The sequence below is a fragment of the Phaenicophaeus curvirostris genome, chromosome 13 (genome assembly GCF_032191515.1).
Source record: "Phaenicophaeus curvirostris isolate KB17595 chromosome 13, BPBGC_Pcur_1.0, whole genome shotgun sequence".
Lineage (NCBI taxonomy): Eukaryota > Metazoa > Chordata > Aves > Cuculiformes > Cuculidae > Phaenicophaeus > Phaenicophaeus curvirostris.
Genome location: NC_091404.1, coordinates 639,423 through 699,927, shown reverse-complemented (window position 1 = coordinate 699,927; position 60,505 = coordinate 639,423). Strand labels below are relative to the sequence as shown.

The window sequence follows — 60,505 nt, the reverse complement described above, 5'->3', positions numbered from 1 at the left end:
AGGGGTACGCACCACTAGCATGCACCACAGGCAAACCTCCACGGACACACACCACAGGCCCACATCCACGGGCATGCACCACAGGCCCAGGAAAGCACATACAGCTCATCTGTACCCATATCAGCACAGGCATGATCACTGCGCACACGCATGTGCACCACCCACATGGGCACATCCATAGCCACTGTGCCTGCCTGCGTGGGCACGGGCACGCATCCACACCCCAGGCACAGGAGAGCACACACACCACATCTGTGCGTGTATGTGTGCGAGGACGCAGCGGAGCACAGGCACTGTGCACATGCGCGTGCACCGCCCATGTGGGAACGAGCAGGCATGTGGATGGCATGGGTGAACATGCACACCACAGCCATGCACATTCGTGTGCATACGTCCATGTGTGCGTGCATCAGCACGCCCAGCTCAGGCAGGGCAAGCATGTGCACCGCCTCCCTGCAGCTGTATGTTCCCATGGCCATACAAGCATGGGCACGCACGGGCATGGGCGAGCACAGGCACTGACACCTTTGCACATGTATTTGTACACACATTCACACACGCACGCAAACTTTATGAGCCAGCAACGTGCGGTGATAGCCCAGAAATCAACCGTGTCCTGGGTGCCTCACCCACAGCATGGCCAGCAGGGCGAGGGAGGGGATTCTGCCAATCTGCTCTGCTCTCGTGAGAGTTCACCTGCAGCCCTGCATCCAGTTCTGGAGTCCTCAGCACAGGAAGGACATGGAACTGTTGGAGTGAGTCCAGAGGAGGACATCGAGATGACCAGAGGGCTGGAGCACCTCCCATATGAGCACAGGCTGAGAGAGAAGAGGAGCCTGGAGAAGAGAAGGCTGTGGGGAGACCTTAGAGCAGCTTCCAGTCCTGAAAGGGGCTCCAGGAAAGCTGGGGAGGAGCTCTTGATCAATGAGTGCAGGGATAGGATGAGGGGAATGGTTTTAAAGTGAACGAGGTTAGGTTTAGGTTGGACTTAAGGAAGAAATGATTTCTGATGAAGGTGCGGAGGCCCTGGCCCAGGTTGCCCAGAGAGGTGGTCAGTGCCCCATTCCTGGAGGTATTCGAGGTCAGGTTGGATGGGGCTTGGAGCAACCTGATAGAATGAAAACTGTCCCTGGACTACATGGTCTTCTGAGGTTCCTCTGAACGCAACCCCGTCTGCGATGCTATGGTGCGCAGGCATGCAACCCCCCCCAGAGGTGTATTGTGTAGGAACACCCTCCATGTGTGCATGCAGAGCTCACACGCATGCGTGAACACTTGCGGCTGGGCCTCCAGACCCACTAATAGGAGGGAGAGCCGGTCTGGCTCTGCTTTACACCCCGTGGTGTGCACAGAGCCCCAGCCCTGCAGCCTGGAGTGCCGTGGTCCCCGGTGCCCAACCCTCCTCTGGAGGCTTGGACCTCCAGGGTTTAGGATTTCCCATTTTCCAAGTGCAGCAGAGAGCACAGGAGGGGCCTTGGCTCTCATTGAAGCATCTCTACTCACCATGTCCCCATCCTCCCCCAGGTCCTGGCTCCTCAGGAGCAGGGATGCAGAATATAGGGAGATAAGCTGTGGAGCCATAAAATGGAGAGATTATAGTGATGGGGGGATAGACAGCAGGGTCAGGGGCTACTGCAGCGTGTCTAGGTTCTGTCTGCACCTCTGGGAGACCCAGTAGCCCTGCATGGTACAAGAGCCTCCTGGCCTGCAGCTTCCCTGGGGTCCCACACAGGGGTCCCCAGGACCCCGCTCCCCATGGCTGTATCCAGTGTGGGCACTAGGAGTCCCAGTACCCAACAATTCAGCTGCGCTCTTGGCTCATGGTCCTGCCTGACAGCAGCACGAGCTGCACGGAGGGGCAACTGGCACCTGAACGGGCCATGGGGCACAGACGAATTCCCCTCCCCATGTGCCTCTGGATGTCCATGTGCGTGGGCTTGCACAAGTGGCCCTGCCCAAGCATGCGCTCACCCACACATGCATGCATCCACCCAGGTGCTTTCAGCGGCCTGTGCATTTGCTCACCTGCATGTGTACACACACACATGTGCACATCCCACATTCATGGACACATTCATCCATGTGTGTTTGACTGCATGTGTATGTGTGTGTGCACTAACATGTGTGTGCATGCAGTCACACATGCGCGGACACATTCACCACTGCTACTTGTGTTCCATGCTGTGGGGCTGTGCTCCTCCCTACACGTGTGCTCACACACATAGCATGTGCTCACCTGTGTGTGCATGTGTATGCATGTATTCATCTGTGTGTATGCAAGTTCAGCCGTGTGTGCTCACACACATATGCCTGCTTCCACCTGCACATGCATACGTCCAGCTGTGCGCACTGATCATAGAATCATGGAATTGTTAAGGTTGGAAAAGATCTCTCAGCTCATCTGGTCCAACCTCACCGTGCCTGCTAAACCATGTCCCCAAGTGCCATGGCCACATGTTTTTCAACCCCTCCAGGGATGGAGACCCCACCAGCACCCTGGACAGCCATTCCAGGGCCTGAGAAAACTTTCAGTGAAGAATTTTTTTTCTGATATCCAATCTAAACCTCCCCTGACACAACCTGAAGCCATTTCGTCTCATCCTGTCCCTTGGTATTTGGGAGAAGAGCCCAGTACCCACCTCGCTCCAACCTCCTTTCTGGGAGCTGCAGAGATTGATGAGGTCTCCCCTCAGCCTCCTCCAGACTAAACAGCCCCAGGGCCCTCAGCCACTCCGCATAAGGCTTGTTCTCCAGACCCTTCTCAAATGTCTTTCCTGCACTGAGGGACTCAAAACTGAATCCAGGATTCGAGGCGTAGCCTCACCAGTGCCAAGTCCAGGGGACGATCCCTCCCCTCCCCCTGCTGGCCACGCTATTTCTTATACAAGCCAGTGCAAGTACCTGCAGACCCACACCCATGTATGCATGTGCCCACCTGCGTGCACAGACGTGCATGCGCCTGTAGCCCCCATGCAGCCCTGTGCTCACACTCAGTGTGCCTGCAGGACCCCACCCGTGTGTGCGTATGTCCCCCTGCGTGCACTGATGTGCGTGTGTGCACCTGCATCCCCTGCACAGCCTGGCACTGACACTGAGCACGACTGCATCCACCTGTGTGTGCCTGTGCATGCCTCCACTTGCGAGCACTGCTGTCCACGCGCCTGCATCCCCCACGCAGCCCTGCGCTCACACTCAGTGTCTGTGTGCACTGCTGTGCACGTGCCTGCATCCCCTGCACAGCACTGTGCTCACACTCAGTACAACTGCATCCACCTGTGCCTGCATCCTCAATGCAGCCCCACCTGTGCACGTGCACGTGCCCACCTGCGTGCACTGATTGTGCATATGTGCCTGCAGCCCCTGTTCAGCTCTGCACTCACAAACACTGCTCCTCTGCCCAGAGCTGTGCTGCCCCCACACCGGGAGGGATGGTTGGTGGCCTGTCCTGCCTTGTGGTGCTCGGCGGGCACACAGGGCCACGGGGAAGGCATCTGGGCAGCAAGGGGACAGTGACCTAAGGAGAGGTCAAAGCACTATCAGGGTCTGCTGCAGGACAGCAGGACACAGGGCTGCAGCTCTGGAGTCCTCAGCACAGGGAGGAACATGCAGCTGTTGGAGTGAGTCCACAGGAGGACACGGAGATGACCAGAGAGCTGGAGCACCTCCTGTACGAGGACAGGCTGGGAGAGCTGGGGTTGTTCAACCTGGAGAAGGCTGCAGGGAGACCTTAGAGCAGCTTCCGATCCTGAAAGGGGCTCCAGGAAAACTGGGGAGGGGCTCTGGATCAGGGAGTGCAGGGACAAGATGAGGGGAACAGTTTTCAGCTGCAAGAGAGATTGAGATGAGATCTTAAGTAGAAACGTTTTGCTGTGAGGGTGGGGAGGCCCTGGCCCAGGTTGCCCAGAGAATCATAGAGTGGTTTGGGTTGGAAGGGACCTTAAAGCCCATCCTGTTCCACATCTCCCACTAGATCACGGAGCTCAAAGCCCCAGACAACCTGGCCTTGAGTGCTTCCAGGGATGGGGCAACCTCCCCCACCCCAGTGCTGGGGCAGAGGCTGGAAGCAAGGGCTGGATGAGGCCAGGTGGTCCCCATACACACAGCTCCTGTTCAACTGCTCCCAGCACCCCAGCCCCTGGCTACCATGCTGTACTGGGCTGAGCCAGGGCATCCCACAGCCAACTCAGCAGCATCAGTGCCATCCCACCCACCTCTGCCACATGTGCCCCCAGATCTTCCAGCAGTGCTGCTGTGCTGTGAGTTCCAGGTCCAACCGGCACCCAAGCACCATGACCCCTCCACGTGTGCCTGGGGAGGGATCCAGCCTGGTAGCAATGGGTGCAGAGAACTCCCCTGCCCGTGGCTGCACCCCAGCTCCTCACAGTGCCACAGGGACAGTTGCGTCCCAAGACCTTGGCAAGGGCTTGGCTCCCCCCAGCTGGAGCATCCCCAGTGCCTCTGGCTGGGGACGCAGGGACAAACCACACAACACGACTCAGGCAGTTGTGCAGCTGCTGCTGCTCCTTTAGTGTGAGAGGCACAATGGCATGCAGCAAGGCACCAGCAGCCCCCACAAGCGTGGTGACCTGCTGAGGGCTGGCCAGTGTCACCCGAGAGCAGGGTGTGCCCAGCTCCAGTGGGTGCAGTCTTTGGTCCTAGTAGTGTTCCCAGGGGTGGCTGAGATGAGGGGATACGGGGGACCTCGCTCCTGCCAGGCACCAACGCAGGGTTTGGCCAGATAGGCATGGGACATAGTGTTCAATGGGCTGGGGGGCTGCTGCAGTGTCAAGCAAGCAGGCATGGGCACTGCCTGCCCCAAAGGGCCCACCCTGCCTCCCCAAAACACTTCCTCCTGCCACTCCCTGAGCTGCTGCTGATTGCATGAAACCCCTGTGCAAAATCAGCATTGAGGTGCCTGCCCCTCCCATGGCAACAGACGGCAGGGTGCCAGGAGAAGGTCGAAGTGCTATCCGGGGCTGCTGCAGCACAGAGGAGAGATGATAGGTGCCCCGATTCATCCTCAGCATCGTGTTTCCTCTATTAATCCCCACCAGTGTTGGGGGCAGAGGCTGGAAGCGAGGGTTGGATGAGGCCAGATGGTGCCCATGCCCACAGCCCCCAGTCTACTCCTCCCAGTACCCCATGAGCTGCAAGCGGGGGGAATCTCTCATCCAGTATGCCTGGCAAAAGGGGTGCACAGCACCCGCCCGCACTTGCCTTTGGTCGCCCAGGGTACCTTAGGGTGGCAGGGAAGGGGTTAAGGACCCGCTGGCCAGGACCATTGTTTCTGACACAATGGAGAGGAAGAGGATGCTGGGGGCTGAAAAATTCCTCCAGCTCCCACAGGACAGATGGACAGAGCTGGACAAACAGACACGATGGAGGATGAGAACGGTTTAACCCTTCCAGCAACTGCATAGGGTTGCCCTGAGGCAGCCTAGGGGTGTTTAGGCATATGGTGTAGCACCAGCTGCAGGACAGACACCGGTGTCCACGACAAGGCAGCGGAATCCCCTACAGCCACAGAAGACCTCGGGGCGGGGGGGACAGCAGGATCGGTGCTGTGTGGCTGCAGAGCTCAAGGCAGTTCTGTGGCATAACCCCCTCCCCCCACACCAGTGCCTGGACTGGCACCCCCTACCCTGCTCAGTAAACTGGAAAAATAAATAAAAGGCACAATCTGGACAGAGGGAGGGATGCAGGGAAAGCCCTCAAGGGGCTGATGCCACCTTGACAGCAAGCTGGGGCGACAGCTAGTGGGAGGCTGGGCAGGGGGCTAGCAGCCCTTAGGGGCCTCGCCGAGGCTCTCCCGGAGGCACCTGAGCTGCTCTTGGCCCAGTTTGATCTTCTCATCCAGCTCCCGCTGCTCGGTGATGAGGGCTGACTTCATCTTGATGAAGTGCTGGTAGTCCTGGAGATGCTCAGTGGGCAAGTACCGCGCCACCATGGCACCCACCACCTCCTCCCGCCGCCCCACGTGCTCCTTCAGCTCCTTGGCATCCTCCAGTTGCGCTGCCAGCAGCCGCTGCTTCTCCCGCAGGGCCATCTACAGGAGAGAGGGGCAGCGTTGGCAGAGGGTCCTGCCCTCCAGAGCCCAGCAGGTCCCCCCTGCCCCATGCTCACCTTGTCCTCAGCAGCAGCGTGTGGCCCCAGGCTGCCCAGGGCACTCTCCACTCGGGCCAGGCGCCCCGAGAGGGAGAGCAGGAGGTTGACCACCTTGTCCAGGTCACCCACGAAGAGGCGGTATTTGTCAAACTCCCCCGGGGTGCAGAGGTCTTGCAGGCGGGCAGCCACATCCTCACCAAGTGCCACGTTAGCACTGATGTCCTCCTGCAGCCCCCGCTGCGCCTCCCGCAGCACCGCCAGCTTGCGGCTCAGGCTCTCGATCAGCTGCAGCTGCCAGAGGGAAGGGGTCAGAGAGGAATGAGACCAATCCACGTTGGGACCAGCCCATTGCACTGGGCCTGAGACTGCAAGCATCTGGCGATGCCCCTGGTCCCTGCGAGAACCTGGCAACAGCTCAGATCCCAGCAATGCCCCCACTTCCTACAAGCACCCAGTGATGTCCCCAGTCCCTGTGAGCAGCTGAGAATATCCCAGTTCCTGTGAGCGCTGAACAATGCCCTGGTCTCCATGAGAATCCAATGATGCTCCCAGGCCCTGCAAGCACCCAACAACGCCCCTAGTCCTTGCAGGCATCTGGCAATGTCCTAGACCTTGTGAGCATCCAGCAATGCTCCTGGTCCCTTGCAATGTCTCTAGACCCCACAAGCATTCAGTGATGCTCCCAGTTCTTGTGCCTCACCCGTGATGCCCAGGTCCCTGTGAGCACCTGGCAACAGAAGTGGGGAACCCTGAGGGCATCATCTCCAGCAGCGCTTGCTTTACCTTCTTCTCCACCAGCTCATGGTCCACCTCCTCCTCCTCTTCGTCATGCTCCAAGCTCCCCTCCACCACCTCTGGCAGCTCCTTCACCTTGCTGAGCAGCTCGGCTTTGCCTGCACCCGCACTGTAATACACCGGGTATGAGGTGGAGCTGGCCGTGCTTGTCGGGGGTGGCGAGATGGGCTCGAAGCCCTGCCTGTGGAAACAGGGGCTCAGTGCCGGGGACAGCGGGGTGCAGCCTATCCTCAACGCAGCACCTGCTGCCACGCCAGCCTTACCTGTCCTGTGCCAGGGCCTCCAGGTGCCAGTCCTGCTGGAAACGTTCCCGCCAGGCCTGCCGTTCCCCTGTCACCAGCAGCTCACCCACTGCATCACTGGTAGCACCAAGGGGCGCCGAGGGGGCCAAGATGCTGGCCAGGGAGTGGTCCCTGCCCACCACGCCCCACAGCAGCTCCTCAGAGTCCACACGGTGAGGCTGAGGATGCCCCCCAGGGCAGCTCACATCCTCTGCTGCTCCAGGGCTAGGCTTGGGTGCCTCTGGGATGTTGGGGCCAGAGCCACCATGCAGGAGCAGGGGGCACTTGCCCACACTGCGCGGGCTGGCCCAGCCCCGCTCCTGGTTCCGGATGAGCTTTTGGGGCTGCTCTTCCATCTCCCAGGGGTGCTTTGCCTTTGGCCGCTGCTCCCCGGCCCCCGCCGTCCTGCCAACATGCACCCAAAGCCACCCGTGTCAGCTCCCGGGGACACCCGCGGGGGATGAGGGCACATGGGGCCATGCCCACAGGATGAGGTTGGGGACACCCCCCACCCCGAGAGAACCTCACAACCCATCCCAGGAAGTGGATTAGGATGCTCTGATGCAGGGTTCAACAGGCCATGCGGCCCCAAAAGCCACCCCGCACTCTGGCTGTGCCCACAGCCCTGTTCCCACCCCCACGCCACGGCAGCACTTGCCTGCACATCTCAGCACTGCCCATATCGGGCTCAGGTGTCCTGCGGAGTGATCCAGTGGGCTCGGGTCGGGGCCATGCGCCTGGTGGGGCAGGGGGGCGAGCGGTGAGCCCCCGGGACTGGGTCCCCTGTCCCACAGTGAGGCTCTGCGACCGTTCACGCACAGCCTCAGCAATGCTGTGGGGCAGCACTAGGACACTGGTGAAGGCAGAGCCATGCCCAGAGTCATCCAGCAGGCGCTGGGACATCCGGCGCTGTCTGTACTTCTCCCAGTTCGGGGGAGGCGGGCGGGGAGGTGGGGGACCCTTCTTTTTGTGGCCACTGGCAGGGTCTGGTTTGGCATGGAGAAGGTCCTTCGGGTTGCGGCTCCGGGGGCTGGCAGGCTCCAGGTTGAGGTGGCTCTCGGAGAAGGCTCTTCCCCGCAGCGGGCGGTGCAGAGGCCCTGGGGGGCTCTCAGGGGAGCGAGCCAGGCGGTCACCATCCCAAGAGAGGTCATGCGTGGATGTGGTCCGGTAGCAGGATGGCCACTCCTGCTCAGCGCTCTCAAAGCAGGGGCAGAAGGGGCCGAGCCTCGGGAAGCCCAGCTGGTGGCGGGAGAGCTCACTGGGGAGAGAAGGGGGCACCCATACCCCCAGATGGTCACCCCCCACCGCAGCTCATAGCCACCCTGCCTCAGTTTCCCCAGATGGAGTCACCCAGTTTCACTGGCAGGGGAATCCTGGGTTCTCCTGGTGCCCCCGTGGCATGTCCCCAGCCCCCCAGGGATAGGTAAGGAGGGCCCTACCCCACCATGGGCACCTCCTCGCACCCCTGGGCACTGCTTGCTCAAGGTGTCAGGCATTCCTGCATTACAGGGCATAACGCAGCCATAGCAAGGGACTTGCAGGACTTGCCCACCACCAGCCAAAATCACAGTAGTCCCCGTGCCTCCCTGCCAGAGTCCCCCACCAAGCAGCAGGCACAACCCGGCAGTGTGGCACCTGGTGTGAGCTCACCTGATGGACTGGCTGGTTTTCCTCGTTATTGCTGGTGGTTCCCACTCATCTAAAGGAAATTCCTGCTTGGAGGAAGAAGAGGGAGTGTGAAAGCAGGGTCAGCACAATCCAACCCAGCACCCCTGACCCATCCCCATCCAGGCACGGTAGGTATGCAGAGGGTCTGCAGGGGCCCCCATGGGCACCGCATCCCCTGCCCTAACCCAGAGCTGTGCTTCAGGGGTGCAGGGCGGTGCCAGTGCTGCTTCCCAGAACATTCCTGGGGCACACACTCACTCACCAGGGCGAAAGCTCTCCGAGGGGGCCAGGAGTCGCTCTCCTCCCGCCCGGGACGGGGGGCTGGGCAGCAGCAGTCCGGACAGTGCTTCCAGGGCTGGGGGTGGCAGCGGCAGACGTGGCCTCGGGGCGGCGGTGGGAGGCAGCGGTCCCCCACTCCGCAGTAGTGGCAGGGCTCAGGGTGAGGGGGAACCCCGTAGGGGTAGGAGAAGCCCCTGCGGTATTCCAGCTCCCTCAGCCTCCCCAGTGGCTTGTAGCAGGGGGGCTGCTCCTGGCAGCACTCGGCATAGGAGCCAGCAGAGCCGGGGCGGCTGGGTGATGGGGGGCCGTAGGTCTGGTCCACGGAGAGGCGGCGGACATCACGGTGTTCAGGGCCAGGGGGCTGGAAGGCACTGGGATCACCTGCTGAGGGCTTGCCATGCCGGGGTGGTGCCGGACGGCTGCTCTCCTCAAAGAACCGTCGGCGGTCGGCGAAGGGCAGGAGGACAGCCTCATCGCTGCCCCGTGGTGGGGAGCTGCGGGCCACTGGACCCTGGCTGTAGCCCTCCAGCTCGCGAGGGCTGGGCGAACACTGCAGCTGCAGCTTGTGCTCTGGGGACCAGCGCCAATGGCCCCGGCTCATGGGCACTGCCCGCTCGGGAGATGGAGGCCTTTTGGGCAGCGGGTCAGGGGTGGGGATGCCCCGGGCCCCGTGGCGGCCAGGGTTCCTGCCATCCTCACTTGGCATGGGGCTGAGCCGCTCAGCCGAGGCGTGGGATCCCTCCGCTGGGAGGGCAGGTTCCTCTGCCTCCTCCACCGGCTCCTCACCAGGCAGCGAGGTGCCAGGACCCCGGCTCTTCTGCAGCTGGGCTTTGCGCCGCTGGATCTCATTGCGCAGGCTGGTGGCAAAACGGTCGCTGCGACGGCGCATCTGAGCTGAGCGGTGGGGAGGGCCCCCTGCCCGACGGCCTCCCCCTTGGCTCTCCTCCACCGGCCCCTCGGTGCCGCATGCTGTGCTGGCCCCCTGCCCGTCCTGCCCGCAGGCTCGTGGCAGCTCAGGGCAGCAGCGGCAGGGTGGCAGGTGGCAGCACGGCTCTGTAGAGAGTGGGCAGTCCTGGGCAGGCCCCTTGGTCCCCGGCTGGCTGCCCTCTGACTGCAGTGGGGAGAGGGTCCAGCGGTGCCCATCAGGGGCCGGTAAGGCTTGCTCGCTGCCAGTGCCCACCTGGAGGGAGTGAAGTTGGGAGGCCAGCAGCTGCTCAGGAGCGCTGTGCCGGTGTGGCGCGTGGCCCTTGAGTGGGGAGAGCAGCAGGTCGTCACACACCGCTGTGGCATCTGGTACTTGGTGCACACCACCACCTGGGTATGGCCGCTCGCGAGGCTCCATGTTCTCCCCTAGGAATGGTTCGGCCGGGCACTGGTCCGGGTGGGAGCTCAACATGTAATACTGGTCAGCAGAGAAATGGTCCTTCATAGGGTACGGCACCAGTGTCCTCCCACTCACTGCCTCCGCCTCCCTGTCTCGCTGGCAGAGGAAGGTGTCGGAGATCCACCGGCCTTTAACGTGTAGTATGTCCCTCGAGACCGACGCTCGGCACCTGTCCCCTCCAACAGCCGGGGCTGCCCGCAGGCTGTCCCTCCTGATGGGAGGCTGGGGGGGCACAGGTGCCCGCCAGGCTTCGGGGTGCTGGCTGGCAGGCAGCTCAGCCCCCGTGGTCAGGTAGCGCCCGTCAAGGGGCTTGCAGGGGCCCTGGAGGGCAGAGTCGGCAGAGGCAGCCTCCTCGGCGCGGAGGGAGAGGGTGCAGTCGGAGGCAATGGAGCTGGCGGAGAAGGAGCTGTAGGCCGAGTCTCGCTTGCTGTGGTACGTGCCCTGGTCAACGGGTGAGGGGTCTCCTTCATAGTAGGCCTGGCCGGGCTGGTCCAGGCTCTCCATGCTCCCGATGGAGCTGCTCTGGTCGGTGCTGCAGTGCCGGGACAGCGGGTTCCACTGCAGGGACAGCTCGCTGCCGCCCGGCCCCACGCCGGCATTAGGGGTGTCTGCCACCCCCACCAGCCCCTCCGACAGGTGCAAGATCCTGGGGAGCCCACCAACCCCAACCACACACACCCCTCGGGACAGGGGCGCACAGGCAGCCCCAGCCTGCCCTTCACTCCTGAGTTTTCGGGGGCAACGCAGAGGCTGCGTGGGTGCTGGCAGGGAGAGCGGACACGGGCATGCAGGGTGTGTGCGGCTCTGGCCACTCGGGGTTGGAGGGAGGGCACTGGGACTCAGCACCGACCCTTCCTGCAGGGAGCTGGCGAGTTAACATGCAGGGGAAAGGGCAGTGTGGCAGCAGGACATGGAGGGATGCCTGGCGGTGGCGTGGGACAAGCCAGCGGGGTACCTCCCCCGTGGTGATCACCCGCCCCCTGCCCACGCACGGTGCCCCCGGGCGCGGGGCTGGGGTCTCACCTGACGTCACAGCCTGAGGGCCAGGAGAGGCTGAAGGCGTCTGCAGGGCAGTGCATGGCGAGGACGTCGGGGCGGCTCTCGGCGAGCTTGGCCACATGCCAGGAATGGGGCCGGAGGACGGGCACGCTCCTCCTGCCAAGAGCAACAGCGGGAGAGGACAAGAATGGGGAGGAAGCCGGGCCGAGGAACCGGGGCTGAAGTCACTTCCTACAGGGCTTCCTGTCCCCCCCCAGGGCCAGCGCCCGCCCAGGGGAGACGGCGGTGAGGAGGGTCCAGTCCTGCCAGCACCCTAGCGGGCAGGGGGACCCCACGGTTCCCCCACTGCCACGGCTGCCCTGCCTGCAGCATCACCGCTTCCAGCATCAAGAGGGGACCAAGTACTTGGCCCCAGCGCAGTCCACAGGCAAGCGTAAGGCTCCCTGCTGGGAATGGACCGGCTCTGCAGGCACGCCAAGGGCCACTAGGGACACATCTGTGTCCCCCGCCTGGTTCCTTGGTTATTCAGCATCTCTGGAAAACTCTGGCCACATTGCATCCCCAGGGGAGGGCTCCCATGCCAGGCTCCATCCCACCCCTCACACCCAGCAGCCGCAGGGTCTCCAGTCCCCCCAGTGCACACAGGCAGTGATGTCCTCTGCCACTCTACTGGCATGTGGGCAGACCTCCTGTCCTCCTCGAGCGCTGCATCTGCTGGGTAGGCAGGGAGGGTGGCAAGGACAAGCTGCAGGGTCAGCACAGGGGTCCCTCCCCACCCAGAGCCCCTAAACTCACCATGGGTGATGCTGAGCCCCGGCACAGCCCCCTGGCACCCCCTGCCCTGGGGGCACTGCCCCGCGCTGGAGCCCCGTCGGGATGCAGCCGGGACTGGATGCGGGTGAGGGGAGGGAGGCTGTGGGGGACTGCAGGGCCTGGCCCTGCCTCTCCTTCCTTTCCCAGGCAGCAGGCAGGCAGGAAGGGAGAGGAGCGGCCACACTCAAGGATTCCGCCCAGCAAGGGAGTGGGGGAGTCTGTCACGCTGCCCCAGCTCTGCCAGCAGCACCCGGGGCCAAGGAACCCCCACTCACCATGGGGTGCTAGCAGCCACTCTTGGGCTGCCCCCCCACCCCATCCCAGCACCTCCAGGCTGGAGACAGGGTCACTGCCAGGCTCCCCAAGGCAGGTTGTGCCTTCCAGCCCTGGCACCACTGCCTCTCCTGCTGCCCCCTGCAACATGCAGTGCTTGCCAACCTGCGGACGATCATCTTCAGGGTGCGGTAGGAGCCCTTGATGAGGATCAGGGCCTCCTGGCGGGACCCGTACAGTGGTGTCCCGCTGATGTTCACTAGCTCATCCCCCGGCTGCAACCGGCGGGACAGTGCAGCCTTGCCCCCGTCCTCCACCTGGGCAAGAGAGAAGGGGGTCAGGATGGGTGCAGCCCCCCCAGCAGCCCTCGGGCACGGTGCTGCTGCTGCTGCTGCCTGGTCACAGCAGAGAAAGAGGATTTGGAAAGGGGGTGCCTGCACCCCAGGCACCACAAAGGGATCTACAGCGCCCAGCTCCCCCCTGCCCGAGTCACATGAATTTCTGAGCAAGGAAAGGGCATCAACGAGGGGGGAGAAGAAAAATGTCCCATCCGAGCAGATTCTCCCACAGGCGCAGGCAGCACAAGGGCTCTTTGTCTGGCGTGGATGCCAGCACCCTGCTGCTGCTCCCAACCCCACGTTGGCCCTGCCCAGGCATCTTTTGATGCCCAAAGGAAGCCATCATGTCGTGGGTACCTAAGGGAGCCAAGAGCAGGGTAAACGCCAAGCTGTGCCCAGCCCTGGCACATGCCTACCCCATCCTGGCGCCTGTGGCTGAAATGAACCTGGTACCCGGTCCCTCCCTGGCTTGGAGAGCACAGGGCCAGGGTGCTGCTCGCACGCAGAGGTCCCAGCCGATCCCCTCCACCCCATCAGGAAGTGGCAGCACAGCCCTGGAATGGGCAGCACAAAGCATTCAGTGCTGGCATTCATTTCTGACCATTCTGCCACTCTTGACGGCCAAGGACCCCCATGCCCAGCACCTTGCACTGCAGGGCTGGCAAACAAGCTGAGCTGCATGGTGGCGTGGCACAGGTCACACAGACACATGGGGCAAGCCCTGGGGTGCCCTGTGCCCCCGTGCTTGGCATGGAAGTGGAGCCTGACCTGGCTGGACCCTTCAGCATCCCCAACAGGGTGATAGGCAGAATGGGGTTGGCCCCATGCTGGGGCTCCTGCACCAACATTGCCCATGGGCTCCTCACCCTGCCCTGCAGAGAAACAAGATCTGCCCGCAGCACCATCTCCGCAGCCCAGTCTGGGCAGCGGCCAGACCTCACTGCCCACAGGCACCCATGGCTCCTCAGAACGGCCACCACGCATGTACCCCCAGGCACCCATTCCCAGCCGTGGCGCTGGGTAGGGCACAGGGGCAACCCCTGCCCATGGGCAATGTGGCACCTGAGGAGCCAGCCAGGCAGAGGTACCAGGCTTCCTGCCCAGCCTGGTGCTGCCCCATGGCTCTGCCTGGCATGGCTGTGCCCAGTGCCCCACAGCTCTCCTGTTTTTTCCAGGGCTCTGGGGACTGCAATCCTGTGCCCAAGGTGCCCTCCCATCCAGAAGCCAGCTGTGGGGCTGCCTTCCTGGCACAGAGCCCCACTGGCCTGCAAGGGCTCCCAGTCCCACCAGTCACTTGCTCGAACACTTGTGTTTAACCCCTGCTGTGCTGCTGCCCACCACAGGGCAGCTCCACTAGAGCAGGCAGGACAGACTGCACCTTTGTCCCAGTCCTCTGCACAGCCGTGCGCCCGCCTCGCCCTGACTGCCACGGCCATGGGGCTGAGACAGTGGTGACGGGTCATCCCCTTCAGTGCAGGACACTGCCAGGGCTGCACCCGCGTCTGACCACTGTGCGTGTCAGATCAGACACAGCTCAGCCCTGGCATCGCTCACCAGGAGCTAAATCTGGCACAAACAGCCCCTTGTTCTGCCTTTGCCATCAGTGAACTAAGTGCCGGCAGCCAAACTCCACCAGGTGCCACCCTGCCTGGCGGGGCTAGCCCCAGGCACTTCCCCAACACCACCATAGGTGTTCACTCTGGGCCCTAATGGTGGGCACCAGCTGACTCACAGGAATTTCTGTCTGCTGAAGAAGAGACTCGTCTTGGAAGGAGTCACAGCCGTGGCAGCGCCTGAGCTGTGCCCACCCTGTGCCATGCAGACCTTCCTGGCTGCACCCAGCATCCACTGCACCGGTGGGCGCTCGGCAGCCCCACAGAGCCCCACACCCGCTGTGGGACTCTGCCGTAAGAAGGAATCCGGCACAGATTGGGCTCAGAGGCTAAACTGCCTCACCAAGTGCCAGGACCCCTGTCCTGTTTCCAGCGCGGGGCTGGGGCCCCCTCCCCACACTGCCTGGCATGCACACACCTCGTCCGCGGCTGAGCAAGCGCCCCGGGGGACCCTCCCCTGAATGCACAGAGGCTGGAACAAGTCCCCTTTGTCTGCAGAGCACACGCGGCGGCAGCTCGGCCCGGGGAACGTGGTGGCCGGTACCTCTCGGCTGCAAGAACAGCCCCCTCAATTCTCAGCAGCGCTGGAGAGCACCCCCTGGTGCCCCCACCCTGTCCTCCAGCAGGCGGTGAGGACCATCCCCTGATGCCTCCATCCCCTCCTCCGACAGCCAGCGAGAAGCACTCCCTGCTGTCCTCATCGCCTCCCCCCCCGCCCCCCATCGCCCCCAGCCCCTCTTCCAGCAGCGGTGGGGACCATCCCCCGGTGCCCCCATCCCCTCCTCCAGCGGTGGCGGGGGAGCCCCTTGGGGCCCCGATCTCACCACCACCACCCTCCCCTCCCCCGTGGCCCCTGCCCTCCCGTAGCCCCCAGACCCACCACGACCCACGGCGGCAGTCGGGTTGCGGGGCACACGAGTCCCCGAGGCGCAGGGAGGGGAGCGGAGCCGCTTTTCCAGCTCCCCCAGCCAAACCGCGCTGCCCGCGTCCAGGCGCGGGGCGGGGAGCCCCGGGGGCGGCCTCGGGGGGCGCAGCCCAGCCCGGGGACGGGGACGAGGGACACCCCGCTGGGTGCTGCCCGGATCCCAGCAGGATTCCCAGGAGCGCGATGCCAGGAACAGCTGACCCCCGAGGTCGGGGGGTGGGAGTCCCACCCGCGCCCAGCTCCCCCACCGGAGCCCCCCCCCCGGCACGGAGCTGCACAAGAGTGTCGGGAGGAGCGGGACGGGGTGGGCTCTGGCGTCGTGTGTGTGTGTGTGTGTGTGTGTGTCCCAAGCGTCCCCGCAGAGCCAGACCCCGGGGCGGACGGGGCAGCGGCACCCAGGGGTGGGCACGGGAAGGGGGGCTGCCCCTCCCCACGGTGGGGCACGCGATGGGGGCTCCCCCCCCGGCAGCGCCTCGCACGGCGGGGCCGGAGGGGAGGAGGAGGCGGACTCCAGAGCCGCCCCCGCCGCCAGCCCGGCGGATGTGCCGGAGGAATTTCTTCCTGCCGCCGGGGCCGGGCTGTCTGCCGTCCCCCCCCATCTCCCCGCGGCTGGGGCCGGGGAGGGAGCGCTAGTGCCCCGCGGCGCCCCGGGCCCCTCCGTGTGCGGGGTTGGCAGGGGAGGGTGTCCGAGCCTCGCCGGGGCTGCTCGGGGCTGGGGGCTGCCCGCGACGCCCCCCCCCCTCCTCCACCCCGGGACCGCAGCGCCTACCTTGGAGACGATGAGCGGCTCGCCGTGCTCCAGCCCGCCCCGCAGCGTGAAGCCCCAGGGCGCGCCCCCCTGCAGCTGCACGTGCACCAACTGGGGGTCGCCGGGCCGGCCCCCCGCCCGCTCCATGGCCGCTCCCGGCCCCGCCGCGCGGAGGAAGCGCTGCCCCCCCCCCAACCCCCCCGCGAGGGGCCGCGGCGGGCGGGGCCGCGACGGGGCGGGGGCGGGGGGCGAGCGGAGCGGAGCGGGGCGGCTGCGGTCTGATCGGATCCGGCCAGCTGGGATCGGATGAGATCGGGTTGACTTGGCTCGGCTCGGATCCGATCGGCTCGGGCGGCTGGGCACGGCTCGGCTCAGCTTGACGGCTGGAGACGGATGCCCCCGGCTTGGCTCGGCTCAGATCCGATGGGCTCGGCACGGCTTGGCTCAGCTGAGATCGGATTAGCTCAGCTCGGCACGGCTTGGGTTGGCACAGCTTGGTTCCTCTCGACACGCCTTGGCATGGCACAGCTCAGCTTGGCTCAGCTAGGCACACACAGATTGGCACGGCACAGCTTAGTTCTCCTCAACACACCTTGGCACGGCTCGGCCCCGGGACCTGCACTGAGCTGCTTGGCACAGCCCAGCCAGCATGGTTCAACTTAGTCTGACTCAGCCCATCACGGGATGACATGGAGGGCTGGGACAGTTCAGTTCAGCGCAGCACGATTTGGCTCAGCTCAGCATGGGATGGCAAGGGGGCCAAGCATGGGTTGGCTGGCCCAGCATGGCTCAGCCCAGCATGGTTGAGAACGGCTCAGCTGGGCTGGCATGTCCTGGCTTGGCTCAGGTCAGGGTCCTGGCACGGTTCAGCACAGTACAACCTGCTTTGGCCCAGCATGGTATAGTGCCACGAGGAACCAGCATCATTAGAGACAGCTTGGCACAGCTCGGCTCAGCACAGCCCAGGCTGGCGTGGCACAGCTTGGCTGGGCACAGCTCAGCCCAGCATTGCACAGGCCAGCCTGGGTTGGCAAAGCTTGGCTTGGCACAGCTCAGCCTGGCGTGGCACAGCCCAGCACAGTGGTGCGGCATGGCTGGCAGCGTGAGCGGTGCCTGCTGGGGTGGCACTGGGTGATGCAGCCCCAGGGGCAGAGGGCTCCCAACGGCACCCGTCCTGGCAACCATGCTGACGCCCTGAGCCCCGTCACCTGCAGCCAGCTTGCACCCAGCTCGCACCGTGGCTCCTGCCTGGCCTGCCTGTTCTGTCCCCACCCTATCCCGCCGGGCACCCCGGGGCGGCCTGGCTGCACTTCACCTCCGCCTTCCCCCACTGGCTCCAGAAGGGGCTGCTGTGTGCCTTTGGGGAAACTGAGGCAAGGGAAGGAGGCGGTGGGAGCAGATCAAGGCTGGTTCCCAGGGGATCTCAGGAATCCTGCACCTCCCCTTCCTGCCCGGGGCCCCAGCTCTTACTCATCTCCTTCCCAGACAGCACAGCTGGCCAGAAAGCTCTGCCCTGCCAGCAGCACTTGAGGCCCCTGGCTGCCTGCAGGCTGGGCGGGCAAGGCGGCTCGGCAAGGTGGGCTGGCTGGGATGCACTGGGGTCCCCCAACCCTGGAGCAGGAAGAGTCCCTCAGATTTCTGTTGGCATCATCCCCATCCCTCATCCCCCATCCCCAAGCCCTGACCAGCCTGGCTGTGGGCAGCCCAGCCCATGCACCCCATCCCGTTTGTGGAGCCCACCCAGCACCCACGCACAGCCTTGCATGGCCTTGCCGTGTCCACCCCTGGCACGACTCCTGCTCTCCTCGCAGCCTGACCACTCCCATCCCTGCGCCCCCACCCATGGCAGCTCCTGTGGTGCCAGCACTTCCCACAGACTCTGCTGGGCTCGCTGCCCCCCGTGCCCTTTCCCAAATGAGTAACCAGGGCTGCCTGGCCAGTTGTGAGGGCTCCATGCCCTGGCTCAGCATGTAGCCCCACGCCCCATTAAGCACCGCATCCCATTTCTGCCCCAGCACCTCCCCACATGGCCCTCCCAGCACTTCCTCCAATCCAGTTAGGCACTGGGAAGGGTGGGTAGCACCCAGGGCAGGCAGGCACCAACGCAATCCATGGTTGGGTCCCATGCCTGCACCAGTGGTTCCCAGCTGGAGCGTCCAGGGCTTCCAGCCCCTACAGCAGTGGTTCTCAGCCTGAGTGTTCAGACCCCTCAGACCCTGCACCTGAACCAGTGATTCCAGCCAGCGTCCAGGGCCCTCAGCCTTCTCTATCCTGACAGGAGAGCAGCAGTGTCCCACCTGGACACCGCGCTGTCTGGTGCGCCCATGGATCCTGACTCAGCCAATACCATGGAGTCACAGCATGGCACTGGGTCTGGAGGGCAATGCCTCCTTCCAGAGCAATGCCTCAAATGCCCTGTACCAGTGAGAGGGTGGGCGTCGCTCTTGCAACCCCTCAGCCTTGGCGAGGTGCTGGCAGAAAAACCTCAGAGCTACAGCAGCCAAGCTGAGAGAAGCTGTGGGCATGGTGGTGTCTGCAGTGAGGGCACCACCAGCTGACCCGACCATGCTTAGCGCCACTGGGGCCACCCTACCCCCCCAGGTGCCTCGGTGCCACGGTCCCTGGGCTTGCTGCCCACCTCTCAGCAGGGCAAAGCAAGATACGGAGCCAAGAGTGAACACTCAGCTCTGCGCCTGCTCTGGGCAGCACACGCCACCTGGCAGCTGTGGGTGCAAAGGTGCTGAGCACGCTGGCTGAGAGCTGGCACAGGGCAGGGGGGGACCTGGAGGGGCTCTCACCACAGCAGAGCACGGCACCGGGCCTCAGCCACTCTGCCCTAGGACTCTAGCCCTTTAAAACCTAATTGGGGCCATGCCTTTAAAATAAGCCCTGGGGGGTAAGCACTCTTACCCTGCAGGAGGAGGCTGGCCAGGAGCAGGTGGGCTGAGCAAGCTGGTCCTTCCCCCACCTTACTTCACCGACTTTCACCCCATTCCCCTGCCCCAGCACTTTTATCGCCCCAGTAGCCCAGCTCCTGTCAGGCCGAGTTTGGCCCTGGTCTGGGTTTTAGTGTGGAATTAGCACCCCTTTTTGCTCCCTATCCCTCAACCTTTCTGTTCTATGCCAAGCTGAAGCAGCTGGTGTGGTTGTCCTAGCTTGATAACAGCTGGCAGTAATCTGGGGGTCGTCTTGCTGGTGTCTGTGACCAGCTCTGCCTTTCCAGCAGGGGGAAGCATGACTGCAGGGTCCCCTTAACCCTGCTGCCGGCCAGCCTCCCTTTGCCCTGCTCACCCACCCCCATACGCACACCCATCATGGCTTTGCTCCATCCCTTCACCAGCCTCCTCCTCCTCCTCCTCCTTGCTGTGCCCCTTTCCTGGGCTGCCAATCGGTCCCTGCTACCCCCCGGCTCCCTGCCTGCCCTGCCCCTCCTGCAGGCCCTGCAAGCGCGGGCACCAAGCGGACGGGGCTTGCGAGTGGGGCCAGCAAGTGGGCAGCCCCTGCGCTATATGCTCAGCCTGTACCGGAGAGCCGCTGACCGTGAAGGGAGACCGCGCCGCAGCCGCAGCCTGGGCACCAACACCATCCGCCTGGTCCAGGCCAGTTCCCACGGGGCTCAGCCCTGGGCAGGTAAGCCAAGGGCAGCGTGGGGGATTCAGTGAAGCTGGCAGGGTGGGCTTGAGCCCTAGGGGTTTCTGCCTGCTTCCTTCACCATCTTTAGCGTCCTGGCTGTGACCTGTGGGGTTCCCCTTGGGTTGGGGCCAAGGCTCTCCCTGCCTCAGGGGTGAGGTGGGCAGGGGCATCACTGGCCTCGTGTAAACCTTTCCCCTTCCCTTCCTGCCTGGTGCTGTGCCAGGACAGTGCTGTCAGTGCAGAGGATTGAACTGCCCATCTGCCCTTTGCCCTTCACCCCACCAGCGAGCCATGGTGCAGGGCTGCTGTTTAGTGCTGGGGGGCTTGGCTGTGATGGGCTTGGAGTGCGATGATGCTGTGGGCTCTGCTGCACTGCGGGGGGCTGTGGCAGCACCCTGTGAGAAGGCTGGGCTGGTGCCCTCTGTGCCACGCCATGGGGCACTGACCACTGCTTCCCTGCAGGTCGCTGGTACATGCAGCGCCTCACCTACCACCTGGAGGGCCAGCCTGAGGCCGAGCACCTCCTTCGAGCCACTGTGGTCTACCTACCCAGTCTGCCCCTGGCCCACGGTCGCCTCCTCTGTGCCTTGGAGCTGGCAGCCACCAGTGGGGTGCTGCTCAGCCCCTCTGCGCGCTACGGCTGGGCCGAAGCAGACGTCACCCCTTACCTGGTGCCGGGGAATGGCAGCGTGGGGAGCCTGGTGCTGCAGCATGTCTGTGTGCGTGCCGGCCGGGCAGTGGGGCACGATGCCTCAGTGGCCCTCAGCCACCCCTTCCTCGTCCTCTACCTCAACGACACCCAGTCTGGGCTGGCACCTCTGGCAGCAGAGCCCCACCGGCACCGGCGTGACACTGGAACACTTGCCCACGACCTGCCTGGCTACCTGCGGGATCAGAGAGGAGAGAAGAGCGACTGCTCCCTGCGCCCATTTCCAGTCAGCTTTGCTCAGCTGGGCTGGGATCACTGGATCATCGCTCCCCACCGCTACAACCCACGCTACTGCAAGGGAGTCTGTCCCCACCTGCTCCGTTACGACTATCATGCGCCCAACCATGCTGTGGTGCAGAGCTTTGTCCATCAGCTGGTGGACGCCAACGTGCCCCGGCCCTCCTGTGTCCCCTACCGCTACAGCCCCATCAGTGTCCTCATGATCGAGAGCGACGGTGGAATCCTCTACAAGGAGTATGAGAACATGATTGCAGAGTCCTGCACCTGCCGATAATGACTTCTGTTCTGGCACATCACCTCCTGGCTTTGCCTGTCCCTGGCTCTGGACTTCAGGATTTGTCTTGTTCTGCCTGGGGCAGGTCTATCCCCTCTCCCTGTGTGGCACTGCTCTGTGGGAATGTTTTACAATGGCAGTTTTATGTAAATTGTAAGTTTTTAAAGGCAGGAGCCTGTGCTGGGGCAGTTATCCCATGGCATCTGTCCTTCCTGCAGCTCTATGGCTGCTGCCTGTTATTGGGGGGCGGGGGGGGTGGGGTGGAGGGCAGGTGCTTGGCATGATGATGCTCCTAGACAAGAGGTGGGTCCCTGGATTGGAGCACGAAGCTTTTAGGAAGTGGCTGGGGGGTCTGCTGGTGGCACCAAGTCAGGGAGGGCAAACAGTGCCTGTGTCTGTACTTGGCACCAAGCTGGTGCCACCAGTATCCAGCGCAGCCCTGCCTGCGGGGTTCCTTCACAGCTTGCATGCAACCTATCCTGTCTAGTCCCAGCTGTGGTGGCATCTCACCAGGCTGGGAGTTGGGCTGTGGGGAAGGGGGGGAAGCCCCTCTCTTCCCCTGTAATTCTGCTCTGGGGGCTGTGAAAATGGAAGACCCAAGGTGCCAGGTCTGCTTCCAGTGCTGGGGGCCAGGCAGCTGCCTGCACTGGGCTTTGTCCATTGCTTCCTCTGTCCTTCACTCCCCTGGCTTGTCCTTGCAGGGGACAAGCAGGGCTTGAGGCTCACCCTATCCCAGGGTTTGGACACCTGTTTTGGTGTTCCTCATGGTTCTCGCACCTTTGCTGTCCTACAGGGCTCAGGCTCTGCTGGGATCCCAGCCTGTTCCCATTTCCAAAGGGACTGGCCCCACACTCAGCACCCCTGCCACCTGGCTTTTCTCTATTTATTGCTGACTGTGTAAGTAAATAAACTGATGGATTTTGCTAAAGACCATCTTGGCCTGTTCTTGCTCTGTCCCTGGGGCACAGAAGGCCCCCACTTGGGCCAGGCTGAAGTTCACTGTGCAGCCACCCCTGTACTTGCACTGGACAGTGGGCGCTGCTGTGTACAGTGGGTAAATCCCAGCTGGCTCAAGCAGGAGCTGAGAGAAGAGGCTGCCCTGGGGCAGGGGAGACCAGATGTGGCTGCAGGCAGCTGTCTCGGTGGGACTGAGAACAAGAAATGTCCCCCATCTCTATATGGGGCTGTCACTGTGGCCAAGGTGTTTGGCTGCCAGGGTTATTTTGGGAAGGTGTCCGCTCCTGGGTCAGATGCCCTGTGTTTGCAATTCTGGGGCAAAGTTCCCATTTTTGGAGCAGGGAGGCATGGCAGGTGGCTGTAATCCTTGTCCCCAGTGTTTGGTGGTACTGCCACCTGCCAGCAGGGTGCTGCCTCTGCACCCTAAGCTCATAGCTCTTGCTAGGATCTCATGTTTTGCCTCCTCCTCCATCTGGTATTGCTGGCTCAAGCTCATGGGGTTGTTTCAGCACTTCTTCCCTCCTGTGGTCATTGCTGAGGGGAGGAGTGCTGCCAGCCCCCAGAGTTTTTCCTCCATTCTGGCAGAGTGAGAAGCTGCAGAGCCCCAGGCTCTTCTCTGCTGCCCCTTGTCCCCGGTTGGCCACCTCCAGCCAGAAGGCTGTGGGGAGGGGAACTTCTTTGGAAGTTTGTGGACCTGACCCCGGGGGTAAGATCTCTTGTCAATCATTAAGCATGTGGTGTTGACTCATCCAGGCAAGCAATGATGAAAGGCAAGGGAGCTGGGCATGCTCCCAGCCCTGGGCACCACTGGATGCCAGTGCCAGGTGCTGCCCCTGGCAGGGACCTGCATCCTGGTCTCCTACCGGCACTGCTGGGTGCCTGGACACAGATGGGTCCTGGCGTTTGTCTGTCCTAGCACTGTGTCCTTGCATGCACTGTGGGCTGCACCCAGTGCTGGGGGGCTGCCCCAGCGGTGCCATCTTCTCTGTGCCTTTGCGGGGCAGGTGCTGCTGAGGGGACAGAGGGCAGCAGCTCAGGAAAAGAGCCACTGTCCCGGTCTGACCCCGGCACTGTGCCTGCGTCAGTGCTGGGGCTGCCAGGACAGAGCCAGGTGGAGGTCATAGGGCCCTGGTGCACTTTGAGAGGTGGCTCTTCCTGGGGGTCCCTCAGCTCCACAGACCCTGCGGGCACAGACTGGCACCCACCCGTGCACCAGGGGCCCTTTGGGGACAGGACCCCACCCCGTGCTCTGGCACAGAGTCTTGCAACACCTGTGGGGCCACTACTTGTGCTGGGGGCTGCATTGGCCCCTGCTCTCCTCTAGGCCACCCAGTGTGTCCCTGACCCCTCACAACCCAAACCCCAGGCCAGGGCTTTGCTCTGGCTCTGCCAGGTCTCCATTCACCCCCCTACCTGCTGCTCAGCCCAAGTAGGCACTGATACCTTGTGTGCCCGTCCTCTGGGGTGGCCCTGGGCAGGGAGGGGGTGTCCTGCCCCACACGCTCTTGCTGCGCTGGGACAAAACTCGGCCAGGCTGGGCACTGGGGCACCGGGTGCAGATCTCACCCAGCTGTGGAGCACATCTGCCCCCTGACAGGGGTTGTGGATGATGATGCCTGAGCACCGGGTGCCTGTGGATGCCCTGCAGAGGTGCTGGCAGCCCCCCAGCTAGGGTGTGGGGGTGACAAGGGGCTGTCCCGCCACCTGGGGCCACTCAAATATTTGTGCAGGGCCATGACGGGGGAGGAGCAGTGCCCAGCACAGGCACCGGATGGCTGGAGCCAGCTGCACCATGGCAGCCTTAGCTGCTGTTGTGCCAGGCACCAGCCAAGGCGGCAGGGTCAACAGGCCCCCCCCTGCGCCCCCAGGCACTGCCACTGGCCTGGCACTGCTCCTCTCCCTCCTCTTGCTTCTCCCCAGCTCCCTCCAGGTGGGTTTGGGCATGGGGGGTGGGTGCCAGGGGCCAGGGGACTCAGCACCCTCCTCCTTGCCCCATCCACCTCTTTGGGTGCTGCAGGAGCCCCGGGTGGCAGGGGAGCAAGCAGCCCCCCGGCTGCGCCGCATGACGCCCTTCTGGAGGATGGTGGGCAGCAGACCCCTGGGTGCCCACTGCCACCACGGCCTTGAGTGCATCACCAGGGCCTGCAGGTAAGCAGGGACCCCTGACAGCCCCTCCGCATCACCCCCTGCCCAGCCCACATCCCTGGGACCCCCTCACCCATCTCCATCCCCACAGGGTCCCCAGCTGTGGGATTTCCATGTACCGCCATGTCCCCAGCCGTAGGGTCCCACAAGCACCCCAGCCCCACCAGCCTCCTCAGCTCTGGGAGTTCTCCACCCTGGGACCCTCTCACCCCTCTCCACTGTCCTCAGCCCAGGGACCTCCCATGCGCTCCAGTCCCAGTGCCCCCAGCTGAGCCCAACTTCGCCCCCCACCGTAAGGATGTCCACCCTCCAGGGATGCAGGCACAGTCCTCACAGCTGCCCTGCCCCACAGGGCTGGGCGCTGTGCCCCACCACAGTACGAGTGCTGACAGCCACCTGCAGCCCCAGGAAAGCACACCAGGGCCAGGTGGCCACCAGAGATGGGGATGCGCCGTACCCTCACCGCTGGACCTCTTGGCAGCTGCATGCCCCATGGGACTGTGCCAGGGAAGGACTGGCTCAGCCACTCCAGATGCTCTGTGCAGGCAATAAACCCATTATCCCTCTGCCTGTCTCCAGGTGCTCCCTATGCAAATAGCAGTGGCACAGCTGCCAGGGCCATGTTGTGCCCCAGGGTGGCCCATGGGCTCCTGCATCCCACACGATGGGTGCTGGGTCCCTGGGGCAAGGCAGGGAGGGGAGGGGCAGGGGGGGAGGTGTGTAGCACACAGTGCTGGTGCATCCATATGTGTGGGTTTGTGTGTGAGTACGTGTGTCTGCTTGTGCCTGTACCTGTGGGAGCGGCTACTACAGACAGACCTGTGCCTGTGCGCACACACACGTGGGTGTGTTTGTCTGATAATGTATGTGTGTGGGATGTACAAGTGCGTGCCTGTGTGTGTCTGCATGTACAGACACACGTGTGGGGATGTGTGTGTGCATATATGCCCGTCCATGTGTGTCTGTATGTACCGTGTGTGTATGCGTGTTGTGCACACACGGAAATGGAGGAGCACATACACATGGGAAGGACATTGGGCTGTTGGAGCGAGTCTAGAGGAGGCCACGGAGATGATGTGAGGATTGGAGCACCTCCCATATGAGGACAGGCTGAGAGAGTTGGGGTTGTTCAGCCTGGAGAAGAGAAGGCTGCAGGGAGACCTTAGAGCAGGTTCTAGCACTGAAAGGGGCTCCAGAAAAGCTGGACAGGGGCTCTTGATCAGGGAGTGCAGGGACAGGGCAAGGGGGAACGGTTTTCAGCTGAAAGAAGGGAGATTGAGATGAGATCTTAGGCAGAAATGTTTTGCTGTGAGGGTGGGGAGGCCCTGGCCCAGGTTGCCCAGAGCAGTGGTGGCTGCCCCATCTCTGGAGGTGTTCAAGGCCAGGTTGAATGGGGCTTAGAGCCCCTGATCCAGTGGGAGGTGTCCCTGCCCATGGCAGGGGGTTGGGACTGGATGGGCTTTGAGGTCCCTTCCAACTCAAACCATTCTATATTTGTGCATGGATGTGTTTGTGCACATGTAGCTTGGCGCATGCATGCAGGTAGTTGTGTGCATACCTGTCCATGTGAATCTGTGTGCGTGCCCATGCGTCTGCGTGTGTTTGTCCCACCTATGCATGTGTGCATTTGTCTGCCCCTATGCATGTCTGTCCATGTACCCACACTGGTCTGTGTGTCCATGCGTCCACCCATACACAAATATGGGTCTGTGTGTCCACGAAGTGTGTGTGTGCATTTGGGGCACGACAACCCTGTGCAGCTCCAGACTAGAAGTCTGGCTGGAAAGCTGCCTGGAGGAGAGGGACCTGGGGGTGTTGGTTGACAGCGACTGAACATGAGCCAGCAGTGGCCCAGGTGGCCAAGAAGGCCAATGGCATCTTGGCTTGGATCAGAAACGGCGTGGCCAGCAGGTCCAGGGAGGTTCTTCTCCCTCTGGACTCGGCACTGGGGAGACCGCTGCTCGAATCCTGTCTTCAGTTCTGGGCCCCTCACCACAAGAAGGATGTTGAGGCTCTGGAGCGAGTCCAGAGAAGAGCAACAAAGCTGGTGAAGGGGCTGGAGAACAAGTCCTAGGAGGAGCGTCTGAGGGAGCTGGGGTTGTTTAGCCTGGAGAAGAGGAGGCTGAGGGGAGACCTCATTGCTCTCTCCAACTACCTGAAAGGAGGTTGTGGAGAGGAGGGAGCTGGGCTCTTCTCCCAAGTGACAGGGGACAGGACGAGAGGGAATGGCCTCAAGCTCCGCCAGGGGAGGTTCAGGCTGGACATCAGGAAAAAATATTTCATGGAAAGGGTCACTGGGCACTGGCAGAGGCTGCCCAGGGAGGGGGTTGAGTCACCTTCCCTGGAGGGGTTTAAAGGACGGGTGGAGGAGGTGCTGAGGGACATGGTCGTGCCCCATGTTTGATGGGGATGGTTGGACTCGATGATCCGGTGGGTCTTTTCCAATCTGGTGATTCTGTGATTCTATGAATCTGTCCGTGGGCCTACGCCGGTCTCTGTGTCCGTGCGTCCCTCCACAGCCGCACAGCCCGGCGCGGGGCGGCTCCCGGGGCGGCTCCCGGGGCGGTGTTTCCGGCGGTGCCGGGGGCGGTGCCGGCGCTGGGAGGCGGGAGCGGAGCTGCCGGTGCTTGCGGCGTCGGTCGCACTCGCAGCCGGAGCCGCCGCCATGCGCAGTCGGAGCAACTCGGGCGTGCGGCTGGACGGGTACGCGCGGCTGGTGCAGCAGAGCATCCTCCGGCACCAGGTGAGGGGGCGCGGCACCCCACCGCGCTCGGGTACCGGACTCTCTTCTCCCGACCTGTACCGGGCTCCGGTTCACCTCTCCGGTGCCGGACTCGGTTTGCCCCGCTGGTGCCAGTCCCTGTTGTGCCCCGCCTGTCCTAGTCCCGGTTCACCCTACTGGTCCCAGTCCCAGGTTTGCCCTGCTGGTACCAGCGGTGGTTAGCCCCACTGGTCCCCAGTGCACCCCACTGGGAGTGCCAAGCCCCGTGTCGGCAGGGGACTCGGTTTGCCCCTGCCAGGACCGGTCCACGTTTGCTCCACTGGTCCTAGTTCGCCCTGATGGTACTGGTCCCCAGTTTATCACACCAGTGCCGGTTCACCGCCACTGGAGGTGACCGGGAACGGTGTGTGTGTCCCCTCCACAGGACGCGGTGACCGGTCTTCTCCCTGCCAGTGCTGACCACCAGGATGCCTGGGTCCGGGATAATGTCTACAGCATCTTGGCCGTCTGGGGGCTGGGGCTCGCCTACCGCAAGAACGCGGACCGCGACGAGGACAAGGCCAAGGCCTATGAGCTGGAGCAGGTAGGCCGGAGGGTCTGTGCTGGCTGGCCCAGCCTGGCCGGCGGTCATAGAATCATAGAATGGTTTACTAGTTTGAGAGGAGATGGCCTCGTGTTGCACCAGGGGAGGTTTAGGTTGGACATCAGGAAATATTCTCTCACTGAAAGGGTTCTTGGGAACTGGTACGGCTGCCCAGGGCAGTGGTGGAGTCACCATCCCCGGAGTAGTTTTGAAGGTAGGCAGACAAGGTGTTCAGGGATGGTTCAGTAGTAGACGGGAACAGTTGAATTCGAAGATCTCAAAGGTCTTTTCCAACCAAACGATTCTCTGATTCTTTGGGTTGGAAGGGACGTTTACAGCTCGTCCCGTCCACCCCAATGCAGGAGCAGGGATATCCCAGGGCACCGGCCATCACCTCCCCACTGGTTTGCTTTTGGCACAGCCCAGCGCTGGAGCCAGAAGGCCATGGAAGTTTGTGCAGTGAGGAGAGGGCTGTCCCCAGGTATGAGGTGGGCAAGAGGAAGGGATGTCAGAGCCTACTCTTTCCAGCATGCACTGGAGCCCAGCCGGAGGGTCTAGCCCTCATGCTGTGGGGTGACCTGGGGATGCAGGCCCTTTCCCAAGGACTGTGGAGCTTCATCCTGCAGCCACCTCCCTCCCCCCCACGCAGCACAACAGCTCGGCCTTGCTGGGAGGCCAAGGAATCTTGCTTCCCTCTGCTGTTCCCTGGGGAGCAGGGGCCATGGAAATGTGAGCAGGGGCTCTGGTTACAGACACCAGAGCACCGCAAAGGTCAGCGGCCAGCTGATCCTGAGTCAGGGCTTGTGCTGGCTGCATGGGGATTAACGAGGCTGTTTTCCTTGTTCCTGCAGAGCGTGGTGAAGCTGATGCGGGGCCTGCTCCAGTGCATGATGAGACAGGTAGGGTCTGGGGAGCGCCTCAGAGTCAAGCAGTCTCTTCAAAGCCCAGCTCTGCCGCAGAGACTGTTAGTGCCAGCTCTCCACAGCCTTCTCTGAAGAGCAGAGGGAAGGCCCCCTTCCAGAAAGCCTTAAAATAAGCACTGCCTTGGCGTCTGTCCCTGGTGCGATGGAACTCCCTGTGCTGCAGGCTGGTGGCCAGCGGAGCTTTTGCCAGCTGCTCCGTGTCTCGTGGCCCGGATGGTGCTGGGAACTTCGTAGCTCTTCTCTCTGGGGGCATTTGGGGCAATCCTTTTCTCTCCACACAGTGCAACTGCGGCTGTGGATCCTTAGTGGCTGCAGCCCTGTGCTGGGGTGGCACATGAGCCTCCACTCCTCGCCTTGGTGTGTAGAGGGTCTCAGCCCAGGAACTGTACGATTTCCGCCCTCCATGTGCTGGGCTGATGGTGTGGAGCAGCCCTTGGCTCTGGGGCTGTGAATCCTTTCTGGAGACAGGGTTTGATAACCTGTGCATCTTTTCAAGGTGGACAAGGTGGAGGCTTTCAAGTACAGCCAGAGCACCAGGGACTGCTTGCATGCCAAGTACAACACCCGCACCTGTGACACTGTGGTGGGGGACCACGAATGGGGTCACCTGCAGATGGATGCCACCTCCCTGTACCTACTCATGCTGGCACAAATGACAGCCTCAGGTGATGCTGTTAGGGGATGCCATTTCAGCTTTGAGTGTGCTCATCTCCAGGGCTCTCCATGTTCTCAGTTGAGGTCCAGCTTCCTGGGTGCCAGGCTGCTGCGATGGCCTCACCAACCTCACTGTTTTCCCATGCTCACAGCCCCTGGGCTGGATTTGAGCCTCTCAGTGTCCATTGCTGTAAGAGCCCCTGTTTGCCTGCAGCCCCAGAGCTGCTGCAGGGGCGTGGAGTGGGGATGGAGTCACCCAGAATGTGGCTTCTGTGCAGGGGCATGCCTGCAGTGAGGAGGAGAGGTCTGGCCTGGGTTACTACAGCCCCTTCCTAGGGATGCCTGCGGGCTTGAAGGGACTCATGTGAATTCTCCCCCCCTGCTTCAGGCCTCCACATAATTCACAGCCTGGATGAAGTCAGCTTTATCCAGAACCTTGTGTTCTACATCGAAGCAGCCTACAAAACTGCGGTGGGTAGCCTGTGCTGGGGAGGGGGATTGTGCCCCAGGGGTGCAGGTGGGTCCTGGTGTCCAGGGGCAGCTGTAGGTTCCTCCTGAGTCACATGGCACCTACTGGCAACACCACTGATAGATGGGATTTGAGGGCTTTCTGGGTGTGTTGTGAACCTCTGCTTGCTCCAACGTGCTGCCTCCTCTGCACAGGACTTCGGGATATGGGAGCGTGGGGACAAGACAAACCAGGGTATCACTGAGTTGAATGCTAGCTCGATCGGCATGGCCAAGGTGAGCTGGGGAGCAACAGTGGCCCATGCTGCTCTTTGGAGGGAAGGCTGAGCATGTTGAACTATCGAGGCTCAATGGCCCATGCAGCGATAGGTTTCTAGGGAGGAAGATCTTCCTCCTTGTGTGCTGGCATAAAACTCTGCCATTCTTGCCTGAGTTTTGGCTGAACTGGAGTGAAAAATTGATTGAGGTGCATGACAGAAATGGCCAGGGCCCTGCTGATGTCTGGCTACCTGTGGCTTTGGAGATGTGGTCATGCTCTGACTAGGGTGTTCTGCAGCTTCGGTAGAGTTTAAATGTGTTTAAATTCGGGCAGTGCATTACACAGAGGAGCTGGCATGGGTTGAAGGCTCTTACAGATGTAAAGCATTGTGGAGGACTCACTGCTTCGGATCTCATCCTGCTTGCAGGCCGCCTTGGAGGCACTGGATGAGCTGGATCTCTTTGGAGCAAAGGGAGGCCCGCAGTCAGTGATACGTGTGCTGTCGGATGAGGTACAGCACTGTCAGGTGAGACCCTCATGGGCTTTACGCCATTGTAGGATTAACTGCAATCTGCTGGTGTTGCAGTTTTAATGATGGCAACCTAGTCAATCCTCCTTCCCCTTCGCCCAGTCCATCCTCCACTCGATGCTGCCCAGGGCTTCCACGTCGAAGGAGGTGGATGCCAGCGTGCTCTCTGTCATCTCCTACCCGGCATTTGCTGTTGAGGATAGCGAGCTGGTGGAAATCACCAAGCAGGAGATCATCACGAAGCTGCAGGTGAGTGGCTCTGCCCTTGTCTTTCCCTTCCCAGGAGGCACATGCAGTCCAAATTGTTTTAGCCCTTTTCTCCTTGCAAATGTGTTCAGGAAGGGGTTACTGGGACATGTCCTCTCCAAGTCTCTGTGAAGTGTGGCAAGTGTGTGCAAAGAAACAGCGCTGCATGCTGTGGCCCTAGTCTGTGATTGTGCTGTGAGTGCGAGGTGAACGAGCGAACGGAGTATTTGGCTGGAGGAGACCTCACCATGCTTCTGCATTGAAGTACAAGGCATCCTGTGCTGTCTCTCCTGCTCAACACCTCTTTCTCTCTCTTCCAGGGGCGCTATGGCTGCTGCCGCTTCCTCCGGGATGGATACAGGACCCCCAAAGAGGTGAGAACCCCCAGCCCTTCCACCTGCTAAGCAGCACCTGCTCTGGGTTGCATTTGCTGCCCCCCTGCATGCAGCGCAGAGGCCGTGGTGGGAGCACGGGGAAGATGAAAGCCCTGAGTAGCCCCAGGCAGTGTTGTGGGTCTGGGCGAGGCTTCCTAAAATACCAGAGCCCATTGCAGCAGTGGTAAATCCTATCCATGCCCACGGAAGACAGCCAGAGGCTGGCACTGCCCACACCTTGGGACCTGGTGTTGTTGTGTATCTTGTAGGTTGGGGGACATGGGACCACTGCCCTACGTGGGAGCCCTGCCAAGGTAGTCTCTTTCTCTACCTCTGCCAGGGCTGCACAAGCCCTAAGCGAGGTATGGAGGCTTGTGGAGTGGAGCATGCAGCACTCCTCCCTGATGGCCTCTCCTCTGTGGCAGGAAGTCACAAAGGTGCTTCTGCCTCACCTGGGGCAGCAAGGAGCTTGTGTACTGCCACAGTGAGCTCTCAGCTGAGTGAACAGAGACTTTCTTCTACGGCTTTAGGGAGGAAAGCCAAGAAAATGTTATAAGCAAGTCGCATTTGATAACCACTGAACCAGGAAATGGTACTTGGAGGCTCTTAAATCATCACCTATTGTTTTGCCCATGATGTGGTGAGGCTCCTTTGGCAGCACATCAGCATAAGTGACTCTAAATGCTGCTTCTTCAAACCTGACCATAATAGGTAGTGTGTGTAGCTGTGTCTCTCCAGAGCCAGAGAAGAGCAGCAGCACCTCCAGACCAACTTTCCCAGTGCTCACAAACTTTGCCAGCATGCAAGGCTGTGGATTGCTTCTGGGGAGCTGTGAGGCATGGGAGGGCAGCGTTGCCTGCAGAGGCACTGCAGCTGGCTGGAGTGGAATGGGAGTTTAATAGAGTCGCAGAGTCACTAGGTTAGAAAAGACCTTTGAGGTCATCATTTCATTGACCTGTCTTTTACATCCCTCCAGGGATGGGTACTCAACGACCTCCTTGGGTAGCCTCTTCCAGTGCTTCAGAACATTTTCAGGGAAGAAATTTTTCCTAATGTCCAATCTCAACCTCCCCTGGTGCAGCTTGAGGCCATTCCCTCCCATCCTATCGCCTATCACTTGGGCAAAGAGACCAGCGCCCACCTCTCCACAGCCTCCTTACAGGCAGTTGTAGACAGTGATAATATGTCCCCTCAGCCTTCCTCTTCTCCAGGCTAAACAACCCCAGGTCCTTCAGCCGCTCCTCTTAAAACTTTTTCTCCAGCCTCTTCACTAGTTTCCTTGGTCTTCCCTGGACACACTCCAGGGACACCTGGGCCACTGCTGGTTCATGTTCAGCTGCTATTGACCAGCACCTCCAGTTCCTTCTCTGCCAGACAGCTTTCCAGCCACTCTTCCTTAAGCCTGGAGCACTGTACAGGGAACTTGTTGCTACTGTGCAGGCACTATAGCAAACCTCTCTGTCCCTGCTGTCCTTTCTGCCTGGCAGGCTGTGAAGGCCAGCTCTCTCCCTTCTCTGTAGCAAACAGTTAAAGCAGTTAGCAGGGAGGGTCAAGCATGGGCCACTTGGGGCGCTGCCCTGTGCGTGCTTGGGGTGGGAGGATTTGGCAAAGGCAGCTCTCCATCCTGAGACTTCCCTCGTGTCAGGCTGGCAGTCCCACCAGATGATTCTCTGGCCCTGTGTGACCAAGGCCAATAACATCTTGGCTTGTGTCAGAAACAGTGTGGCCAGCAGAAGCAGGGGAGTGATTGTGCTCCTGTACTCAGCGCTGGTGAGGCTGCACCTCGAATCCTGGGTTCAGTTTTGGGCCCCTCACTCCAGGAAAGACATTGAGGTCCTGGAGCGCATCCATGGAAGGGATCAGAGCTGGGGAAGGGGCTGGAGAACAAGGGTTATGACGAGTAGTTGAGGGAACTGGGGTTATTTAGCCTGGAGAAGAGAAGGCTGAAGGGAGACCTCGTCACTGTTTACAACTGCCTGAAAGGATGTTGTGGAGAGGTGGGTGTTGGCCTCTTCTCCAAGTGAGAGGTGATTGGATGAGAGGGAATGGCCTCAAACTGCGCCAGGGGAGGTTCAGATTGGACATTAGGAAAAATTTCTTCACTGAAAGGGCTCTCAAGCACTGGAAGAGGCTGCCCAGGGAGGTGATTGAGTCCCCATCCCTGAAAGTATTTAAAATATGGGCAGATGAATTGTTTAGGGAAGTGATTTAATAGTGGACAGGTATGGTTAGACTTGATGATCAGAAAGATCTTTTCCTGCCTAGTGATTCTACAACCAGCCCAAGCCCTTGCACCTCGCTGCGCCAGTCTGGTGACACTGGAGGAAGCGGGTGCTCAGGGCTAGAGTAGAGCAGGCGAGGAGGATGCAGGTGACCCCAGTGCGGTGGGGGGAATGTTGTGCTGTCATATAAGGTTCTGGCGTGCTCTTCTGGCCACTGGGTAGCATCATAGAATTATTTAGATTGGAAAAGACCTTTAAAATCATTGAGTCCCATCCTTAACACTGCCGAAAGGGAAGGTTTCCCAAAATAATAAAATTTGCTGTCAGTTTGAGCTGTGCTTCTCCTTTAATATTTGCTAAGATACTAAAGGAGTCCTGGAAAGACTTTTTGGGCGTGTTTGTTATAAAATTTGGATTCTAAAATTTATATGGAAAGAAACACGTTAAAAATTCTTTTTTGAAAATGTAGTTGGTTATCAAACTAAAAATGACTGATTATGTCATTTTAAAAATAACTTATATTGCTTCCCTAGAAATTAATCAGATATCTTAAAGCAATTTTGCCTCCGTTTGCCTCCCATGTTTAAAAAAAAGAACAAAAAGATCAGAACTAATGATAGAACAAATGCTGCATATGGAAAGGGCACAGCCTGGAGGTGAAACTGCTTTTCAGCCCTGTCCTGGCCATCCCCCTCCACAGAGGAGGACAGGGAGAGTATTTGAGGCTGGGGCCTTAAGGGGGAGTAGAAGCCCTGTCTGCTTGAGGGGATCCTGCCACCTACCCCCCTACATTGCTGTTGCGCCCTACCTGCAGGACCCCAACCGCTCCTACTACGAACCTGCTGAGCTGAAGCTGTTTGAGAACATCGAGTGCGAGTGGCCGCTCTTCTGGGCCTACTTGGTCATCGATGGCATTTTCAGCGGAAACATGGAGCAGGTAAGGGAGGCAAGATGTGCTCGGCTGGTGGAAAGAGGTCCCTGGCAAGGAGGACACACAGGGGAAGGGTACGGAGAGCCATGAACAGGGCCAGATTCCCTTCTCTCTCTTCAGGTGCAGGAGTACCGGGAAGCCCTCGAGGGGGTTCTCATCAAGGGGAAGAACGGGGTGCGGTTGGTGCCAGAGCTGTACAGCGTCCCACCAGATAAGGTGAGCAGTCCTGAGCTACAGTGGAAGCAAAGATGTCTCATTACCAGATATTTAGGGTTTTTTTGCTTATTAACCTAAATCATTAGTAAAGTAAGGCATGGAAACCCCATGGGAAAACCATGTGTCTTGGAGCTGTTACAAAACTGTGTTGGGTAAATAAACTGCTTTCTTGCCCCTGAAGCATTTCTTGCCCCCTTATGCAAGGGTGCTTTGCTGACAGCCTGATGGCATGGAGTCAGAGTCCTCTGAGAGTTCACGACATGCAGATCTAGGCTGAGGAGGTTGTGCTGAGCTCCTGTTCAGTGGTGAGGGTGTTTGTGTGGGCCTGAGCTGAGTGCAACTGCCTCCCGGTGCCCAGGTGGTACAGAGATGGTCTCCCTGACAGCATCTGAGGGCATCGTACTGGTGCTGCTGGGGCATGTCAGTCATTCCTGGGAACCCAGTCTGGTGGGGATGCCTGGGGCAATCATGAGAAGAGGGGAGGAATGTGGCCAGGATGTTTTGGACCTTCTGTGGCAAATGCTTTTGTAGGTTCTTCTTTTAAGCTTTAAACTGCTGGACTTCAAAATACTTCCTGGGTATGCAGCTCCCTCCCTGACCTCTTGGCTTGTGTTCCAGGTGGATGAGGAGTACAGGAACCCCCACACTGTGGACAGGATACCTATGGGCAAGCTGCCGCTCATGTGGGGGCAGTCCCTCTACATCCTGGGCTGCCTGATGGCTGAGGTACTGTCATCCCTGGTTCTGGGGGAGGGCTGTGGGGCCAGGCTTTGAGCTCTGAAAGGGCAAATGCTGCCACCCTGAACCACCTACTGTTGGGAAGTTGTTCCCCAGGACCTTTTAAAGATGAGTTGTCTGTAGGCATCACCTGTTTTGCTCTGCCTGTGAAGTGTTTGTCTCCTCAGACCTTTTTTTCCTCAGGGCTTTCTAGCTCCTGGTGAAATAGATCCACTCAACCGCCGGTTTGCGACTGTCCTGAAGCCTGATGTGGTGGTCCAAGGTGAGGGAAAGGGGCTGGTCCCAAACCCCTGTGCCTGGCTGGCCTGGGGACTTTGCCCATGTGGAATTCACGGGGGTGGCTCTGCTTTCTGAGTGATAACTGATGCAGCCAAAACTAGTTCCCAAAGGGACCCCAGGCGGCTGCCTCTTCATGAGATGGCACTTGTATGTGCCCCAAAAGGCCAGGGCTAGTGCTATCACATCTTTGTGTCCCTGCTGCACTGAGCCCATCCTCCTCTCTCCACAGTGTGCATCCTGGCAGAGACAGAGGGGATCAAGGCTACCCTGAGGAAGGAGGGCATCGATGTGGAAACTGTGGCTGACGTCTACCCCATCAGAGTGCAGCCTGCTCGCATCCTCAGCCACATCTATGCCCGACTGGGTGAGCCGGGCTCCCTGCTTCTGCAGGGAAGAGTCTGTTCCATCCTCTGGCCCTGCTGCTCACAGATGCTGATGTCTTGCCCTGCTGCCTTCTGCTTGGCTGTTGAGGGCTCTACCACCCACTCCTGGGCCTGGTACAGCTACTGCTGCCCGAGGGGAACTGGGACGGTAGATGATTCGGAAAGGGATAAAGCTTTGTTATTGCAGTTTCACAGTTGCCCGAGGGACAGTTGGACACCCTGCTTCATATAGGATGGACTTGGTGTGGGCAGGAGCCACTTTTTTGTTCCTGTACCCAGTTCTCAGACTCTGGAGAAGGATTCCTTGGCAGTCCCTGGCTGAGAGAGCCTGTAGCTCAGCTGGAGGATTGGTGGGGCTGAGTGTGAGGGAAGGATGTCATTGGAGCTCTGTGTGCTCATTCCTTGATGCAGCAACCCCTTGGGCATGGGGCTTGTTGTGCGGAAGCTGGAGATGAAGCCTGGGCCAGAGGAGAAACCTGATCTACTGCAGGCTACACATGCTGGCTAATTTAAGCCACCAAAAGGGCAAGTGTGACATGGGCAAAGGGGGCAGGGCTGGCACAACCAAGGAGCAATACTGCTGCTGCACCATACTGGGCTGTGAGAGTTATCCAGGATCAATGGGAATACAGATGGAGCTGTCAGCTTTGGGGGGCAGCCCTTTGCAAGGGAGAACTCCTGGCCCTGCCCCAGCTCCTAACATCCCCAAAGACCTGGAGGGGTGGGGTGGGGTGGTCAGGACAGGCTGGATGCCCCTATTTCAGCAGGAGTCCTTTGGGAGGGTCTGTGTGTCTATAGGCCCCTAGGGCACTGATTAGCACCCTTAGAGCTGTGCCAGCTTGACACAGGGTTCTAGGGCACCCCAGCCACAAGCCCACCTTCCCCTTCTGGCTGGTAGCACAGAGGTCCCTCTCTGTTCACTGCTGCATCCCTTTTGCTGACAAGGCTTGCACTAAAATTTTGTGCTCCTTAGGCCGCAACAAGCAGATGTGCCTGACGGGACGGCCCTACCGGCACATGGGTGTCCTTGGGACCTCCAAGCTCTACAAGATCAGGAAGAGCATCTTTACCTTTACCCCACAGGTGAGTGGCATTTCATGGGCTCATTCCCAGCTGTCATGTGAGCTGAAACTCAACAGGAAGTTTCTCCACTAGCTGAGTGTTTGAGTTGCTCTTAAGGATGGCCCAACAGTCTCTGAACAGCCTGAGAAGGCACAGCAGCCCCAGCTCCATGGCATGGAGCCATGGAGCTAGTGGTCCTGGCTGTGTGCGTGCTGGAAGGAGATGATTTCAGCCTTGTGATGATCAGTATTGGGTGAAAATCTCTTTGCTAACCCTGGCAAAGACACCGGCACGAGGCTGATGGCAGGACAGGGATCCCTCTGTCCCCTGTGTCCGTGGTGTGGGGATGAGCAGGATTGTAAGCCTGGTGCTCTCGGAAGTGTGTTTTCACTTGGGGTAGGCACAGCACGGACTGGCTATGTAGGGCCTGACACTGCTGCTGAGCTTCAGTGTTACCTCCTTGTGGTTGTTGGAGGCCAGTCCCTGCCGTGGGGGTAGAGAGTCCCTTAGTAGACCATACTGGCACCTACCAGGGAAGGTGAGATGAGCTGTGGGTGCAGAAGAGGAGTGTCTCCCCTGGGTGCTCTGTGTGGCTTGTCTGGCTGAGTGCCTGTGGGAAGACATGGGTGGTGCCAAAGTGACCTGGTGGCTGCAGGAAGGGCTGCTCACGTCTCCTGATGTCCTCATAGTTCATAGATCAGCAGCAGTTCTACCTGGCTCTTGACAGCAAGATGATTGTGGAAATGCTGAGGACAGACCTCTCATACCTCTGCAGCCGCTGGAGGATGACTGGGCGGCCAACCATCACCTTCCCAGTCTCCCACACTATGCTCGGTAAGATCTCCCGGTCTTGTGAGGCATTTGGCTAGAGCAGGCCTGGGGAAGCAGCCTCTGAAAGAAAGGAGTGGGCAGACACGGGACCATCTCAGTAATGGGGGCACAGCAGCCAGTAGTGTCCTGTAAGGAGCTTCCTGCTTAAAGGAGCCACCTGGAGCTGGCAGCTGTCCTGGCAGCTAGCCGGGCTGCCCTCCATGCACTACTGCCTGTAACTCAAGGGATGCTTGCTGGCACAGAGGTGTTTGGTCTGTTCTGTCTGTGGGCAGCTAGGCTTTTTGAGAGCAAGACCAAAAAAATAATTCCCCTGTGAACGTGTTCTTGGGGCTCTTCCTGCATCTTGACTTTTCACTAGGACTAACCAAGGCTTTCCTAGACAATAGGAGGGGGAAGACATCAAACCAGAAGGAACAGAGAGCTGCACAATGGCATGGGGCAAAACTGGCTTCTGTGGAGCAACCCTCAGCTTCCCCATGAGCCTGGTGCAGGAAGGGCACTCTGTTCTGCGTTCAGGCCTTTTTGTCTCTCTGTGTACTTGAAATCTCCTCAGTGTCTGGAGCACTCCCTTTGCTCTTGTGCCTTCTGCCCCTGGCAGCATTACCCGCTGCGCTGTCTTGTGAAAGTCAGGGACAGAGAAGGGCACTGTTTAGGTACCTCTGTCTAGTACCTTCACCTTCAGCTTAAGGTGAAATCCCAGGAGTCTGGAGTGCATATTGGTCTGGAATTCGTGGAATCCAGCCTTTTTGGGTGGGACCTTTGGTGCCACAGCCTGGCTGTGCACCCTAAAGGAAAGGTCTGGCAAATGCTGTGGTGCTTTGTGTGTCTGAATGCCTACCTGGGCCTGTGTTACCTTCTGGGAGCATTGTTTGAGCAGGAGAGCCTGGCTGCCTGTGTCTGTGTCCCCAACAGATGAAACCGGCAGCAGCGTGCACCCCACGGTGCTGGCAACACTGCGGAAGCTGCAGGATGGTTATTTTGGTGGTGCAAGGTGAGCATGGCCTTCTGGGATGCAGGACGGGAGAGGGCTGGTGGCCTCCAAGAGCCCGGTTGTGAGGGTTCCTGCTGGGCTGGAGCATCGGCTGTTGGGGAGCAATCCATGGGGTCTGTGTTGGGGTGTGCTAGGCTGTAAGTGGACCCCGGAGCTACAATCCCAACAGAGGAGATACAAGACAGGACATATCATAGAATCATAGAATCACCAGGTTGGAAAAGACCCACTGGATCATCGAGTCCAACCATTCCTATCAAACACTAAACCATGTCCCTCAGCACCTCGTCCACCCGTCCCTTAAACCCCTCCAGGGAATGTGACTCAACCCCCTCCCTGGGCAGCCTGTTTCAGTGCCCAGTGACCCTATCTGTGAAAATTTTTTTCCTAATGTTCAGCCTAAACCTCCCCTGGTGGAGCTTGAGGCCATTCCCTCTCGTCCTGTACCCTGTCTCTTCATGCCATTAAACCCATGGGTGCATGAGCTCTCTGATAGCTTTCAAGCAGCCCTTCCATGCCCACCTGTGGCTGGAGGAGTTGCAGGCAGCTAAAGCAGGTGCCGGAGTGTCTGTGCCCGTGGGTGAGTGCCGAAGGGCCTGCCAAGAAGATGAAGCCAAGGGTATTGCCTCTCTCCCTTCCTCTCTGTGTGATCTCCTCTCCTGTCACCCAGGATCCAGACTGGTAAGTTGTCGGAGTTCCTGACAACATCGTGCCGAACACACCTCAGCTTTATGGACCCTGGGCCAGAGGGTAAGGTCTTTGCCAAGCATTACGAGCTCAGCATTGAGTTTTGAGGAGCTAAACACTGAGGAGTGCCTGCATGGCTTGCAGATAGCAGGGGATGATAAGAGGGAATGGGCCGGTTGCTGCTGGGGCGTGGCAAATGCCAGACTCGCCCACAAAACCCTAACACCCAATATCCCTGCCAGTGTCCATCACAGTGTTCTTCACAGACTTGGGTTTTCACAATGTTTGTGTTCCCATCTGACCCTCTGTCAATTAACCTCATCTGGGCAACACTCATGGTGACAGCAGTGAGGTGGGACTGGGTGGGCTGGTGCAGCTGTCATAGCCGCCTCACCATAGAGGGCTTTCCTAGCCATCCAGGGCTGAGGCTGGTGGATGTGGTCACGGAGAGCGCAGAGGGCACTGGAATGAACTGCTCAGACCTCCATAGGCTGTTGCATGGGGAAGAGATGAAGGCTTGGCAGCCTGCCTCTGCTTGGGAGGCCTGGCTGAGGATCTTTGGTGCATAAGTGATCACAGAATCACTAGGTTGGAAAAGACCTCCAGGATCTTTGAGTCCAACCATTCCTATCAACCACTAAACCATGTCCTTGAGCACCTCATCCACCCATCTTTTATATACCTCCAGGCACGGTGCTCAGCCACCTCCCTGGGTAGCCTGTTCCAGTGCCCAGTGACCCTTTCTGTGAAAAATTTTTTCCTGATGTCCAGCCTGAACATCCCCTGGCGGAGCTTGAGGCCATTCCCTCTCGTCCTGTCCCCTGTCACTTGGGAGAAGAGCCCAGCTCCCTCCTCTCCACAACCTCCTTTCAGGTAGTTGGAGAGAGCAATGAGGTCTCCCCTCAGCCTCCTCTTCTCCAGGCTAAACAACCCCAGCTCCCTCAGACGCTCCTTCTAGGACTTGTTCTCCAGCCCCTTCACCAGCTTTGTTGCTCTTCTCTGGACTCGCTCCAGAGCCTCAACATCCTTCTTGTGGTGAGGGGCCCAGAATTGAACACAGGATTCGAGCAGCGGTCTCACCAGTGCTGAGTCCAGAGGGAGAATAACCTCCCTGGACCTGCTGGCCACGCCGTTTCTGATCCAAGCCAAGATGCCATTGGCCTTCTTGGCCACCTGGGCCACTGCTGGCTCATGTTCAGTCGCTGTCAACCAACACCCCCAGGTCCTTCTCCTCCAGGCAGCTTTCCAGCCAGACTTCTCCTACTCTGGAGCTGCACAGGGTTGTTGTGCCCCAAGTGCAGGACCCGGCATTTGGCCTTGTTAAACCTCATGCCATTGGTCTCAGCCCAGCGGTCCAGCCTGTTCAGATCCCTTTGGAGCCTCCCTACCCTCCAGCAGATCCACGCTTCTGCCCAGCTTAGTGTCATTTGCAAACTTTCTTAGGGTGCACTCGATCCCCTCATCGAGGTCATTGATAAAGACATTGAACAGGGCTGGACCCAGCACTGAGCCCTGGGGACACCACTTGTAACTGGCCTTCAGCTGGAGTTCACTCCATTTACCACCACTCTTTGGGCCTGGCCATCCAGCCAATTTTTCAGGATGATGGGGAAAGGCCATCATGTCCCCAGGCAACCTCAGAGTGTTGTTTTCCCAATTCTTTGGCCCTCCCTGGGCAGAACTGCTCCAGTGGGTGCCAAATTGAGGCGTTGCTGCTGTGGAGAGGGTTCCTGAGAGGGGCTTGGCCTACCACAGTGTGATGGACCCACCTTGTCCAGAGACCATGCAGGGTGCAAGTTTTGCTGCTCATCTTGCAAGTGAGGCTTGTGGATGTCCTACGGTGTCCCCTACTGTTGGTCATCTTCGAGCCTTCCCATCAGGCTGCTCTGCCTCTGGTTCTCATGCAGCCAATATCTCCCTGCTATGACTCTGAGTATCACCCTCCTCCTCTTCTCTTGCCTTCCTCTTGCCTTGCCTGCAGTCTCATAGAATCATAGAATGGTTTGGGCTGGAAGGGACCTTAAAGCCTATCCAGTTCCAACTCCCTGCCACTGGATCATTTTCATAGAATCATAGAATCACAAGGTTGGAAAAGACCCATTGGATCATTGAGTCCAACACTAAACACAAAACTGTTAAACACTAAACCATGCACCTCAGTGCCTCGTCCACCCATCCCTTAAACATCCCTGGGCAGCTTGTTCCAGCGCCCAATGACCCTTTCTGTGAAAAACTTTTTCCTAATGTTCAGCCTAAACCTCCCCTACTGGAGCTTGATGCTATTCCCTCAATTTTGCAGGTCTGCTTGCAGGCTGCACCCAGGCTTCTCCAAGCTGTGTGTTTCCCCCCAGCCCCAGTGGCAGACAGGGTCTCCCTGGTCTTTACAGCAGCAGGAAGGTGCTCAGTTTTAAGTTTTTCCTGTGATTGGTTACTGCAGGAAGGCAGGGTGATATTCTCAAGCCTGATGTCTGGGGGTCTCCTAGCTGAGCCCATCAGATGTGGAAAGGCGATGCCGTGCTGTTGGCCTCAAACATAGCTTGCAGCTCACCTCCTGGGGCCGACACACTACAGAGCTGATCTGCACACTGGAAACCTTCAAGGCTTTGCCCTGGCCCACTGCTGGCAGGGCATTGACAGCTCTGTGTTATATTGCATTGCCTTGGCATGGGGCATCCTCCCCAGGGCATCCCCCTTACTGGGCAGAGACGTGGCCTTTGAACATCTTCCTCCTTGCCACAGTTAGAGAATGGTGGCTCTGGCACTCCTAGTGTGGCTCTGGGAGTAAAGGGAGCTGCTAGAGGCTGGGCAAGTGCAAGGCAGGAGCCACCACTCCTATAACTTCTAATTAGAAATAACTGGTAATCTCTGATTAGAAATAGCTGTTGCAAACTTCAACCTGCCTTGATCCTGTGCTGGAGTTCTGCTTGGATGAGGTCCTGGCTGTGCTGGGGTGCTTCTACGTGGTCTCTGCTTGGACAGGCTACCCCTGGCTGTGCCTCTTCTTCTTCCCTGGAGAGAAAGAGTGCAAGTGTGTCGTGGTGGGGTTTGAGCAGACTCTGCTATCCTTGCACAAGCTTGGACCACACTGCAGTCCAGCTGGCAGCCAATGTCCTGGGCAGTGGAGCAGTGCAGGAACAGGATGCGGTGGCTGCTGTGCTTTGTAAGCCCAGATCAGGCGGTGTCCATTTGTCCGTCTGGGTGCCAGTACTAGCATCACGTTGTTGCTTTGTGCAGCAAAGCTTTGCCCTCAGCGAGGCCCAGCTGGGAAGCTCTCTGGGGTCTGAGGGTGCCCTGGCGCAAAGCAGCAGAACCCACCCTCTTCTGCCTCCCCTTCCAGCAGACACATACGACGAGGTTGCTCAGTACTTGGACCACTTGCTGCAGCGCACAGTTCCCCAGTCAAACCTGCCTCCCACCGCCCAGCGGGGAGGGCTGAGCCGCTTCCGAGCTGCTGTCCACACCACCCGTGACCTCATGTCTCTGGCATCCAAGGCCAAGGACCTTCATGTCCAGAGTGAGTAACTCCAGTGCCCTCAGCACCTTCAATCAAGGCCAGAGATGAGGCTGAGGTGCTTTGGGAGCTTTCCCAGATGTGCAGTGCTGGGGCTGCCAGGGGAGCATTGCCACAGACTGCAGAGCAACCCAACCTTCACCTGGGCAAAAGCATGTCCATCCTGTTAATGTTGACCATCCCAGAGTTGGTGCCTATGCACTCCTCATGGAAACTGCTGAGTGATGAGGGATGGCAGCTCCCTGTGGTGTTCCTCTGAGTGGGCAGGGGCTGCTTCTCCCACAGCTGACTTCTCTGCATGGGCTGCTGGGGGAGTGGTGTCAGATGTGAGGTGGCTTGGGGCACAGCAGTGGTGGTTGGGGCTGAGAAATGTATGTACCACCCTTGGCTTTCTTTTAGATGTTGGGTTATATGTCCCCAGCAAGATCTTCCAGGCATCCCAGCAGTCGGTTAAGCTGCTGAGTTCACCTCACCAGCAGGACATGGATGGCAAGGTGAGTCCTGTCCTTTCTGGACTAGCTGTGCAGCATCATGCTTTCAGCTGAAGCTATAGGGTCCTTGTGGGGCTGCATGGAGAAGGGTTGGTGTTTGTGGAGAGGGAATATCCATGGGTGAGTGGCCTTGGCTCCATAACGAGACTGCACTTGGTGTGGGATTTTGGCGGTCCTAACCAGGAGTGTGGATTTCTCTTCCTCCAGAGCCAGGCACTCCATGCAGAGATGAACTTGCCCCGTGACGAGCATGGTAGCGTGGACTGCAAAGCATTGGTGGACCAGCTGCGCATCTGCCCCACACTGCAGGAGCAGGCAGACATCCTCTATATGCTCCACATTCTCAAGTATGATAAGCTTCAAGTCCTACTGGCTCACTGAGCAGAGAGAGAGCTGACACAGCTGTGCAAGCATCCCAACCTGCAAAGCCCCGTGGCTGCCAGAGAGATGCCACAGGGCAAATTGCTGGCTGTAACACAGCATTTCCTTTGCTGCAGGGGGCCTGATTGGCACACAGGGCTTGATAGCGAGCCTGGCCCCACCGTCAAGGAGCTCCTCACTGAGCTGTATGTGCGAGTGGGGGACACACGTCAGTGGGCCCTGGTCCGGTACATCTCTGGCATCCTCAAGAAGAAGGTGGAAGCTCTGGATGAGGTAACAGCTCTGCAGCTGCCCACTAGCAGGCTGAGGTCTGGTGTGGAGGAGGCAGCAGGTTTGGCAGAAAAGCCATGGCTGCATCAGCTCTGTCTCACTCTGCCTTGTGCCGAGGCCCCAAACTCTGAGCTGCTGGTGATGCTTGGGGTGACCCTTTCTGTCCCCAGGCCTGCACTGACCTCCTGTCTCACCAGAAGCACTTGACGGTGGGGCTGCCCCCAGAGCCACGTGAAAAGACAATCTCCACGTGAGTGTGGCACCTCTCCCTCTCCATGCATGTTGGGCTGGGCAGGAGTGGCTCCCAGTGGCTGTCTCCAGGCTGTATCTCGTCTCTGGGTTGTACAGACCAGGAGGGATGGTAGGCTTGTTCTGCTGCCTCTCAACTGCTCTGCCATTTGTCCCCAGCCCAATCCCCTATGAAGAACTTGTTTGTCTCATTGATGAAGCCAGTGAGAAGAACCTCAGTGTGTCCATCCTCACCCAGGTGAGGGGCTGGGGTAGTGAGGGACCCCACAGCTGCATGTCCTTCCTGGTGAGCAGCAGTGGGGTGATCTGCCTCTTCTCCTCCAGGAGATCATGGTGTACTTGGCCATGTACATGCGCACACAGCCTGCACTCTTTGCTGAGATGTTCCGCATCCGGATCGGGCTCATCATCCAGGTGATGGCAACAGAGCTGGCGCACTCCCTGCACTGCTCAGGTATCTGCGGCAGGGACAGGAGCCCTGCTGGGGTGGGTGGTGTGGTGCTTGGGGTCCCGTCAGCCAGGAAGAAGTGCTATTAAAAGTGGGCAGCTTCATCCTGCTAGGATCTGAAGCAGGGACTGTTCTCAGGCAGCACGGGTGGGTGATTTCACTGTGGTCTCTCTTCAGGAATGTGTTGGGCTAGTGTGGGGAAGAGTCCCCCTTGTAGGCAACACTTTAGGTTAGTGTATATCCTTGAAGGATGAGCTGCTGTACCAGCACTTCCCCTGCTAACAGAACAGAGTGCAAGGTGGAAATGTCCCAGGAAAGCTGAGAAGTGGGGTACAACATCTAAATTCTGTTCTATCCAGCTGGAGAAGCTACTGAAAACCTGATGAATCTTAGCCCATCAGATATGAAGAGTCTCCTCTACCATATCCTCTCCGGCAAGGAGTTTGGGGTGGAAAAGAGTGGTGAGTTTCTCAGCAGAGTTAGAATCATAGAATTATTAAGGTTGGAAAAGGCCTCTAAGCTCATCCAGTCCAACCCCATCATGCCTGCTAAACTATGTCCTCAAGAGCCACATCTACATGTTTTTTTAACCCCTCCAGGGATGGAGACTCCAACACTGCCCTGGGCAGCCTCTGCCAGGGCTTCACCATTCTGTCAGTAAATACATTTTTCCTAATATCCAACTTAAACTTCCCCTTGCACGACTTGAAGCCATTTCCTCTCATCCTGTCACATGTTGCAGGAGCATCCCTGAACAAAGCTAGGTCCTAGTGTGGGGCATGGCCACCTCCAGCTGTTTTCACCCATGGGGGGACATTCCTGTCATCACGTGCTCAGCACTGATAACTTTTGCTCTGCAGAGGTCCAGTGAGAAGTGTGCTCTTCAGCAGGGTGGTGCTGAGCCAATTTCCAGAGGTTGAGTCCATGTCCTGTAGCTACTGAGGCTTTGCTTAATTGGGTATTTGGCCTGGGAGGACCTGAGCTGAAGGCATTCTGTGCTGGGCTCATGGATCTCTGGTGCTGGCTAGGGTGGAGAGCAAGGGTGTGCAGAGGTACTAGTGCCTGAGCAGGAACAAGAGACATCCATGCTCTAAGCCGTGGTACCTACTTGACACCTCTCTTCCCTTCCAGTGCGATCAGTTGACTCATCGCTCACTACTGCTATCTCTATCTGTGATGTGGGGGCTGTTGGGGCCACCAAGCCTGAGCGTGCTGGCCTTGTCCGGCTGAAAAGTGAGATCAAACAGGTGAGAGCAGGTCGTGCAGGATGCCCCTGCCAGGTCTTGCGGGTGACAAATAGCTACAGCACAGATGGGATTGTTGAGAGAGAGCAGGAGCTCACCCACTCCTGGTCTTCAGAGAGCTCATGGCAGCTTCCAGGAGCAATTTTTTTTGCTCCAGTGCTGCCCTTGGGGGAGAATTGGGGTGAAGCTGTTAGTGGGAGTCGGGGTTGCTCTGGCAGTGCAGTACAAGGGTGCTTGAAAAGGTGCAGGGGTGGGGAGGGCCACATGGTGTGGTTGGTGTCCTGGTGTGCCTCTTCCAGCAGCGGAATCTTCATTTCCTTCTTCTCTTGCAGCAACTGGATAAACGTAGGCAGTCTCTGACTGGGAGTAAGGTGAACTCACCCTAGTCCTGCAGCCTCAGCTTTTATCCCTCATGCCACACACCAGGGCAGCTTCCGAGCGTGCATGAGTTCACAAGCTTTCCTAAACAAAGCTGCTGAGTGAGCTGCTGCAGCAACAAGCTTTCTTCCCGTCTCGAGCTTTCTTGCTGTTTCAGCAGGCCCAGGGTTGCTCTGTTCAGGACAAGGGAAGGATGTTGCCCCCCACCCCCAGGGCTGGCACTGCCCCGCAACCTTGGGGACCTCCCCTTGGAGTGGGACCAGACGTGTTTGGATTGGCTGGTGAGGTTTCTCTGAGCCTTGAGTGTGTTGGCATTACAGCCAGCTGAGAGCTCTGCTCCATAGTTACTATTGCCAAATAGATCCCGTTATACCCACGAAAAGCTCCTGGGTGGGATGGCGTGATGGTGCTATGACCAGCAGTTGGTCTGCCAGGCAGTTCGCTGGTGATCACTGGATCCTGCTATTTATTCTCCGGGGAAGGAGGCTCCTGCCCAGTTGCAAATGACAAAGACTTTCTCTGGTGCCTGGTATGTGTCCAGCACAAATCCTGAGCTCTTGAAGGGGTCCTCAAAGAGGCAGGACCTGTGGGAACCAGGCTGATGCAGCAGGTTTATAGCCAACCTGCTGCAGTGTGACATCATGTATGTGGTGAGGAGGGTCATCCACGGGCAGCAACTTTACTGCTGGACCTCCGGTCTTCCTAAGACTAAATCCTTGCCTGTGCCAGCAGCCAATGGAGCAGTAGCAGCCCTGCTCCTGCGTGCCAGCCAGCCAAAGCCTGCAGCACTGACATGGGGGGAACCCACAGCCACTCTGTACTCTGGCGCAGTCCTTTCCCTCTGATGCTCTTGAGACTTCCCACAGCTCACCTTTTGAAACTACCTCTCAAACTCCAGCTAACTGTAATCCCTGGGATAACTGCCTTGTGACCTGAGCTTGGGCCACACTGCTGCTGCTGCTCTGCTCGCTGGGACGGCTGCTCTGTTCTGGCGGAGTCTGATTTAGTCTCTCCCTTTCTCCTTCAGCCACTCAGTTTGCAGTCTGGGGATGCCGACCTGAAGTCCTCTCTGGTAACACGCGTTTATTGGCTGCACACGTGGGGTCTGGCCTGTTTGTGGTTGTAGAAAGGAGCTGTGCTCCAGGGGTCCTGGAGAGTGGGCTTTGCTGGGGGCAGAGGGTGGCAGCTCTGCACTGAGGACAAGAGCACAAACCCTTGGGCAGCAGCGGGTTGTGTTCTTATAGGGTATTTAACTTTTCAGCAGCCTTTGTGGTCCTTGTTTTATCTATGCAGTCCACTGGGCACTCGGAGCTGCTGAGCAAGGGCTTCTCTTCAAGCATGCTGGAAGACCAGGGCAGTAAGGACAGCCGTCAGGGCCAATGGCAGCGGAGACGGCGGTTGGATGGGGCCCTCAACCGTGTCCCTGTGGGCTTCTACCAGAAGGTCTGGAAGGTCCTGCAAAAGGTGAGCTGAATGTCTGGCTGGCATCTTTCCACACATGTGAGCCTGTTGTCCCAGGCACCAGGCTTTCCAGGAGTACTTGGACACCCAGGGGTGGTACCCAGGTGTTCTGTAGATACATGCTTCATGGACAAGGCCTGCAGCTGGCCCTGAAAAACTGGGGAGGAGCTGGAGCTGCCTTGTGGGCACAAAGGGTCTACTTCATACTGTGCTGACCCTTGCAGAGTGGGGCCGGGTCTGCTCAGGTGCTTTATACATTAGCCAGGCAGGGGCAGGGCTGGAGCCACAGCTGAAGCAGCTCCAGGCATTGCTTGTCCTTAGCACGGTAAGCCAGGGAGCAGAGCCCTGTACTGCCTGTGGGAAGATGTGCTGAACTGGTGGGGAAAGGAGTGATGCTGTGCAAGGAGTCGGGAGGTAGAGCTGGGGGTGTGGGCAGTACGCACTAGTGCTCAAGTGGGAGCAAGTTGCTGGGCTGGGCTGGACCTGCATGTCTGAGCACAACGCTTTCCCAGGCCATAACTGTGGTCTCTCCTTCCTGTTCTGCAGTGCCATGGCCTCTCTGTGGAGGGCTTCGTTCTCCCTTCTTCAACAACCAGGGAGGTAGGAGTTTCATGAAATGGGGCAGGTGGTTTGCCAGTGACAAGTGGGGTTCCCCAGGGCTCAGTGCTGGGTCCAGCCCTGTTCAATGTCTTCATCAATGATCTGGATGAAGGCATCGAGTGCACCCTTAGCAAGTTTGCAGACGACACAAAGCTGGGTGGAAGTGTCGATCTGCTGGAGGGTCGGGAGGCTCTGCAAAGGGATCTGAACAGGCTGGACCGCTGGGCAGAGTCCAATGGCATGAGGTTTAACAAGGCCAAATGCCGGGTCCTGCACTTGGGGCACAACAACCCTGTGCAGTGCTACAGACTGGGAGAAGTCTGTCTAGAAAGCTGCCTGGAGGAGAGGGACCTGGGTGTGTTGGTTGACAACCGACTGAATATGAGCCAGCAGTGTGCTGGCCAATGGCATCTTGGCTTGGATCAGAAACGGCGTGACCAGCAGGTCCAGGGAGGTTATCCTCCCTCTGTACTCGGCACTGGTGAGACCGCTGCTCGAATCCTGTGTTCAGTTCTGGGCCCCTCACCACAAGAAGGATGTTGAGGCTCTGGAGAGAGTCCAGAGAAGAGCAACAAAGCTGGTGAAAGGGCTGGAGAACAGGCCTTATGAGGAGCGGCTGAGAGAGCTGGGGTTGTTTAGCCTGGAGAAGAGGAGGCTGAGGGGAGACCTCATTGCTCTCTACAACTACCTGAAAGGAGGTTGTAGAGAGGAGGGTGCTGGCCTCTTCTCCCAAGTGACAGGGGACAGGACAAGAGGGAATGGCCTCAAGCTCCGTCAGGGGAGGTTTAGGCTAGACGTTAGGAAAAAATTCTTTACAGAAAGGGTCATTGGGCACTGGAACAGGCTGCCCAGGGAGGTGGTTGAGTCACCTTCCCTGGAGGGGTTTAAGGCACGGGTGGACGAGGTGCTGAGGGATATGGTTTAGTGTTTGGTAGGAACGGTTGGACTCGGTGATCCGGTGGGTCTCTTCCAACCTGGTTATTCTGTGATTCTGTGTGGTGCAGGGTTGCCCTAGGCGAGTGCCCAACATAGTTCAGGACTTCTGCTGGTGACATGGTACTCTAGGTACATCTCTTTCTCCCTCCTCACAGATGACCCCAGGGGAAATTAAGTTTGCTGTGCATGTGGAGTCAGTCCTCAACCGTGTGCCTCAGCCAGAGTACAGGCAGCTGCTGGTGGAGACTATCTTAGTGCTCACCCTGCTGGTGGATATGGAGGTGCACACCATTGGCAGCATCATAGCTGTGGAAAAGATCTTGCATATGGCTAACGACCTCTTCTATGAGGAGCAGGTAGGGGCCAGGCCTCACACATGGGCCAGGGCTGTTGACTGTGTTCCCCGTAGCTGTGCAGGGTTCACCCAACTTGGAGAGTCCTGCCTGTTGTGCTCGTTGTGTTAATGGGGCACAGCAAAGACCTAGTGTCCTCCTGCTGCTCACCTGTGTCACACTACAAGTGCAACGGAGGGTGCTCGGGTTGTAAGAGGACTGCCTTTATTCCTAATGCTGCCTTTCTCCTTCCCTGTCCAAAATCCAGAAGGCTCTGGGCGCTGATGACCACATGCTGGAGAGGGATCCCACGACGGGAATCTGCAGCCTGCTGTATGACAGTGCACCGAGTGGTCGGTTTGGCACCATGACCTACCTGTCCAAGTCGGTGGCCATGTATGTGTACGACTTCCTGCCCACCGACGGCTGCTCCATGCAGTAGCTTGTGACATCTCTCCCTGGATTGCAGATGCTGTGGGAGGGTTGTTTCATATGGCTTTTAAAGATGGGCATTAGGCTGGTTTGCAGGCAGCCTGCGTGGCCATCTCTCCTCCCAGTCCTGGCCTCTCCTGAGGACCTCCACAGGAGGCACACGTGCTAAGCTGACCCATGCCTGCACACAACCTCTGGAGCAGGGCCTGAGCTTTGAAGCCTGCTTGCGTGAAAAGGTCTGCCCACACAGCTCCTGCTGGGCCATCATCCCTGGAGCGGCCTGTGTTTCAGGGAGATGGAAAGGACCCTCTCCCCAGGCACCTGTTCTCAGCTCTGCAATACTCCCTGGCCAGCTCATCCTCTCCCTGCCCCAGCAGATTTGAGGTTTTTAGTGTGTGCTGCTGTCCTGTGCTGCTCTTTATTCCAAATCTGCTGGGTTGAGCTAGAGCTCTTGTTCTTCCTGCTTCTGATAGAAAGGCTTTACAAGAGGGATAGGGGTTGTTGCTTGAGCCTCTCTCTACACACTCCAAATAAAAGCAGTCCAACCCAGCCACAGCTGTGCTGCTTGGGAGCAGGCAGCCCATTGTGTCCCCCTCAGGTGTCCTGTGCTGGCCATTCAGCCCCAGCCTCTCTGAAGGGCACAGGAGCTCTGAGGGGTAGAGAGGGGTCTCACCCTGCCCATCAGCCCCAGGGCTGCTGCTTCCAATAACGACACAAGGAAACAGAGGCCAGGCACTCCCAGTCTCTCCTGCAGTTATGTTGTTGGTGACCCTCAACCTCAACTGCACTTGACTTCTCTGCCCCCACCATCCCCACTGCCCAGGACTGCACGAGAACCCTGGCCCTCCTCAGGCAGCTCCTGCATCTCTCCAGTCTCCCTTCCCTCTGCCTGCTGGGTCCCCACTCGCTCCCAATACCCTTCAGAGCCCTTTTTTGTGGACACCTCAATTCAGTGCTTTACTTTTGGGGGACATCACCTTTGAGGATGTTTCACCTTCTGAGTCTCTATTTACTCCCAGCCTAGGGCAGATGATGAATCCCCATCCTCTCCTCACCTCTCCAAATTCATTTTTGAGAGAGACTTGTATGTGACATCAGTCCTGTCAGGTGTGATTGAGCCCAAGGAGGTGATTGGGTATCTGTGCACCATCTCCATTGTCACTCATCACCAAGAAGAGAGCCTTTAAAACCAGAACCCAATAGTACCAGTAGCTTAATCCAAATCACAAGAACACAAGTAGAAAAGACTCTTAAAAAGACCAATTCCTTGGGCATTTTATTGGCAGCATGTTTGAGGAAGAATTCAGCCTTTGGGCATCCAACCTGGGAGATGCCCTTTTATTGATGAGCTGTGTTTGGACCAGCTACATTTGACACAGAATTGTGCCAGAGCCAGGCACAACTAGGTCAATCCTCAAGACAAGTAGCATAAGCCCAGAAGATGATCTCTGAGAAGGATTATCACAGCGGAAAGCAGCAGACTTCTGGTCTGAGATAAACTCTGGGAAGTGTGCAGAGAAGGGCAGGCAGGTTTTTGCTGATGAAGCAGAGTCTCTTGGGCCAGTTTGCACAGGGCAGCTCTGAGCTCCTGATTCCTCATGCAGTAGAGGGCATTTGCTGCTGGAAGTACCACCCAGTACAGAAATGACAGTACCAGGTCCAGGGATGGGGAGGAGATCGATGGGGGCTTCAAGTGGGCAAACATTCCAGTGCTGATAAACAGGGAAACCATGGCCAGGTGAGGGAGGCCCATAGAAAAAGCTTTGTGCCATCCATGCTTGGAGGGGATCCTCAGTACAGCCCTGACAATCTGCACATAGGACACCACAATGAAAAGAAAAAACCCAGATGCTAAACTGGTGCTAACCACGAGGTCAGCTCCCTTTATGTAAGACTTCAGGCAGGAGAGCATAAGGATCTGGGGAAAGATGCACTGAAGAGCTGGTCCACAGTGTTGCCCTGACAGAGGGTCAGTGAAAATGTATTGGCCATGTGCAGCAGAGCAGTGAGAAACCCAGCGTCCCAGGCAGCTGCTGCCATGTGGACACAAGCTCTGCTGCCCAGGAGGGTCCCACAGTGCAGGGGTTTGCAGATGACAACATAGCAATTGTAGGATATGAGGGTGAGAAGACAGTACTCTGCACCAAACAAGAAGGTGAAGAGAAGGACCTGGGTAACACATCTTGCACAGGAGATGGTCCTGGTGTCCTAGAGGGAATTGGCCATGGATTTGAGGAAATGGTGGAGATAAGTACAATGAGATGTGGAGGTGGTGGTTGCAGGCTATTGTGGTTATGTTGAGGCCTTTCCCAAGAGGGCAGCCAGGTAGATGCCCTGGAGGAGCCAGAAGTAGGAGAGCTGCAGCTCCCATGTGTCTGCGAATGCCAGGAGGAGGAACTGGGTGATGGAGCTGTTGAACATTTGCTGCCTCTGGGCATGGGGCACTGACAGAGGAGGAAAGTACAGAAACAAGTCAGGGGAGACTTCTCTGAGGAAATCAAAACCATATCTCTGCCCCCCCACCTCCTGCACAGATTGTCCCTGTTCTCGCAGCCCTTCCTTGAGTTCTGTGCCTGGAGCCCTTCTTGGTGCCAGCTGAATGTACTGGGAGGAGCAGGGTCTGTGCCTGCTTGCTGCAAGGAGTCAGCCCTGCTCTGCAGCAGTGGACTGTGGGGATGGTGGGGACAGGGGACACTGCTGGGGTTCAGCTTTGTCCCGTGGAGCTGTTCCTGGTGCAGAAGGGCCTGGCAGCATCTGAACTGCTGGGGATGAGGAGCTGAGGGGACAGAAGGCAGGTTTAATGCTTAAGGTTTTTACATCTTCTGTCCTACCCTGAAGAGTGTTCTTGGATGTCAGAACCCCTCAGCATCTCTGCTCCACTCAGGGAGAAAGAGGGAGTCCTTTGAGGCCAGAGCATTGAATGTGGCTCAGTGCAGAGGGAGAGGAGCTGCTCTGTCCCTCACTCTTGTTCCCACCTGCCCTGGGCTTGCATCTCTCTGAGATGGAGGGGGATCACACTCCCATGTTACCCTGAAAAGTCACCAGGTGCTGCTGAGAGCAGAGAGATCCACCTCACACCACTCAAGGCCTCACCCTTTCGTAAGGTCTCAGCACCCCACTTTCAGCCCAGGACACACGTGGCTCATTTCACAAACCGAACAGTGTTTTCTCTCTTGTAGCATCTCTGTGCTTCTCCATGGGACTTTCAGGTAACACAAGGATGTGATAGGACAGGTTTGGATGCTGGAGAAAAGCTCAGTGTTTGGAAGGACACCTCAAGGAAAGCCAAGCGTCCTCATGATGGCGTTTGCTGAAGGGAGATTCAGCTCCTTCGCCAGTCCCACTGGCTGCATTGCTGTGGGAAGAAGGCTGAATGTGGAAATAAAAGCTGAGTACAGCAATGGGGGCTTCCATCTCCCTACCCTCCTCCTCCTTGGTATGAGCTGAATACAAGGCCTTCAACAGAAAGGAATGCATCAAGGGTACATCAGTAGGTCAGGGATGAGACATCTAGAAGTCGGTGTAGCCACCTCCTGCTATTAGCTAGGCTTTTGTGAGGACAGGAGCCTAATTATTTTCTAAGGAGATGGATTATAGCTGCTCTGACAACTCAGCCTCCAGATGCATCACTGGAATATCATTATAATACTGAAACACACCTCCCCGCCTAAAGCTATGGCCTCTGAGGCAAATTGCTCCCATGCCCACACAACTGGGCTTGTGCAGTTGGGCTGCACAATGGGCTGGATCCCATTGCATTCCTTCCCCCACCCCGGATTCCATGCCTCAGCACACATCAAGTGTAAGAAATTGTTAATAACAGAATTCATAACTCATGCCTCCTTAATCTGCATATTTTAACACTCTAGGGTCAGTTATCTCTGAGCTCAAGTAGTTGCTTTTGCTGGTGCTGGGTTGCAACAGACACAGAATCATAGAATCATAGAATCACCAGGTTGGAAAAGACCCACCGGATCATTGAACATGCTCTCACTTTTGCATAGCAAGGATGTCCAAGAGTTCTTGGAGCAGTCTGGAGACATGAGCTGGACACAAAAGTCCAGTAGCAAACCTACTTTTGGGGTCTAGGTTTGCTACCTCTTGATTGGTTTGATACGTTCACACACAGTTTTTTGTGACTGCTAACTGAACAGTGGGCTTTCTTTTGCCTTCTTGTGGTGCTTCTGTGAACAACGCAGGAAAGCATTCTGGCTTCTTGCAAACTCCATCAGAATACAAGAAAACTCAGATGAGTGTAAATAGAGATCTCTCTCAGGCGGGAACCAACTGGCAACCAAGAGTCTGGGATACCTCCCATGTGAGGAGTCGTGCCTCCCATACAAGGACAGGCTGAGAGAGTTAGGGTTGTTCAGCCTGGAGAAGAGAAGGCTCCGAGAAGACCTTACAGTGACCTTCCAGTACCTAAATGGGGCTGCAGGAAGGCGGGGGGGACTGTTTACAAAGGCATTAAGTGATAGGTTGGGAGGGAATGGCTATAAATTGGAGAGGGAAGAGATTTAGACTGGACATTAGGAGGAAATTTTTCTTAATGAGGGTTGGGAGGCCCTGGCCCAGGTTGCCCAGAGAAGTAGTGTCTGCCTCATCCCTGGAGGTGTTCAAGGCCAAATTGGATGGAGCTTTGTGCCCCCAAGTCCAGTGGGAGGTGTCCCTGTTATGGCAGGGGGGTTGGAATTAGATGATCATTAAGGTCTCTTCCAACTCAAAGAGTTCTATGATTCTATGATTCTATGATGTATTTTTTGGAGCACGAAGCAGGTGAAGGACAAGGACGAGCAGTGCAGTGAGTGGAAATGCTTCTAGAAGTTCCAGTTTATCACATCAGCTGTGCTGCTTCCATTTGCGACCAGACCCAAGTGGTGCTGGCAGAGTGATGTTAACAGGACCTCAGTGAGTGTAAGAATGAAACAGCCAGACTGGTTGCGATCTGACTTGTTTAGGTCTACATTCCCTGTAGTTGCTGTTTTACTGAATGCTGGTTTGGCTGTGCTTCACAAGGCTCAGCAGCTGGGTAGAGGAGAGGGATCTGAACTGGAAGTAATATTACCTGGTTTTATCACTGCCAGCTGTATAATGTTTGCCATGCACAGGGTCCTATAGCAGCTACAGTGCATGGTTACAGAAGTATTGCAGAAGCAGAGAAAAAGGGCGTGCAGAGAAGCTCTGGAGGTGAGTTGAGGGGAGGCACCTCCTTTGCTTGAAGCAGCAGCTCCTTGCTCCCTGTGGCATGGGTGTTTCTGCACCCCTGCACACCAGCTCCCTGTTGCATGGCAGGCCCTGCACACCCACTGCCATGTGGGTGCCCTTGTACACCCGTGCAGGGGGTGGGTGGGGGTGACGGGGACAGTGCTGGGGCAGGGCAGGTGAGATTCTGACAGGTGGCTAAGGAGACCCTCCCATGGAGTCACTGGATTAAAAAATCTCATGCTTGGTTGACAGTTTATGTCTAGAGGATGATGTGTGTGTTTATATGTGGTTTTGCCACAAGTCAGAATCCAGTTACCTGCGAGAGCCCTCTTAGAAACTGATACTCACAGGGTTAATGTGTGTGGTCCCCAAACTGGACACCAGAAAGACAATCTCACAATGCTGGAGGCAGTAAATAGTTTAATTCAAATGACAGATTAAAACGAATTTGGAATTGCCTTGATAAATTCACTGCTGCATTAGCACTTGAACACTTAAAACTGGTTAATGCAGATTTAAAGCAAGAAATGGTAAAAACTCGAGTTAGTAGATATTTTCCTGGGGAAACATCTGAGAGTCAGAGGTGCAATTCGTACCAAGACATTCCTTCTTGATGGAGGAAAAGAAGTCCAGGCCCGTCAACCCATCCATCACATAAGCTGGTCAATTATTTTCTTCCTTCCCAATACCAAAAACGCTGGCAAATAAAACTCTCTAAGACTCGTTTTGGAGTTTTAGGAAGCAAGCATCCTTTATCAGGATATACAGAATATATTTCCCACTTATATGCATGTGTATACATTTTCCCAGAAATCTTATGCATATTCTATTACTTTCCAAGGTCTAATTTTAATGTTATGAAACTTTGCAACAGTCAAAACTCTTGCTAATTTGGAACTGGCTCCAGCTCTCTTCTTGGCCTTGGATTTAAGGCAGATGAAAACTCCAAACAGGTGATTACAGAAGAAGAGACATCTGTTCAGCACAGACCACACTTCACACAATACGTTTTCATTTTCAAAGAAAGGACAGTGTCTGAAAAACACTGTTTTAAGGAAAACATGCTATCAGAGAAAGAAATCCTGCTTCTCTCTTTTGCAAAAATCGAGCTTGTTTTGTCTAGATCACTGTGGGATCCATTTAAGGTATTATAGAACCACTCTTGGATCCCCAGGACCCCTTTAGAGACCCCATGGACCCCTCTGGGACCCTCTAGAGCCCCCTTGGACCCATTTAGGGCATTCTATGACCCCTCTTGCATCCTCAAGACCTGTATAGAGACCCCTCAGGACCCCTCTCGGACACTCTAAAGTCCCCTGGGGCCTCATTAGGGCATTCTAAGACCCCTCTTGCACACCCAGAACCCCTCTTGAGCCAACTGGGACCCCTTAAATGCCTTCCAGGACCATTCTAGGACCCCCAGGAACCCTCTAGAGCCCCCTGGGACTCCTTTAGGGCACTCTAGGACAACTCTTGGTTCCCCAGGACCCCTTTAGAGACACCCAGGACCACTATGGACCCTCTATAGATCCCTGGGACCTCTTTATGGCATTTAAGGACTCCTCTTGGATCCCCAGGACCCCTTTAGAGACCCCAAGGACTACAATGGGACATTCAGGACCCCTCTTGGATCCCCAGGACTCCTTTAGAGACCCCCAGGACTCCTATGGGACATTATTATTGGCTTGTATCAGAAACGGTGTGACCAGCAGGGCCAGGGAGGTTATTCTCCCTCTGGACTCCGCACTGGTGAGACCGCTGCTCGAATCCTGTGTTCAGTTCTGGGCCCCTCACCACAAGAAGGATGTTGAGGCTCTGGAGCGAGTCCAGAGAAGAGCAACGAAGCTGGTGAAGAGGCTGGAGAACAGGCCTTATGAGGAGCGGCTGAGAGAGCTGGAGGGGTTTAGCCTGGAGAAGAGGAGGCTGAGGGGAGACCTCATTGCTCTCTACAACTACCTGAAAGGAGGTTGTGGAGAGGAGGGTGCTGGCCTCTTCTCCCAAGTGACAGGGGACAGGACGAGAGGGAATGGCCTCAAGCTCTGCCAGGGGAGATTTAGGCTGGACATTAGGAAAAAAATTTTCACAGAAAGGGTCATTGGGCACTGGAACAGGCTACCCAGGGAGGTGGTTGAGGCCCCTTCCCTGAAGGTGTTTAAGGCACAGGTGGACGAGGTGCTAAGGGGCATGGTTTAGTGTTTGATAGGAATAGTTGGACTTGATGATCCGGTGGGTCTCTTCCATCCTGGTTATTCTATGATTCTAAGTCTATGATCTCATCAGATCCCTTGATCAGGTGACCTATAGTATACACCGAACACAAAGTTCCTGTTGATTCCTCAGTTTTTTATTCTGACCCACAAGCTTTCAACCTGATCGTGGCTACTCATCAATGACAGCTCTTCACATTCTATCCCTTTCCTGACACAGAGGGCAACACCTGCACACCTCCTTCCTGACCTGTGCCTTCTGAACAGCCTGTAGCTCTTGCCACATTCCAGTCATGGTATTTGTCCCACCAAGTTTCAGTGATGGCAACTAGATCATAGCTTTCTAGTAGCATGGTAGCTTCCAGCTCCTCCTGTTTATTGCCCAAGCCTTGTGCATTTGTATAAAGGAACTTCAGCTGGGCTGCTGGTTGCATTGCCTTCTTTGTGGAAAACCATTTATTTCCTACAAAGCGTTTTGGAGAATTTTCCTTCCTGACACCTACTACTTCATGAGTCTCTCATTCATCTCCACAGGACTTCAGCTGCACCATGGCATCCCCAGCATGCTCCCGGGCAGCAGGTGGAGGGCCCATACCAGCAGCCCATCCCTCCAACCATTGTCTGTCCTCCCACCACTTGTCATAAGCAAGCCTGATATTATCCACCTCCCCCTTCACATCTAGTTTAAAGCCCTCTCTATGAGCCCTGCAAGCTCCTGAGCAAAGACCCTCCTCCTGCTTTGAGAAAGGTGGCTTCTGTCTGATACCTGTAATTCTAGTGCTATGTGGGCCATCCCGTTGTCGAAAAACCCAAAGTTATGGTGATGACACCAACCACAGAACCATGTCTTAATAGACTGGACCTGCCTAATCCTTACAATGTCACCACCTGTAACTGGAAGGAGGTAGGAAGAAACCACCTGGGCCCCAGATTCCCTCACTAGCCATCCCAAGGCCCTAAAATCTCTTTAATCCCCTTTGGGCTACCTACTGCAGCTTCATCACCTCCCATATGGAACAGCAGTAACAGGTAGTCGTCTGAGGGCCTTACCAGGCAGGGAAGTTTCCTAGCAATATCCCTTACCTGGGCACCTGGGAGGCAATGGCATTTTGGCTTAATTCAGAAACAGCATGGCTAGCAGGACCAAGGAAGTGATTCTGCCCCTGTACTCAGCACTGGTGAGGCTGCGTCTCATATCCGGGGTTCAGGTTTGGGCCCTTACTACAAGGAAGATGTTGAGGTCCTGAAGTGTATCTGGGGAAGGGCAACAAAGCTGAGGAAGGGGCTGGCGAACAAGTCTTACAAGGAGCGGCTGAGAGAGCTGGGGTTGTTTAGCCTGGAGAAGAGGAAGCTGAGGGGAGACCTTATCACTGTCTACAACTGCCTTGAAAGGAGGTTGTACAGAGGTGGGTGTTGATCTGTTCTTCCAAGTGACATGTGATGGGATAAGAAGAAATGGCCTCGAGCTGAGCCAGGGGATGTTTAGATTAGACATTAGGGAAAATTTCTTCTCTGAAAGAGTTCTCAAGCACTGGAAGAGGCTGTCCAGAGAGGTGTTTGAGTCACTATCCATGGAGGTATTTAAAATATGGGTTCATTAAGTGCTTAGGGATAGGATTTAGTAGTGGACAGGTACGGTTAGATTTGATGATCTCAAAGGTCTTTTCTAATCCAGCTACTCTATGATTCTGTAATTTGAGGTGGGAAGAAGTGACAGGGACACGGGCATGTGGTGCCAGTCTAGGTGCCCTGGGACTCTCTACCCAGGCTCCGGCTGCAGCAGCTGGGGGCTTCTGATCTACAGCAGCTCCTTTGTGCCAGCTGCCCATCGCAGGCATGGGCTGCAGAGTCACTGGGGCCTCTGGAGGCAGCGCTGGGTGCTTATAGTCAGGCAGTGGAGCTTGGCTTGGACCCATCAGACATTTGGACATGGATTTAAAAGTGTGAGCACGGCCTCATCAGCAGAAACCATGGGATATTGTTCATAACCTGACAGTGTTTCCCATGGGATCACAGTAGGATGCTGTCAGGATGGGCATTGACAGCAAGAGGAGAGCTATTGTCCTTCCACCCCACCTGCACTGTCAGTGCTCTCTCTGTCAGGCCATGCATATCATCTCCCCTGTCTTTCACCTATTCCCCCTCTCCTGACTCACCTGACTATGGCTGAAGTCCTCCTTCCAGCAGTGCAGCTGCACAGAAGCACTGGCCATTGCTCTCTCCATTTCCCTTCCCCTCACTCTTTGATCCCTCAGGTACTTCCCAACAATTAGGTCGCTGCTTTGAGCTTCAGGGACTTCAAAGCTGGCCTGGCTGCCCCTGCTCAGTCTGATCATGCTTTCACTCCACTCTTTAACTGTGGCTATTTCATAATTTCCTTTCTGTCTAATGCATTCCTGGCATGGTTCCGCCTTGTGAAAGATGAGCCTTGTGGGTGGTGGGTTGTCCTGGGCACACAGTGGAGGAGTGGGGTTTATTTTCATGGAGAATCTTCTCTATTTTGTTTTGTTTGTTCAAGGCTCAGAGCAATCCCTCCCTGCCTTTGTGCAGCTGGGGCTCTGAGCAGAGCAGGGGTGAAGATGAGATGAAGGAGCTGGAACCCCCAGCTGCAGAGGGCAGGGGAGAAGGGTGATGTGAGGAAAAGGGGTGCGATTCCCAAGCGTATGATGGGGCAGTGATGGGACTGGGAAGCTGAGGAGCAAAGTTGTCCATGCTGTGTCAGAGCTCAAGGGACAGCTTCTCTGACCAGTTCAGGTCTCCTTAGGAGAGACTCTGGATCAATTCTAATCAGACAATGCTGCCTAACTGGAAAATAATGAAGTGCACCCTTGCAAATGAAAAGTCATTTTTTATTAGAAGCTCTTTGAACTACTTTATAACCCCACTAGGAAAACTCTCTGCAATGCACCAGTATGAACCATTTCAACAGTTCCTTTGAGGAAGGACTTTCCACTCAAACCTTCTGTCCTGACCCTTCCATGATCGTACTATGACCCAGCTCTTCTAAGAGTCTTCTGTGATTCTTCTATAATTCGACTCTTCTATGACCTTTCCATAACACTGATATGAACCTTCTATAATGC

At 57.7% G+C, this 60,505-nt stretch overlaps 3 protein-coding genes across 8 annotated transcripts; 2 read left to right on the top strand and 1 right to left on the bottom strand.

The window, feature by feature from the left end:
- Positions 1 to 4,489: 4,489 nt before the first annotated feature.
- Positions 4,490 to 16,399, bottom strand: SHROOM4 (shroom family member 4). Of its 6 annotated transcripts, none has more exons than XM_069867786.1 (10): positions 16,243 to 16,399; positions 12,763 to 12,914; positions 11,536 to 11,667; positions 9,112 to 11,086; positions 8,832 to 8,896; positions 7,840 to 8,439; positions 7,164 to 7,586; positions 6,889 to 7,009; positions 6,124 to 6,396; positions 4,490 to 6,046 (listed from the first exon to the last, which is right to left on the bottom strand). In XM_069867786.1, exons 1-10 carry the CDS (start codon positions 16,366 to 16,368, stop codon positions 5,777 to 5,779), a joined length of 4,137 nt encoding a protein of 1,378 aa, XP_069723887.1. In that variant the 5' UTR covers positions 16,369 to 16,399; the 3' UTR covers positions 4,490 to 5,776. The 6 variants fall into 6 exon arrangements, with proteins under 6 accessions (XP_069723887.1, XP_069723888.1, XP_069723882.1 ...); XM_069867781.1 differs by having other exon boundaries at positions 4,491 to 6,046; positions 6,889 to 7,081; XM_069867782.1 differs by having other exon boundaries at positions 4,491 to 6,046; positions 6,889 to 7,081; positions 8,832 to 8,893.
- Positions 16,400 to 19,309: 2,910 nt separating this feature from the next.
- BMP15 (bone morphogenetic protein 15) lies at positions 19,310 to 21,094 on the top strand. The gene is made up of 2 exons (XM_069867674.1): positions 19,310 to 19,851; positions 20,317 to 21,094. The coding sequence occupies exons 1-2, from the start codon at positions 19,536 to 19,538 to the stop codon at positions 21,075 to 21,077; spliced, it is 1,077 nt and encodes a 358-aa protein (XP_069723775.1). The 5' UTR covers positions 19,310 to 19,535; the 3' UTR covers positions 21,078 to 21,094.
- A 5,696-nt stretch (positions 21,095 to 26,790) lies between these two features.
- On the top strand, positions 26,791 to 50,559 carry LOC138726354 (phosphorylase b kinase regulatory subunit alpha, skeletal muscle isoform-like). The gene is given in 34 exon segments (XM_069868039.1): positions 26,791 to 26,922; positions 27,326 to 27,484; positions 28,336 to 28,383; positions 28,904 to 29,072; positions 29,450 to 29,532; positions 29,725 to 29,805; positions 30,216 to 30,314; positions 30,420 to 30,566; positions 30,884 to 30,937; positions 33,974 to 34,096; positions 34,211 to 34,306; positions 34,925 to 35,032; positions 35,228 to 35,306; positions 35,553 to 35,687; positions 36,680 to 36,789; positions 37,458 to 37,602; positions 38,512 to 38,590; positions 39,261 to 39,374; positions 39,376 to 39,452; positions 42,618 to 42,791; positions 43,188 to 43,282; positions 43,487 to 43,626; positions 43,777 to 43,933; positions 44,101 to 44,180; positions 44,339 to 44,417; positions 44,504 to 44,633; positions 44,987 to 45,088; positions 45,759 to 45,874; positions 46,204 to 46,242; positions 47,277 to 47,321; positions 47,543 to 47,713; positions 48,257 to 48,310; positions 49,402 to 49,602; positions 49,847 to 50,559. Coding segments are annotated over 34 exon segments (3,741 nt in total). The 5' UTR covers positions 26,791 to 26,844; the 3' UTR covers positions 50,021 to 50,559.
- The last annotated feature ends 9,946 nt before the right edge of the window (positions 50,560 to 60,505 follow it).

Coding starts and splice junctions, on each gene's coding strand:
- SHROOM4 (XM_069867781.1), bottom strand. CDS start 16,368: ATGGAGCGGGCGGGGGGCCGGCCCGGCGACCCCCAGTTGGTGCACGTG. Junction 12,915..16,242: donor AGCCGCTCATCGTCTCCAAG/GTAGGCGCTGCG, acceptor TCTCTTGCCCAG/GTGGAGGACGGGGGCAAGGC. Junction 8,897..9,111: donor CTCGGAGAGCTTTCGCCCTG/GTGAGTGAGTGT, acceptor TCTTCCTCCAAG/CAGGAATTTCCTTTAGATGA.
- BMP15 (XM_069867674.1), top strand. CDS start 19,536: ATGGCTTTGCTCCATCCCTTCACCAGCCTCCTCCTCCTCCTCCTCCTT. Junction 19,852..20,316: donor CGGGGCTCAGCCCTGGGCAG/GTAAGCCAAGGG, acceptor GCTTCCCTGCAG/GTCGCTGGTACATGCAGCGC.